The following is a 69825-nucleotide window of genomic DNA, read 5'->3' on the forward strand; positions in this document are numbered from 1 at the left end:
CTCGAACTCCCTACCTCAGGTGATCTGCCTGCCTCGGCTTCCCAAAGTGTTGGGATTACAGGTGTGAGCCACTGCACCCAGCCGAGATTCTGTTTCAAAAAAAAAAAAAGAGTTTATTGTAAAGCAGCACCTTGAAGTAATTCTGCAAGTAGAAATTGAGTGCCTTCCATGTGTCCGGGCTAGGCATGGGGCCAGGAATCTGACTCTAAGCAGCTGCTTGCTGGGAAGTAAAAGTGGGAGGAAGGGAATAGGTTGGCAGCTAGAACAAGGAAAAGCTGCATACTGTCAGGGAAGATCCCTAGCCCTTGAGCAGGGGCTGAGCCTGCGGGAGGCAGAGGACAGTTTAAAACAGGGATGGAGGCATGTTGGGGAATGGAGGAGTTGGGTTGGCTTCTCAGACTAGGTAGTCACAGCTTTGGCTAGAGGAGAGGAATTTCCCTCCCCAAGCCTGGCAGGGCTCTGAGTAGGGCTGAGCTGGGAAGGGTAGGGCAACACCTCTCCCTTTGGGCTTTATCAAAATTCCACTGCAGTGAATGCTAAATCTGCCAGAGCCCAGAAGTGCCTTTAGGCCATGACACCAGAAATCCAGATTCAGTTAATTTAGTGAGTTTTGGGGGATGAGGTTGGGATACTAGGGAATTGGGATAGTGAGGAGGTTGACCTTGAGCAGACATATAAATTTCTAACAAGCCGGCTGGGCGCAGTGGCTCATGCCTGTAATCCTAGCACTTTGGGAGGCCAAGGCAGGAAGATCATTTGAGGTCAGGAGTTCAAGACCAGCCTGACCGACATGGCGAAACCCCATCTGTACTAAAAATGCAAAAAAATAGCCAGGTGTGGTGGTGGGTGCCTACAGTCCCAGCTACTTGGGAGCCTGAGGCAGGAGAATTGCTTGAACCCAGCAGGCGGAGGTTGCAGTGAGCCGAGATCGCGCCACTGCACTCCAGCCTGGGCGAGAGAGTGGGACTTTGTCTCAAAAAAACAAAAAATAAGTAAATAAATAAAAAAAATTAAATTTCTAACGAGCCCTTTAAAGATTCTGGTGCAAGGAGGTTGGGGGGAACTCCATCTAATCCTCTCATACAGGTGACTCCTGGTAAACCAAGACGCAGCTCTTCCTCTAGCCTAATCTAAATCCTTTCTGCTGCCACTGTAATCACCCTGCCTTGCCTGCCTTTTTTGGTCAGGAATAAAATGCTCCTAAACTTTTTTGATTTCTGCTGTTGGATTTAGGCCAGTGAAAATAAGGCGCCCCAGGGGTTAAGTGAAATTTGAGCTTATCATTATTTCCAGTTCATTCTTTGCTACCCTGGACCTTGTTTTCTCCTCCCACTGTGAACTATGAATTTAGAGGAGCTTCTGGGTCACTCAGGCAAGGGAAGACAGCTGTTCCCAGGAGACAGGACTGCCATTCTCCTGTTTATTTATTCAAAATGTGTTTATACCAAGTGGATGACTATGCGGAGCAACTGAAACTCTCCTACACTGCTGTTGGGAACGCTTAGTGGCGCAATCACTTTGGAAAACAGTTTGGCAGTTTCTAAAGTTAAAACATAGACTTACCATATGATCCAGCAATCCCACTTCCAAGTATTTATCTGAGAGAAATAAAACATATATCCCCAAAGACTTGCACAAGAATGTTTACTACTGCTTAAACTAGAATCAATTTTTTTTTTTTTTTTTTTTGAGGCGGAGTCTCACTCTGTCACCCAGACTGGAGTGCAGTGGTGCCATCTCAGCTCACTGAAACCTCCACCCCTCAGGCTCAAGCAATCTTCTCACCTTAGCCTCCCAAGTAGCTGGGACTACACGCATGAGCCACCACCACTGGCTAACTTTCTGTATTTTTTGTAGAGACAGGATTTTATTATGTTGCCCAGGCTGGTCTGGAAGTCCTGAGCTCAGGTGATCCACCCGCCTCGACCTGCCAAAGTGCTGGGATTGTGAGCCACCACGCCTGGCCAAAAACTAGAACCAGTTCTAATGTTTGTCAGTATAAATTGTGGCATATCCATGTGCTGTGCTACTTGGCACTGAAAAGGAATAGGCTTGATGTTATCAACAGCATGGATAAACCTCAAAAACATTATGCTGAGTTAAAACACCTTATTCATAAGAGAACACACTATATGGTTCCTTTTTTCTTTATATATACTTAATATATTAATATGCTTAATTCATATTAATACACATTTTTTCTGATTGTTTTTTAATCTTTAATGATTGTACTTTCTTTTGAACTCCAGTAAGTTTTAACATACAATGTAAAGTGCTTAAGACATAGGTGTGTAGCTTAATAACTATTTACTAATTAATACATCTGTGTTAATCACTTTGCAGATCAAGATATAAATATTTCTAGAAAATCTTTCTCATATCCCCTTCCAGGCTATATACCCTCTGAATGGAACCAGTTACTTACTTCTCTCGCACTTTAGGTTACTTTTCCCTGGTTTTGAACTTTATATGTTTGGAATCGCACAAATTATACTGCATATTTAAACTAAATATTTTATTTTGTTATAAATATTGCTGTGAGACGGAGTTTTGATTTTGTCGCCCAGGCTGGAGTGCAGTGGCTCAATCTCAGCTCACTGCAACCTCTACCTCCTGGGTTGAAGGGATTCTCCTGTCTCAGCCTCCCAAGTAGCTGGGATTATAGGTGCCTGCCACCACGGCCAGCTAATTTTTGTATTTTTAGTAGAGACGAGGTTTCACCATGTTGGCCAGGCTGATCTGGAACTCCTGACCTCAGGTGATCCACCAGCCTCGGCCTCCCAAAGTGTTGGGATTACAGGCGTGAGCCACCGCGCCCAGCCCATTAGATGCTTTTCTTGCTTAGTACTAGCTTATGAACATTTTGCTATTATATTATATTATATTATATTATATTATATTATATTATATTATATTATATTATATTATATTTGAGACAGGGTCTTGCTCTGTTCCCCCAGGCTGGAGTGCAGTGGCATGATCAGGGCTCACTCCAGCCTCTGCCTCCTAGACTCGAGGGATCCTTCCACCTCAGCCTCCCCAGGAGGTGGAACTACAGGTGCGTGCCACCACGCCTGGCTAATTTTTGTATTTTTTTTGTAGAGATACGGTTTCACTATATTGCCCAGGCTGGTCTCTAATTCCTGAGCTCAAGAGATCCACCCGCCTTGCCCTCCATATTTTGCAATTATAATCTGCAATGGAATCATAATTTTAAATGGCTGTATTGTTTGTAATATGTGCTTGGTAATTATACTTACATAATTATTCTCTCCTTTATTATACACGAGGTAAGAGAAGCTCAGGGAATCCATTCAGGCAGCAAGTGGAGAAACTAGCTCTCAAACCTGCATCTCAGGTTCACTCTTCCACTGCAAAAAAGTAAAGTGCTCAAATATGGTCACAGCCCTGCAGAAGTCTTGCACAAGGGCATTATCATAGCAACAAGAATGACTAATAAGTATTAATGGCTCATGAGAAAAGAACAAATACCATTAATTATCTCAATATTTTAGGCATATTAGTAATGTTTGTACAGAATTATTCATGCAAATATTATTAGCCTGTGTCGGGGACAGTTGTTAAACTCAGCAACAGGCTCACAGCTCAGCTCCGTGCCTCTGGTTCCAGATGTGCAGGGGCCAGGGCTTCCAGGGACACGCCCCCGTGGGCCTCCGGGGATCCAATCGACGCGCAGAAGGCGGGGCCCTGGGAGCGACAACGGTGTTATCCAATGGGTCGACAGCTGGAGCAGCCCCTGGCCAATGGGAGCGCTCCTCCGCGATGGGCGGAAGTGGTGAGGCAGCTCTGAGGGCCGTTGTTCAGTGCGGGGTCTGACAGAGGAGGCTCCTGTCTGCAGCTAGTGTGTCAACTCAACGTTTCTCCTCTCGTCCCTGGTGAGGTGTAGCGGCGGCACGCGGCTGGAGATTCCCTGAGGCCTCCAGTTTAGGAAGGGTCCGGCATCCCAAGGGAGGGGTGTGTGGGCGTGGGGTCTCTGGGCCCGGGGGAGCGGCTGTGAGGAGAGGATGCCCGCGCGGCGGCATCTCTGGCGACTGGAGGAGGCCGCGCTTTCTCCTCAGGGAACCGGCGCCTTGGCAGCCCCCGGCGACGCCGCCCCCTTCGCGGCCTAGGTTGGTCTGGGGAGCCGGGAAGCGGGCGTCGTCCGCAGCGCCTCTGTGGCCACCGCGTCCCGGGCGGAGCTGGGCTCAGTGCCGGCCTGGGCCTAGAGCCCGAGCCTCGAGCTGCCGGCCTGGGGGGTCGCGAGTGGCCTAATGCGGCCTCGAGGCCGAAGGACCCGAGTCCGAGCCCTCACTCCGACCCGCTGGTGCTGCGGAAAACTCAGGTGGCCTTCCGCTTTCGCAGCCTCTAAAGTGGGGACCAAGACTTTCACCTCTTAGGATTGTAGTCGGGATTAAAAGATTTTCCCGGTAAGCGTTTGGCAACTGCTATTATTTGAGAAGCCGCTTACTTCTTCACTCCCCATCACCGACCTTGCTGGGGAAGGGGGCGATTGGAAACTACCTTGGGGTATCTGGACCCGGCAGTGGAAGCTACGCTGCCTCGGGCAGAGGGACGGTCCCCTCTGCGGACCAGAGAGATCTAGCCGACGCCCAACGGGCTCCTTATAAGCTTGAAGACTTTTTTCTGTGCCTCGACTCTTCCGTGCATTCGCTCGTTTCCTTGATCCTTTGAAGTATTGTCAGTCTTCTGCCTGAAGAATCTGAGGCCCAGAGAGGTTAAATCTGGCAGAACCAGCCAGAACTTGACCCCCAGAGGGGGACCCTGCAGGCCACCCCCAGTCTCCTTGCATCTAGAAAAGCAAGCACCTGCCACATCTGAGCTCTGGCCTTAGAGTTGGCCATTTAGTGGTCTGGAATAGAGCACACCTGAAATCAGTCGGACAGCCTTTCTTAGTTGCCATTTCGTGAGAGTGAATATCTTTTTTTTTTTTTTTTTTTTGAGATGGAATCACCTTCTGTTGTTCAGGTTGGAGTGCAGTGGCGAGATCTCAGCTCAATGCAACCTCTGCCTCCTGGGTTTAAGTGATTCTCTTGCCTCAGCCTCCTGAGTAGCTGGCATACAGGCGCCCGTCACCACGCCCAGCTAATTTTTGTATTTTTAGTAGAGACTTGGTTTTGCCATGTTGGCCAGGCTGATCTCGAACCCCAGACCTCCAGTGATCCGCCCACCTCGCCCTCCCAAAGTGCTGGGATTACAGGCGTGACTGCCGCGCCCAGCCCAGAGTGGGTATCTTGAATTATGTCATTCCCTAGTTTAAAGCCCTTCAATGTTTACCATTGAGCTTGGAATCTAATCCAATATTCTATCTTATATGACAAGACCTTGAGTCATTCCCCTTTTTTATTATGCTTTTCCAGGTCTGCCTTTACTTTCTCTTTCATTGCTTTTAGGCCTTTTGCCCTTCCCACTGCCTGGATGGATTTCCCCCCATTCCCATCCTCCATCTTTGTCTTTTCATGGTTGGCTCTTGTACTTCATTTCTTAGTTTAAATGTCGTCTGCCCAGAAAGTTCTTCCCTGATCACTCTTATCTACCTAAAGTAGATTTGCCTCTACTCCACCCCCATTTATTTGTCTGTATACTTTTCCATCACAATACTCCCCTTAAGTTATATGTATTTTTTTGCTTATTGTTTTTCTCTACCACTAAATCGCTTTATCAGATACTATATTTCCTTATTTTGTAAAGTATTTTTAGTGCCAGGGCACAGTGGCACACAGTATGGTCTTCTTTTTCTTTGAGACAGGGTCTCACTTTGTCACCCAGGCTGGAGTGCAGTGGTGTGATCACAACTCACTCACTGTATCCTTGACCTCCTGGGCTCAAGCCTCCCAAGTAGCTGGGGACTACGTCATCCTCCCACCCCAGCCTCCCAAGTAGCTGAGATTACAGGCATGTGCCACCACACCCACCTAATTTTTTGCCTTTTTTTTTTGAGACAGAGTCTCGCTCTGTTGCCCAGGCTGGAGGGCAGTGGCGTGATCTCAGCTCACTGCAAGCTCTGCCTCCCGGGTTCATGCCATTCTCCTGCCTCAGCCTCCCGAGTAGCTGGGACCACAGGCGCCTGCCACCACGCCCGGCTAATTTTTTGTATTTTTTAGTAGAGAGCGGGTTTCACCGTGTTAGCCAGGATGGTCTCGATTTCCTGACCTTGTGATCCGCCCGTCTCGGTCTCCCAAAGTGCTGGGATTATAGGGGTGAGCCACCACACCAGCTGCTTATTTTTTATAGAGACAAGGTCTTACTATGTTTCCTGGCTGGCCTTCGACTCCTGAGCTTAAGTGATCTACCCACCTCAGCCTTCCAGAGCGCTGGGATTACAGGTGTGAGACACTGCACCTGGCCTACAGTATTGTCCTTTTTTTTTTAATTTTTATTTTTTCGAGACAGAGTCTCACTCTTTTGCCCAGGCTGGAGTGCAGTGGTGCGATCCTGGCTTACTGCAACCTCCACCTCCCGGGTTCAAGCAGTTCTGCTTCAGCCTCCCTAGTAGCTGGGACTACAGGCACCCGGTCAATTTTTGCATTTTTAGTAGAGAGGTATTGCGCCATGTTGGCCAGGCTGGTCTCGAACTCCTGACCTCAAATGATCCGCCCACCTCGGCCTCCCAAAGTGCTGGGGTTACAGGCGTGAGCCACCCGGCCCAGCCCCAAAGTATTGTCCTAATTAAGCTTGTTGAACAAATGACTAAATACGTGTTTTGAAAAGTGGCAACTCACTTGATAATGCCAAAACCATTAAAGAACCCTATTGGGGGCAGGATTTAAGACCATTTTTGTATCATGGAAAGGAATAATCTAAACTAAACAATGGTAGTAAAATTGCCAGTGCTTTGCTTTCTGCATTGACATCTTGTTTAAAAAGCAGGAGAAACTTTATAGTGAAGAAATTTGGCAGACACCATATCAACTATGTGATCATGGTTTACATCAATAGTAAAATAAGACTGTTGACATCATGTACCTTCTGATATAATGCACTGAGACGAGCATAACATGATTTCTATGGTGTTCTTGCCAAAAATGTGTAACCTGAATTTAATCATGAGAAAATATCAGACAAACCCAAATTGAAGGACATTATATAAAATAGCTGGCTGGGCATGGTGGCTCACACCTGTAATCCTAGCACTTTGGGAGGCCAAGGCTGGTGGATTATCTGAGGTCAGGAGTTCAAGACCATCCTGCTCAACATGGTGAAACCCCGTCTCTACTGAAAAAACAAAAATTAGCTGGGCATGGTGGCACATACCTGTGGTCCCAGCTACTCGGGGGGCTGCGGTGGAGGTTGCAGTGAGCCGAGATCACACCACTGCACTCCAGCCTAGGCAACAGAGCGAGACTCTGTTTTAAAAAAAAAAAAAAAGAAGCCAGTATGCTTAACAAGGCCATGAAAGAGAAGGAAAGACTGAAGAACTCTCCCAGATCAAAAGAAATTAAGTACAAGTAACTGCTAAATGCAATGTGTGATCCTAGATTGAATGCTGGACCAGAAAAAGGGTGGGATGGTGATTTTTTTTTTTTTGAGACAGGGTCTCACTCTGTCACCCAGGCTAGGGTGCGGTGATACAATCACTGCTCACTGCAGCCTTGACCTCCTGGGCTTAAGTGATCTTCCCATCTCAGCCTTCTGAGTGGCTGGGACCACAGGTGTGCGCCACCACGTCTGGCTAATTTTTAAATTGTTTGTAGAGAAGGGGTTTCACCATATTGCCCAGGCTGATCTTAAACTCCTGGGTTCAAGCGATCCTCCCAGCTTAGCCTCCCAAAGTTCTGGGATTACAGGCATGAGCCGCTGTGCCTGGCTTGTTGGTGAAATTTGAATAAATTCTATAGATTAGTTACTAGTATTGTATTAGTGTTAATTTCCTGTATTTGATAATTTTACTATTGTTATTTATGATGCTTTTAGGGTAATTGGATGAAATCTCTGAGGGATGTTATTTTATTTTATTTTTATTTATTTATTTAGTTTTGAGACAGAGTCTCACTCTGTCGCCAGGCTGGAGTGCAGTGGCACGAACTCCACTCACTGCAACTTCTTACTCCCTGGTTAAAGCGATTCTCCTGCCTCAGCCTCGAGAGTAGTTGGGATTACAGGCACGCGCCACCTCGCCCAGCTAATTTTTGTATTTTTAGTAGAGATGGGGTTTCACCATGTTGGCTAGGATGGTCTTGATCTCCTGACCTTGTGATCTGCCTGCCTCGGCCTCCCTAAGTGCTGGGATTACAGGTGTGAGCCACCGCACGTGGCCAGGATATTATTATTATTTTTGAGAAAGGGTCTCACTCTGTCACCCAGGCTGGAGTGCAGTGGCATGATCATGGCTCTCCACAGCCTTGAACTCCTGGGCTTAAGCATTCCTCTTGCGCATTCCTCCTGCCTCAGCCTCTTGAGTAGCTGGGACTACAGGCACACATCACCATGCCTGGGTAATTTTTTTTTTTTTTTGTATTTTTTGTAGACGTGGGGTTTCCCCAGGTTGTGGCCAGGTTGGTCTTGAACTCCTGGGCTCAAGTGATCCGCCCGCCTCGGCCTCCCAAAGTACTGATTATAGGCATGAGCCACTGTCCCCAGCCTAGTAAAAGTATTTTATTTTATTATTTTTATTTTTTAAAAGTCCCTTATCCAATAAAATTATTTTAAATTAATAAAATAAGAACATCTCAAGGGGCTGGATATTGAATAAAATGCTTTAACATGCAGGTTTGGGTGACATTTTCTGTATACTAGTTTTTTATTTTGTTTTTTGCATGTCATCTTGAAAGCAGAAATGAAAGAGAAAGTTCATGTCTTCCTTTGTGGTTTTCAGGAAGAGCTAAAGATGGCTGAATTTCTAGATGACCAGGAAACTCGACTGTGTGACAACTGGTAAGACATTAAATCTAAGAAATTTTAGTGGAATGAGGACAGTCAAGCTTAATCACTACCATTTCCTGATTTAAAAACTCTTAGTGAAGACTGACACAGTCTTGAATGTTAAGCTTTTTATTTTGGTGTTTATAACCCACATGAATTACAAGAAAGAGCATCTTTTTCCTGATGAAATGAAACTAGTTGTAAAGTTAGTAATCAGCTGGTTCCTGTTGGGGATTTCCTAAGAACTTAACTTGGTATCTTGGTGCTATACAAGTGCTCTTACTGTAAGCTGACAAAAAAAGCAAAGCAGAACTGTCTGCTATGTTTATTACTTTATTTTCCTTCACTGGGTACTTCTTTCACAATGTGCTATGTTTACCTTAGCAAACTGTGGTAGAAAGAGATGTGGAATAACGAAAATAGTTTGACTCATTGGTAGAATATTTGAGTCAAATAACATTTTTGTTGTCGTTGTTGTCTTTTTCTTTCTTCTCAGCCTAACTTTGGCAGAATTAGGATATAATTAGAGCAAGAGCTGGTTACAATATTCTTTACCTACTTGGAATTAAGATTTCATCTCATTGAAGGTGTCTTGCCATATTGTAGGATATTTCTGCTATGACACTATCACTTTCTACTATTTCATAAGCTATTTTAGGTTTTTTTGAATTTTATATGTATAGCTACTGAAACATAAGAAAACAGACACACTGGTTTTTAGCGTTAGTTAAGATACACCTGTTTTATCAGTCCACTCCAATTAGGAGGAATCTCAAGCCTAGGACAATATATAAATAACTATGCTAAGAGAGTTAAAGGGTGAGTTAATGGAAAGCTAGTGAAAAACAAGGCTATTCAAAGCCAAAGAAATTAAAGAAAAAAGCAAATTAGCATAGAAGGCTGACTAAACCTGTAAAGAATTAATTTCTGGTTGTTTGTGTTTAGTGTTTGGAAAGCTCTTGGGAATTTTCCTGGAAGCTTTGGTTTGCCTTTCAGCTATTTATATCTAAATGAAATTTCACCTCTAATTTGCTAGCCCTTGAGACTTTTAGCAGTTTTATCTGGATACGGAATTGTGTGCCCATTTATCTCACTTAAAACATCTTCATTTTATCTGAAGGTAGGAAGAAAGCATATTAGTACTTCATCTGGTTGGAATGTTTGGTAGGAATATGTTGGCAGTTAAATTTTAAAAGAAAAAAACAGCAGGCAACTATTTTATATAATTGTTGCAAATATCTTATTTTAGCATTTCCTAAGAGGTGAATATGTGGAATAGTAAATGCTTTGTGGTCTTACCTGACAGCTGCTTTCGATTCTTGCTTTTTCATATTATGATGGTGTGGTCCTTAATATTTTTTGTTTTAATTCTAAAGTTTTAGGGGCCTTGTGTATGTAGTATGTCGACAAGTTATCCTGAACAGCCTTGTAAAGTAAATGCTAGACATTTAGTGTCTCCATATTTGCCATTAAAATAAAATTATTGCCGAAATTATGAAAAAGGAACCCAGGTTTTCTACACCCTAAGCAGTAATTGCTGGCTTTAATTTTAATGGCATTTGTACATACATGATTTGCAATCACAATATAACATTGCTTCTTTCACTTTGTTGGTGTACTATATGTAACTTAGATATTCCTTTCTTGCTTAGGTATTTTTAATGACTTTCATTTTTTACCATTCTATGATACTCCAATGAAAATATTCATACATAATCCCAAGAGGAGGATTATTGTGTTACAGAGTATATAATTTTATGGTCCTAGAAATGCATTTTCAGACTGTTTTTAGACAGTTTATTCTACCACCAGTAATGTATTAAAGTATTAGTTTCACAACATCTTTAAAAAGTTGGGATTTATTATTTTAACTAAATTAATTCAAAATGAGTAGTTTCCTTAGAAAGCTAGAAATTTGAGAGAAATATGGGAAGTTAAATCTGTCAGTAATTTACCTCTTTATCCATTTGAGTTTTCTTCCCGTGTCTCACGGTTGATTGTTCTGCACCTTCCAGTGCCGCTTTGAGAGCTGCCTTGGGGTCCCCAGCTTGATAATTCCACCATTGGATGAAAATGAATTTGCACTGCCTTGGTGTCTTGGTCTTTCAGTTTGGAAGAATGACTATAAGCTGGAGGCACATCATTTATTCTACTTCGAAATATTTTTTAGACAATGTCTGAATATTAAAGGTTATTAAAAGAGAAATAAACTATTTATTATTTAGTGTGGGAGAGAGTTCTTCTAGTATTCAGCTTCAGAGGCAAAATATGATCTTAAATAATGTGTTTTATGAGACTATCTGTATTGATCCTGTTCCGTATTTTATTTTTCTGAATTATTGTTATAGGTACCTTCTTTAATGTCTTTAGCTGGTCAAATTGGAATTTTACAATGGTCCTATCCAAATAAGTAAAAGTAAGGCCTTTGAATAGAATGTACCTTTAGTTCGAGTGTGTGTCTAATCTTTTCATGTTTAAATAGTCTTATTCTTTCATGTAAGATTATCACTTTACTTCCTTAATTTGTGTAGCTTAGATATGTTCTTTGGACCACTAAACTAAGTGAGAATGGGAAAATTAAGTGGAGAGACCAGACTGGTGGAGGAAAGGGTTCAGGATTTGATTTTTGTGCAGCTTTGAAGTGAAGTTTCTACCAACCCAGCCAGAGAGCATGTTCCTGTAGTCAGGAAGCATCCAGCCTGCTTTGAAAGGCATGTGAGGCATACAGGAAACAATTTCCCCTTCCCCTTTGACTATCCCAAAGCTGGCATCTTCTCCTTTTGGTTTGACTTTTCATGGAATAGAAGCCAATGAAATTTAACTACTTAAAACTGAGGGAAAATCAGTGGTAGGGTATTTTTTCACTTGTTTTTATTGTTGTTTTGGTTTGTTTTCTGTTTTAAAATAATCCTGGAGCGTATCACTCTGCTTTGGGACATGGATGGTTTTGGAATAGCCTAGCTCCACTCTTTTTGGCATCTGACTTCATGTTGTGATCAGCTCTGACTTTGAGAAAGTAAGGCTGAGCTTTTAGAGGTAGTAGTGCATAGCACTGGTAACTCAGAATGTTGCACAGAAGAATCAACCTTCAGGATTTAGTTCTTTTTTTTTTTTTTGATACGGAATCTTGCTGTTGCCCAGGCTGGAGTGCAGTGGCACAATCTCAACTTTCTGCAACCTCCGCCTCCTGGGTTCAAGTGATTCTCCTGCTTCAGCTGCCCAAGTAGTTGGGGTTACAGGCGCCCGCCACCACACCCCATTAATTTTTTATATTTTTGGTAGAAGCGGGGTTTCACCATGTTGGCTAGGCTGGTCTTGAACTCCTAACTTCTAGTGATCCACCCGCCTCAGCCTCTCAATGTGCTGGGATTACAGGTGTGAGCCACTGCACCTGGACAGGATTTAGTTTAGTTTAGTTTTGTTTTTTTTTTCGAGACAGAGTTTCACTCCTGTTGCCCAGGCTGGAGTGCAATGGCACGATCTAGGCTCACTGCAACCTCCGCCTCCCCGGTTCAAGCGATTCTCCTGCCTCAGCCTCCTGAGTAGCTGAGATTACAGGCATGTGCCACCACACCTGGCTAATTTTGTATTTTTAGTAGAGACAGGGTTTCTGCATTTGGTCAGGTTGGTCTTGAACTCCCGACCTCAGGTGATCCGCCCTCCTCGGCCCCTCAAAGTGCTGGGATTACAGGTGTGAGCCACTGCGCCTGGCCAGTTCTTTTTTTTTTTTTTTTTTTTTACAGTAACTTCTGCCTCCCAGGTTCAAGTGATTCTCCTGCCTCAGCCTCTCGAGTAGCTGGGATTACAGGTGCCTGCCATCATGCCTGGCTAATTTTTGTATTTTTAGTAGAGACGGGGTTTCACAATATTGGCCAGGTTGGTCTCGAACAGCTGACCTTAGGTGATCTGCCTGCCTCGGTTTCCCAGAGTGCTGGGATTACAGGTGTGAGCCACCGCGCCCGGCCAGGATTTAGTTCTTGAAAAGCAGGAATGGTAATAATCATGAGTTTGTAGGCTAGGTATTCACTAAAGATAAATAATGGAGACTAAAGATTGGACAGGACAGATTTCCATGTGATGCCACTGTGCAAGAAAAGGCATAGATTAGTCAGTAATGCTTGCCTTTTTCTTTGTTCTATTTCTGTAGCAAAAAAGAAATTCCTGTGTTTAACTTTACCATCCATGAGATCCACTGTCAAAGGAACATTGGTATGTGTCCTATCTGCAAGGAACCATTTCCCAAATCTGACATGGAGACTCACATGGCTGCAGAACACTGTCAGGTGAGCCACCAAGTACCCAAATATTTATACATGTGTTACACTTGCTGTTGTTCATAAATGTATTTTGTTTGCTATTGTGCAATAGCAAATGAGCATATTGTCACAAAGCCAATTTATTGATTCTCACTTCTTATGCTAGGTGACCTGCAAATGTAACAAGAAGTTGGAGAAGAGACTGTTAAAGAAGCATGAGGTTAGTCTTGTTGCTCCATGGAGTGAGTTACTGTGGTCCCAGTCCTACGGAGATTGCAGACCCACATGCAGAGCAGAAAGCCAGTCTGGTTGAGTGTTAGTTCTCCACGAGCTCACATGCATACTGTTTCTCAAAGCCTATTTGAGGCCTTGACTTTGTGACTGCTGCCTGATTCGGCTACCTGGCTGTTGGAACTCCCTTGTGTATGTTGAGACTCCCAAAGTCTTTCCCTTTGGAACTGAGTCTATCATTTCTGCTGGGGTTTAGTTATTGGCAGCCTCACTGAATATGAAGCCAGCCCTGGAGTTGCCAGTATGGGATAACCTCTTTAGCACACAGCCTGCCTTGCAAGCTGTCATTTCATTTTAAATTCTTTGGTTTTTTTTTTTTTTTTTTTTTTTCGAGACAGAGTCTTGTTCTGTTGCCTAGGCTGGAGTGCAGTGGTGCAATCTCAGCTCACTGCAAACTCTGCCTCCCCCGTTCAAGCAATTCTCCTGCCTTGATCTCCCGAGTAGCTGGGATTACAGGCGTCCGCCACCACACCCGGCTAATTTTTGTTTTTTTAGTAGAGATGGGATTTCATCATGTTGGCCAGGCTGGTCTCAAACTCCTGACCTTGTGATCTACCCATCTCAGCCTCCCAAAGTGCTGGGATTACAGGCGTGAGCCACCACACCCAGCCTCATTTTAAATTCTTAAACACTTGGATAACATGCTACTTAACCTAAGAAATTCCTCAGCATTTGGTGAGAGAGAATAGAGTATCATTTGCTTGCTAGTTGAGATAAAACTGGCAGAAGGTTTTTTTTTTTTTTTTTTTTTTTTTTTAAATAGAGACAGGGTTGGCTGGGCGGGGTGGCTCACACCTATAATCCCAGCACTTTGGGAGGCTGAGGTGGGCGAATCACTTGAGGTCAGGAGTTTGAGACCAGCCTGGCCAACACGGTGAAACCCTGTCCCTATTAAAAATACAACAATTAGCTGGATGTGGAGGTGCATGCTACTTAGGAGGCTGAGGCACGAGAATCACTTGAACCCGGGAGGCAGAGGTTGCAGTGAGCCGAGGTCGCGCCACTGCATTCCAGCCTGGATGACAGGGTGAGTCTACATCTCAAAAAAAACCCCCCAAAAATAGAGACAGGGTCTTGCTGTGTTGCACAGGTTGGTCTTGAACTCCTGGGCTCAAGTGATCCTCCTGCCTCAGCCTCCCAAAGTACTAGGATTACAGGCATGAGCCACTGTACTCAGCCCAAAGTTTTTTTGTCTTTTTTTTGAGATGGAGTCTTGCTCCTGTCATGGAGGCTGGAGTGTGGTGGTGCGATCTTGGTTCACTGCAACCTCCACCTCCCAGGTTCAAGCGATTCTCCTTCCTCAGCTTCCCAAGTAGCTGGGATTACAGGTGTGCTCCACCATGCCTGGCTAATTTTTTTTGTATTTTTAGTAGAGATGGGATTTTGCCATGTTGGTCAGGGTGATCTCGAACTCCTGACCTTGGGTGATCCAACTGCCTTGACCTCTCACAGTGCTGGGATTACAGGCGTGAGCCACCATGCCCTGTCATTTTTCTTTTTTTTTAAATTAAAAACCTTTTTTAAGAGACAGAGTCTCACTCTGTCACCCAGGCTAGCATGCAGTGGCATGATCATAACTCACTGCAGCCTCAAATTCCCGGGCTCAAATTATCTACCTGCATAGGTGGGACTACAGGTATAGGCTACTATGCCTGGCTAATTTTATTTATTTTTGTTTTTCATAGAGTTGGGGTCTTGCTATGTTGCCCAGGGTAGTCTCGAACTCTTGGCCTCAAGTGATCTTCCCTTGGCTTTCCCAAGTGCTGAGATCACAGGCGTGAGCTATGGCACCTGGCCAAAACTGGCCAACGTTGAAAGAGTATATTAATTCACCAATTTAAAAATCCAGTCAGGTGCAGTGGCTGACACCTGTAATCCTAGCACTTTGGGAGGCTGAGGCGGGTGGATCATGGGGTCAGGAGTTCGAGACCAGCCCGGCCAACATGGTGAAACCCCGTCTCTACTAAAAATACAAAAATTAGCTGGGCATGGGACGCGTGCCTGTAATCCCAGCTACTCGGAAGGCTGAGGCAGGAAAATTGCTTGAACTTGGGAGGCGGAGGTTGTAGTGAGCCGAGATCGTACCATTGCGTTCCAGCCTGGGTCACAGGGTGAAACTCCATCTAAAACAAACAAACAAACAAAAAAACGGGCTCACCATGTTTTCAAGTGTTGACATAAACTAATAGTCAAAAGCACCACTCAATCTTTTATAATGCAACTGAAATCAGTGCTGTACCCCTTCAAGGAACCACGTGACAGTATGTTCAGTTGAGCTAAAGTTCCTTGCAGGAACAGTTGCTGGCAGAAAGGTTGTGTCTACAGCCTATGTGGAACCAAGGACAGTTTTCCCATTCAGTAGGGAGCATCCTGCAGCCTTGATCTTCAGCATTTCTTGGCTGGGAGTGGTGGCTCATGCCTATAATCCCAGCACTTTGGGAGGCTGAGGCGGGTGGATCACAAGGTCAGGAGGTCGAGACCATCCTGGCTAACACAGTGAAACCCCATCTCTACTGAAAATATAAAAAATTAGCTGGGCGTGGTGGCGGGCGCCTGTAGTCCCAGCTACTCTGGAGGCTGAGGCAGGAGAATAGCGTGAACCCGGGAGGCGGAGCTTGCAGTGAGCCGAGATTGTGCCATTGCACTCCAGCCTGGGAGACAAAGTGAGACTCCGTCTAAAAAAATAAATAAAAATCCAAACAGCTGTTTATATGGTAGTTATGCAAGAGTGGATATACATATGTTAAAATTCACCAAGGTATATACTTACAGATTTGTGCATTTCATTCTATGTGCCTCAAACTGTAACAACTTAATTTTATTAATTTATAGTTAAATTACTCTTAAATTAAAGGTAATTCATAGTGGGCTACAGTGACTCACGCCTGTAATCCTAGCACTTTGGGAGGCCAAGGCGAGAGGATTGCTTAAACCAAGGAGTTCAAGACCAGTCTAGGCAATATCGTGAGACCCCTATCTCTACAAAAAACTAAAAAATTAGCTGGACATCGTGGTCCGTTCCTGTAGTCTCAACTGCTCGAGGGGCTGAGATACAATATTGTTTGAGCCCGGAGGTTGAGGCTGCAGTGAGTCCTGTTTGTGCCACTGCATTCCAGCCTGGGCGACAAAGGGAGACCCTGTCTCAAAAAAATAAAAATAAAAAGGTAGGCCAGGCGCAGTGACTCACACCTATAATCCCGGCACTATGGGAGGCGGAGGCGGGCGGATCACTTGAGGTCAGCAGTTCAAGACCAGCCTGATCAACATGGTGAAATCCCGTCTCTACTAAAAATACAGAAATTAGCCAGGTATGGTGCTGCATGCCTGTAATTCCAGCTACTCGGGAGGCTGAGGCAGGATAATTGCTTGAACCTGTGAGGCAGAGGTTGCAGTGAGCCAACATCATACCACTATATTCCAGCCTGGGCAACAGAGTGAGACTGTCTTAAAAAAAAAAAAAAAATGGCTGGGCGTGGTGGCTCATGCCTATAATCCCAGCACTTTGGGAGGCCGAGGTGGGCAGATCACATGAGGTCAAGAGTTCAAAACCAGACTGGCCAACGTGGTGAAACTCCATCTCTACTAAAAATACAAAAATTAGCTAGGTGTGGTGGTGGGTGCCTTTAATCCCAGCTACTTGGGAGGCTGAGGCAGGAGAATTGCTTGAACCCAGGAGGCGGAGGTTGCAGTGAGTCGAAATCATGCCATTGTACTCCAGCCTAGGCAACAGGAGTGAAACGCCATCTCAAAAAAAAAAAAAAAAAAAANATGCATGAACTATCTCTTGCAGGAAACACAATAAATTGATAAAAAGGCCTTAGGTAGCTGAGGAACAGGGAAGAAGAGACATGATTTTTACATATATCCTTTTTGGGCTTTAAAATTGTATACCAGCTGGGCACAGTGGCTCACGCCTGTAATCCCAGCACTTTGGGAGGCCAGGGCAGGAGGACTGCTTGAGCCTAAGGGTTTGAGATCAATCTGGGCAACATAAGGAGACCCTTGTCTCTACAAAATAAAAATAAAACAAAAAACCTAGCTAGGCATGATGGCACGTGCCTGTGGTTCCCAGCTACTTGGGAGGCTGAGGTGGGAGGATCACTTGAGCCCAGGAGGTCAAGGCTGCAGTAAGCCATGATCGCACCATTGCACTCCAGCCTGGGTGACACTGAGATCCTGTCTCAAAAAATAAAAGAAAAATTAAAATTAAAAAATAAAATTTGATACTATGTAGATGTAATGCCAATTCAGAAGTTTTTTTTCAAAAGCTTTTTTTTTTTTTTTTCGTCCCCACTCTGTCACCTAGGCTGGACTGCAGTGGTGTGATCCCAGCTCACTGCAACCTCTGCCTCCTGGATTCAAGCAATTCTCCTACCTCAGCCTCCCAAGTAGCTGGACCTATAGGTGAATGCCACCACACCTTGCTAATTTTTGTATTTTTAGTAGAGTAGGGTTTCACCATGTTGGTCAGGCTGGTCTCAAACTCCTGACCTCAGGTGATCTGCCTGCCTTAGCCTCCCAGAGTGCTGGGATTACAGGTGTGGGTCACTGTGCCTGGCCCCCAAAGCTCTTTTATTGGATAAATAACACGTATTTGCCAGGAGTAGTGGCTTACACCACTTGAGGCTGGGAGTTTGAGACCAACTTGGCTAATGTGGTGAAACCCCTTCTGTGCTAAAAATGTAGCTGGGTGTGGTGGCACACACCTGTGGTCCCAAGCAACTCAGGATGCTGAGCCACAAGAATTGCTTGAACCCGAGAGGTGGAGGTTGCAGTGAGCCGAGATTGCACCATGCACACCACTCTGTCATTGGGCGACAGCGATACTCTGTCTCAAAAAATAATAATAATAAATAAAAAATAAAACCTGTGCTGAATACAAATATGAAGGTTAGAGAAACCTGTGTCTTTCTAAAATGCAGGTTCTTTTCCTCATTATTAGGTAGTTAAGACTGAATTGGAGTAGTTGGTAGGGGACAGGGACATTGGAGCTTTGACAAACATCTGAATTGCTATGATTCTTGTTATTTGCTCCTGGGCTTCTCTGGCTGGTTTTAGATTACTTAGTAATGCGTGCACAAAACAATATGATAGTTAGGATGGCTGAGTAGTGGACTCCCTCTAATATTTTATTTTCCTTTATAGAACATTGTGGCAGGAACGAAAGGGGAAGCTGTGACTCTTAAATATTAAATACATAAAAATAATGGCAGGATAATCTAGGGTTGGAAGAGAAGATTGCAGTAGATATTCTTGGCTTTCCTTGCCCTATACTAAAACACACGTCTCCTAAATATGCATATTAACTACCTCATTCCTCTGGTTTGTAGGAGACTGAGTGCCCTTTGCGGCTTGCTGTCTGCCAGCACTGTGATTTAGAACTTTCCATTCTCAAACTGAAGGAACATGAAGATTATTGTGGTGCCCGGACGGAACTATGTGGCAACTGTGGTCGCAATGTCCTTGTGAAAGATCTGAAGACTCACCCTGAAGTTTGTGGGAGAGAGGGGGAGGAAAAGAGAAATGAGGTTGCCATACCTCCTAATGTATATGATGAATCTTGGGGTCAGGATGGAATCTGGATTGCATCCCAACTCCTCAGACAAATTGAGGCTCTGGACCCACCCATGAGGCTGCCACAAAGGCCCTTGAGAGCCTTTGAATCAGATGTTTTCCACGATAGAACTACCAACCAAAGGAACATTACAGCCCAGGTTTCAATTCAGAATAATCTGTGTGAGTTGTGCTTGGGATTAGGGAACTAGAATGGTATCAAAATCCCAAGGCAAATGGGAACAGGGCTTTGGGGCCAGATAGATCTTGATTATAGAAACCTGACTGTAGCTGAGTAACACTGGGAATACCTCACTTTCCTATAAAATGGAAATAGCCTCTATTGGATTATAGTTAGGGTTTATAATGGTGAGGATGATGACAGTCTTGTAAATAGCCAGCACTTATACAGATTGAGTATCCCTTATCCAAAATACTTGGGGCTAGAAGTGTTATGACTTTTGAAGTATTTGCATTATATATACTGGATGCGTATCTCAAATCTGAGAAATCTGAAATCCAAAATGTTCCAGTGAGCGTTTTCTTTGAGAGTCATATTGATGCCCAAAAAGTTTCAAATTTTGGATTTTTGGATTGGTATGCTCAACCTGTATCTTACTTCCCTTAGGCATTTGCAAAGTGCTTTATATGTATTAACTCATTTAATTGTCTCATTATTTGAAGGTAGGTAAAATTGAAGGTAGAACTAAGATCTGAATTCAGGTAATCTGACATCGTGCTTTAAACCATTCTACTATAATTCGGAAAATAAGTATAAAATGTTTAGCGCAGTGCCTGTCTCATAATTATGGCTTAGTAATATTGCTTAATAATACAATTAGAATAATAATGGAGCCTTTTCATATGGCAGACTTTAATGTTCAGAGCTAGGAGACCCAGAGGGTGAAGAGAGCTGGTTGAGCATGGTCATTTTTGTTCCTACCCAGATGCCTGTAAACCTTGACTATTTGCTAGGCATGGACTTGAGTTGAGGGTGGTAACATTTCTAATGTATCCTGAATGCTGGTTTTTGGTTTTTTTATTTTTCAGTTGAAGAACAAGAGAGGCAGGAACGGAATAGAGGCCAACAGCCCCCCAAAGAGGGTGGTGAAGACAGTGCAAACTTGGACTTCATGTTGGCCCTAAGTCTGCAAAATGAAGGCCAAGCCTCCAGTGTGGCAGAGCAGGACTTTTGGAGGGCCGTATGTGAGGCAGACCAGTCTCATGGCGGTCCCAGTTCTCTGAGTGACATAAAGGGTAGGCTTGCTTATTCTGTACTAGCCTCTTTCTCTACAGTTTTTGTAAGTCAGGTTATACAATTCTTATACAATTGAAAGATTTTAATGAGATAGAATTTGCCTTATTTTTCGTTTCATTTTTTTTTTTGGGGGGGTGACATTCTCGCCCTGTCACCCAGGCTGGAGTGCAGTGGCATGATCTCGGCTCACTGCCCCCTCTGCCTCCTGGGTTCAAGTGATTCTTGTGCCTCAGCCTCCCGAGTAGCTGGGATTACAGGCGAGCGCTTGAACCCAGGAGGCGGAGGTTGCAGTGAGCTGAGATTGTGCCACTGCTCCAGCCCGGTGACAGAGTGAGACCTTGTCTCAAAAAAAAAAAAAAAAAGCTCTTAAGGACATTATTGTACAAGTAGAGAACTTACATTAAAGTTGCTGAGAGTGACATCCGTATTGTTTACATAGGAGAAAGCAGTGACCTTCTTCTTCAAAGACACATGATGAAGTACTTAGGAATAAAACGTTACATGTTCAGACTTATCCTCAAATAGTTCAGGGGAATAAATACTGAGGAAATATTAAACTTTGTGAATATAGATGAGAAGTATATGGGTATTTGCTATACTATTCTGAACTTTTTTTTTTTTTTTTGGAGATGGAGTTTCGCTCTTGCCCAGGCTGGAGTGCAATGGCGCAATCTCGGTTTACTGCAACCTCTGCCTCCCGGGTTCACGCCATTCTCCTGCCTCAGCCTCCTGAGTAGCCGGGACTACAGGCGCCCATCACCACGCCCATCTTATTTTTTGTATTTTTAGTAGAGATGGGGTTTCACCATGTTAGCCAGGATGGTCTCAATCTCCTGACTGCATGATCCGCCCACCTCAGCCTCCCAAAGTGCTGGGATTACAGGTGTGAGCCACTGCGCCCAGCCACGCCCGGCTAGTTTTTTTGTATTTTTAGTAGAGACGGGGTTTCACCATGTTGGCCAGACTCTTGACCTCGGGTGATCCACCCGCCTCAGCCTCCCAAAGTTCTGGGATTATAGGTGTGAGCCACTGCGCCCAGATATTCTGGGTAATTTCTTATCTGTCTTCTAGTTCACTGATTTTTCTCCTTAGTTATTTCTTTTTTTTTTTTTTTTTTGAGACTGAGTCTGGCTCTGTCGCCCAGGCTGGAGTGCGGTGGCCGGATCTCAGCTCACTGCAAGCTCCGCCTCCCGGGTTCACGCCATTCTCCTGCCTCAGCCTCCCGAGTAGCTGGGACCACAGGCGCCCGCCACTTCGCCCGGCTAGTTTTTTGTATTTTTTAGTAGAGACGGGGTTTCACCGTGTTAGCCAGGATGGTCTCGATCTCCTGACCTCGTGATCCGCCCGTCTCGGCCTCCCAAAGTGCTGGGATTACAGGCTTGAGCCACCGCGCCCGGCCTCCTTAGTTATTTCTAATCTGTTGTATAAAGTGTCCATTAAGATTTTCACTTTAGTGATTATATATTTAATTTTGAGTTCTGTTTGATCCTTTTCCTCATTGTACCTCCTAATTTTTAAAGATAATCTTTTGTTCCATAGTCATATTACAGTTCCCTCTTTGGTTTTGTTTTGTTTTGTTTTTTGTCTTTTGTTTTTGAGACAGAATCTCGCTCTGTCACTGAGGCTGGAGTGCAATAGTGTGATCTCAGCTCACTGCAGCCTCCGCCCCCAGGCCTCAAGTGATCGTCCCACTTCAGTCTCCTATGTAGCTGGGACCACAGGGATGCACCACTACCTATGTTTTTGTATTTTTAGTGGAGATGGTTCCTTACTGTGTTGCCCAGGCTAGTCTCGAACTCCTGAGCTCAAGCAATCTGTGCCACCCATTGGCCTCCCAAAGGACTGGGATTACAGGCGTTAGCCACTGCACCCAGCATAGTTCCCTCTTTAACATGTCTTTAAACATGTTAAATATACTTATTTTCTTTTGTGTCCAAAAATAGCACAAACTGTTTCTTTGCTATGTTGTTTCTGCTGTCTCCCGTTCATGGAGGCTTGCTCTGTGTGTGTGTGTGCGTGTGTGCATGTGTGTGTGGGTGTTTGTGTGAACACCAAGTTTTCTGGCATGTTCCTCTGAGAATTTATATGTGCTTCTGATAGGCACATAGAGATACTACCATTAGGGGTAACTTTAAATTAAGCTTTTGGCCTGGACTTTTTTTTTTTTTCTCTGTGACAATCTCCCTCTGTTGCCCAGGCTGGAGTGCAGTGGTGTGATCTTGGCTCATTGCAACCTCCGCCTCTGGGGTTCAAGTCATTTCTCCTGCCTCAGCTTCCAGGGTAGCTGGGATTACAGGCTTGCACCACCATGCCCTGCTAATTTTTGTGTTTTTAGTAGAGATGGGGTTTCACCATGTCGCTCAGGTTGGTCTGGAACTCCTGACCTCAGGTAATCCACCCACCTTGGCCTCCCAAAGTGCTGGGATTATAGGCATGAGCTACCATGCCTGGCCGGCTTGGACTTTTAGAAAGCATCATATCTCATTCCTGTAATCCCAACACTTTGGGAGGCTGAGGCGAGAGGATCATTTGAGCCAGGGAGTTCAGACCTCATTTCTACACAAAATAAAAACTAGCTAGGCATGGTGGCACACACCTGTAGTCTCAGCTACTGGGGAGGCTGAGTGGCAGGATCTCTTGAGCCTGGGAGATCGAGGCTGCAGTGAGCCAAGATTGCACCACTGCACTCCAATCTAGGCAACAGAGTGAGACCCTGCCTCAAAAGAAAATCACAAATGTGAATTTATGTAAAAATAGAAACATAAAAATCATAAGCACAGACTGTGACCCCAAACCTATATAAGGGGCCAAGCTCTAGTTACTCTACTTGGTAGAGACTTTTCTCTCTTCTACCCAGAACTAAAATCTAGTTGGTGGCCGGGCGCGGTGGCTCAAGCCTGTAATCCCAGCACTTTGGGAGGCCGAGGCGGGTGGATCACGAGGTCAGGAGATCGAGACCATCCTGGCTAACATGGTGAAACCCCGTCTCTACTAAAAATACAAAAAACTAGCCGGGCGTGGTGGCGGGCGCCTGTAGTCCCAGCTACTCGGAGGCTGAGGCAGGAGAATGGCGTGAACCTGAGAGGCGGAGCTTGCAGTGAGCCGAGATCGCGCCACTGCACTCCAGCCTGGGTGACACAGCGCGAGACTCTGTCTCAAAAAAAAAAAAAAAAAAAAAAATCTAGTTGGGTTGAAGGGTTAATTTCCCTGCATCCCCCCATTGTTCACCCTCCCATTTGTTTAGCAGTCTTACTGAGGGTGTTGTGTCTGGGAATCTTGGTTTTAAAATGTATCGATTTGTTCACTTCAGTTACTTTTAGTCAGGATTTTTTGGGTGTTTTGGTACTGGGAGGAGTATTCATTATATTATTTGCCAGTTTGCTCAATTTCTTTATCTGTAAAATAAAGATAATGTAGGATCTGCTTCGTAAGTTTATTCTGAGGATTGAAATAGTGTGTGGAAAACACTTAAGATTATTGCCTACGATTTAAATCGCTTCCTTAGAGTAGTGAGTAGCAGGTAAACTACTACTATACTGCTACTCAGGAAACTGGGGTCAAGTACATTTCTTGTTTCATAATGGAAGTTTTTGCCTAGAGTTTATCTCTTAGATGGGTTCCTTCTGAGAATATACAGCCCCACAAATTGCTGTCTATAAGAAACATTAAAGAAAGCTAAACTTCTATATAAGACCCCATAAAGAGGATAAAAGGTTAAATTCAAATTTGTTTTTGTTCATGCTGAGTCTCATTATGTGGCCTAATACCTAGGTGCAGCTGATGAGACCATGTTGCCTTGTGAATTTTGTGAGGAGCTCTACCCAGAGGAACTGCTGATTGACCATCAGGTGTGTTATGAATTACTTGAGGACTTTTAGTTGGAATGTATGCAGGCCGTAATTGGTGTTACAGGCCACATGAGGCCTTGAACAAATCATTTTAATACAATGCCCGTGGTAGGAATAGCAAATGTTCTTTTCCATGGTGTGACTGGCATACAGATATGAAAACTTAGCCTTGTTCCTTCTTAGAAAAAGTGATGGCAGTAGTTTGTGCCTGTAGTCCCAGCTACTCAGGAGGCTGAGGTGGGAGGATTGCTTGAGCCCATGAGTTTGAGGCCAGCCTGGGCAACATAGTGAGACCCCAGCTCTACCAAAAAAACAAAGGGGGCGGGGAATGATGCTCATTTCAGCAGACCTAGAAATCTCATGCTAGCAGTCCTTTCATGTGGTAGTGACTGGTGCACATATATCTCCACTACCCGTCTTGTGATCTGGTCTCATCTCATGCCACATTTTGATTTATTGGAGCTGTATTGAAGTCCTTGCATTTTTCTAGAAAGGTCAAGGGTGTTTTCTACACATTCCTTTATCTACCTGAAAGGTGTCTGGCCTTCTGCCACTGTCTCCTTAACACATCCAACAACAGAGCCCCCTTACTTGTAGAGTTGGTTCAGATGTGACTTTATGGAAGCCATCCTGAGAGGTACTATGAAGGCTAGGTCAGGAACCACACCTGTGTGCTTCTGAAAGTCCGTGCCCACCTCTCTTATAGTTTATCACTTTATGATGTGGTCTTCTGATCTCCTGTTGGTCTGCGTCACTAGGCTGAGTTCCCTGAGGGCAGGTTCTGAGTTTTCCCGGTTTCAGAATCTCTAAATACTTGGTATCCGAAAAGGTGTCAGTTATTTGAATGACTGACTATTCTCGAGCCATTTAGGAATGATGAGCAAATAGCTTTATGTGTTTGAGGATTACCTGATGGAGGGAACTTCTGTGTTTTTTATTTTTTTATTTTTTATTTTTATTTTTTGAGATGGAGTCTCACTCTGTCACCTAGGCTAGAACGCAGTGACGTGATCTGGGCTCACTGCAACCTCTGCCTTCCGGGTTCCAGCTATTCTTCTGCCTTAGCCTCCCGGGTAGCTGGGCTACAGGCGCGGACCACCATGCCTGGCTAATTTTGTATTTTTCATAGAGACAGGGTTTCACCATGTTGGCTAGGCTGGTCTCAAACTCCTGACCTCGTGACCTGCCCACCTTGGCCTCCCAAAGTGCTGAGATTACAGGAGTGAGCCACCGCGCCTGGCCTGGAGGGACTTCTTATTCCCTCAATACGCTCATTTGGTTTGGCTTAGTCTGGCATTTCCACAACTACTAAGTAGTGCCTGTGCTCTGTATAGTGGAACATACTTTCCCTCATATATGAAATAATATACTATTTGAATACATGTAGTTTTTGTTTTAGGAGTACTGTAGAAAATCCATTAGCAAAGATAATAGAGAATATTTGTGCCTCTCTTTTACTGTATGGGTGTGAGGGGAAGAATCTTGAATCATTTCAAATTAATTTAAAAAGAATAAACACATGAACACACTTTAAAAAAACCCACAAAAATATTTAAAAGTAAAATGAGTGTTCTATGTATAGTCCCCCTTTTAGTTCCTCTTTCCAATATTAAGCATTGTTAATTTTGTTTTGTTTTGTTTTGTTTTGTTTTGAGATGGAGTCTCACTCTGTCGCCCAGGCTGGAGTGCAGTGGCGTGATCTCGGCTCACTGCAGCCTCCGCCTCCCAGGTTCAAGCAGTTCTCTGCCTCAGCCTCCCGAGTAGCTGGGATTATAGGCAAGTGCCACCATGCCCGGCTAATTTTTGTATTTTCAGTAGAGACGGGGTTTCACCATCTTGGCCAGGCTGGTCTTGATCTCCTGACCTCGTGATCTGCCTGCCTCGGCCTCCCAAAGTGCTGGGATTACAGGCGTGAGCCACTGTGCCCAGCCAAGCATTGTTAAAATTATTTGACTTCGAGAAAATATCTTAGGAATGTAGTTTTTTAACCTCTGATTTTTGTTTTTAACGTATATTTTTTGAATGACAGACAAGCTGTAACCCTTCACGTGCCTTACCTTCACTCAATACTGGCAGCTCTTCCCCTAGAGGGGTGGAGGAACATGATGTCATCTTCCAGAACTTCTTGCAACAGGCTGCAAGTAAGCAGTTAGACTCTTTGATGGGCCTGAGCAGTTCACGCCTTGTGGAGGAGAGCATCATCATCCCCTGTGAATTCTGTGGGGTACAGCTGGAAGAGGAGGTGCTGTTCCATCACCAGGTAAGGGTCCCTGGAGTCCCTGTCCATGTGGCTCTGTGCGTGAACCTGAGGCTTCCAGAGCTGCGAACACTTCCTTAGCCTTTAAGTTGCATTCCATCCTGACAAGGAATGCACACACTTGGCTTCTGGCCGTGTCATCTTTGTGAGCTGTCTGTAGTAACCAATACGCAGGCTTTCAGAATTTCCCTCCCTTCAGGCAACTGAAGCCATCTTGTTACTAGCTGAGGGCCAAAGAGCCAGGACTCTATTGAGCAGGTGTGGAAGGAAGCCTTGTCAGAAGGTTTAGATGAGAGTCTCCCTGCTTTTCACCAGGTGGGTTTTTCCCATTGTGGTGGCATTTGAGACTTGCACTGTAGGACACCTGAGGGTCTACTTCTGGTTTTGTCCTATGGATGCCCCTCACTGGGGCCATCTGTAAGTGAGGGAGTTGGACTAGACAATATGAAGTCATTTTTCAGCATTTACAGTATAGGATTCCAATCTGTTAGTGGAAAATATGTTTTCTGCTCAATAGTATATGTTACGGGGAGTGGGAGTCAACACTGCAGGTACCATTTCTGTAGTTGATGCCATGCAGCTGTTACTAGAACATTGTACATTTCATTTCTATAATAAAGACTCCTGCTTTTCAGAGGCCAGGCGCAGTGGCTTATGCCTGTAATCCCAGCACTTTGGGAGGCTGAGGCGGGCAGATCACTTGAGGTCAAAAGTTTGAGACCAGCCTGGCTAACATGGTGAAACCCCGTCTCTACTAAAAATACAAAAATTAGCTGAATGTGGTGGTGGGCGCCTGTAATCCCAGCTACTCGGGAGGCAGAGGCATGAGAATCACTTGAACTTGGGAGGTGGAGGTTGTAGTGAGCTGAGATCAGACCACTGCACTCCAGTCTGGGTGACAGAGCGAGACTCTGGCTCAAAAAAAAAAAAAAAGAAAAAAAAAAGACTCCTGCTTTGGGATCAAACAGTAGATAAGAGACTGCTTACCCTCTAGGGCAGACTGAAATAAGCAACCACACAAATAAATAATCTGGTGAGAGTATAGAAATGCTTTTCAGCTGCTCTGAAGGTAGTGCATTATCTCAGTTGATTGTTCACAGTCACAGATCGAACTCCTTGTTCTACTCCTTCCCCTCTTCTCACTATTGCACTTGAGTAGTCTTAAAAAAAAAAAAAAGAGAAAAAAAGAAAGAAATGTTTTTTTTTGCTCCAAGACCAGCCCTTCCCTCATCCCTGCACAAATCAGAAAGTGCTTCTGTCAGTGCCTCAGGTGCCAATGGGATTGAATTCACCATTCCAAATGTGTGGTTTCTGAAAGTTCCCAGAACTTTTAGAGGTTGTCAAAGTCCCCATCCAGATAAGCAATACCCTGCTGTTCCTCCCATCGCGTGCTCTTTTCTGGGAATGACTCAATTCAGAGGTACTAATTCTGTTTTTTCTTGTTTAGGACCAGTGTGACCAACGCCCAGCCACAGCAACCAACCATGTGACAGAGGGGATTCCTAGACTGGATTCCCAGCCTCAAGAGAACTCACCAGAGCTGCCCAGGAGGCGTGTCAGACACCAGGGTATTTATTAGCCAGGACTGAGCCAAGGCTGCAGGTCCACTGCTGGCTCCGGCCTGTTTACCACTTCTCATCCACTGCTCTAATGTGGGGATTACCTGCATCTCGAATTTCCAAACACACTAGGGTCTCATGGGAGACTCCTGCAGGTGGTTGTGATCCCACATTAGACTGAGCTCTCTCAAGTGTGTGATTTTTAGGGTAATGGCTTTGTGGACATCCGTGAGATACACGTAGTAGTTAGTGCTTGTAGTAAGTTTCTGGTTTCCTGTCTGTGCACTTAGTGGACTATTTGTAGATAATTTGCAGACCTTATGGTAGCTACCCTGGACCCCCGTTTCAAGTTGAAATACACTTAGGGTACTCAAACCTATTGTTATTTATTTTTAATTTTTTGTAGAGACAGAGTCTTGCTCTGTCACCCAGGCTGGAGTGCAGTGACACAATCATAGCTTACCACAGCCTCAAACTCCTGGGCTCAAGTGATCCTCCCTCCTCAGCCTCCCAAGTAGCTGGGACTACAGGCACACTCTACTACACCCACCTAGTTTTTTGTTTTTGTAGAGATAGGGTCTTGCTATGTTGCCTAGGGTGATTTTGAACTCTTGACCTCAAGCAGTCCTTCTGCCTTGGACTCCCAAAGCATTGGGGTTACAGGCGTGGGCCACTGTGACTGACCTCAAACATTATTTTTCTTTTTTTTTTTTTAAGACAGGGTCTCTTAGTCATCCAAGCTGGAGTGCAGTGGCGTGATCACAGCTCACTGCAGTCTCAACTTCTTGAGCTCAAGTTATTCTCCCACCCTTAGCCTCCTGAGTAGCTGGGACTATAGGTAGGCTAGGTGCCCACCACCACACCCAGCTAATTTTTATTTTAATTTTTTGTAGAGTTGGGGTTTTGCCACATTGTCCAGGCTGATCTTGAACTCCTGTGCTCAAGTTTTCCTCCCAGCTCGGCCTCCCAAAGTGTTGGGATTACAGGTGTGAGCCGTCATACCCAGCCTCATACTTATTATTATTACTTAAGAGCCTCATGTTTAGGCAAGTAAACTGTTTTTGAAACCTCACCACTACAAAACCAATTAGAAATTATTTTTCCTCTGGGCATAGTGGCTCACGCCTGTAATTCCAGCACTTTGGGAGGCTGAGGTGGGTGGATCACAAGGTCAGGAGTTCAAGACCAGCCTGGCCAACATCATGAAACCCTGTCTCTACTAAAAATAGAAAAATTAGCCGGGCGTGGTGGCGGGTGCCTGTAGTCCCAGCTACTTGGGAGGTGAGGCAGGAGAATCACTTGAATCCAGGAGGCAGAGGCTGCAGTGAGCCACGATCATGCCATTGCACTCCAGGCTGGGCGACAGAGCAAGACTCCATCTCAAAAAAAAAAAATTTTTTTCAAGGTTTGCTTGCACACTGTTGTTGAATAGTTAGGAGGCTGTCTTTGAGGACTCATATAATATATGCAGAATAGATAAAATATCACCAACTCTGCCCTGGAGATGTGGGGTCCAGCAGCCTTTTGGGGTGAGCAGTTGTCTTTTTTTTTTTTGAGACAGAGTCTTGCTCTGTCTTGCCCAGACTGGAGTGCAGTGGCATGATCTCGGCTCACTGCAGCCTTCACCTCCCGGGTTTAAGTGATTCTCCTGGTGTCAGCCTCCTGAGTAGCTGAGGCTATAGCCGTCTGCCACCTCACCTGGCTAATTTTTTATTTTTATTTTTTTAGTAGAGATGGGATTTCACCATGTTGGCCAGGCTGGTCTCGAACTCCTGACCTCAGGTGACCCACCTGCCTTGGCCTCCCAGAGTGCTGGGTTTATAGGCATGAGCCACCACACCTGGCTGAGCAGTTGTCTTCTATCTGGAATCTTTTTGTTCTTGCCCTAAACCTGGCACTATAGCCAGAGCAGGCTTTTTCCTAAAGCTGTTACCATTTTCTCTTCTCAGGAGACCTGTCTTCTGGTTACCTGGATGATATTAAGCAGGAAACTGCTAATGGGCCCACCTCCTGTCTGCCTCCCAGCCAACCCTTTAACAATGTGACAGCTACCTACAACCAGCTATCAAGATCAACATCAGGCCCCAGACCTGGGTGCCAGCCCAGCCCTCCTCGTGTGCTGAAGCTTAACAACTCAGACAGCCAGGACATCCAGGGGCGGAATCGAAACAGTCAAAATGGGGCCATAGCCCCTGGGCACGTTTCAGTGATTCGCCCTCCTCAAAGTCTCTACCCAGAAAACATTGTGCCCTCTTTCCCCCATGGGCCTGCAGGGAGATACGGAGCTAGGTAAGAATCAGTAGCCCAGGAATGGGGCCTGGGAGTAGCTGAAGCAAACATGGGCAAAGGCCTGGTTACCCTTGCTGGGCCTGGGGTAAGACTGAGGTCCTTGCATGGTAAGAGGAGGAGTATGGATTTTTCCTGTATTGTCACCTGACTCCAAAAAAATTATTTTGTGGCCCATGGGTTTTTTGGGGTTTGTCTGTGAGCATAGGGCTGCTTCCTGTTCCCTCTGAGTTTGTTGACCTTTGCTCAGGGACACCTCAGGAGCTAGTTTCCAATTGTTTTCTTTCAGTGGTAGGAGTGAAGGTGGCAGGAATTCCCGGGTCACCCCTGCAGCTGCCAACTACCGCAGCAGAACTGCAAAGGTAACGTGGGCTCCAACCCAACGATGCTCAGGGGGGACTCAGACATGGTGGGGCTGGTGTGGCTCCTGAAGTTGTAGAAGTTGCTGGAACCAGGCTGGTTGTGGTTGAAAGACTGTTCCTTTGACTTTTGAGGAGGTTTCTATGGAAGCAGCACATTTTCAGGGATCCAGGGGAGGAGTACTGCTCTTTCACTTTTTACATAAAGCTTCATTTGTGTTGTGTTGTTTACCAGGCAAAGCCCTCCAAGCAACAAGGAGCTGGGGATGCAGAGGAGGAAGAGGAGGAGTAATGGTGTCTCCAGAGACTTTACATCGGTTCCTGTCTTCTGTGCACAGCAGCACTTGCCGCCGTGCAGGCCCACCTCTCTGGCTCTTTGGGTGGGAGAGATTTTCCAGATTTTAGATTTTTCTAGGTTATGGCCATTTTGTGTCTTTTGGGGTTGTACTGTGGGGGTTTGGGTTTGAGGGAAGGGAGCAGGGTGGTGGTTGAGAAATGCTTCAGCCTTAGCTGCCACCTTTCAGCAGCAGTGAAATACAAGCTGCAACCTCGGCTGCCAGGGCTCCCTTTTGACTTAGTGTCGCCACTGCCCCTTGGTGCTGTGCGGTCCCGGTGGAAGGAGGGGAAGATTTTGGAAACCTGGTACCAACCAGTAAAGTGATTTTCTGCCCTGTTGGGGCCTAAATTTGGGGGTTTTTGGGCAACCTCTCCCTGTACCACCTCTGTCCACACTCGATTGGGTCCCAGGTGTGTGAGAGGCACTCTGGTAAGGTGCTCAGGCCACTTGCAACGTCTGTCAGTAACGAGGCTTTTGATGTGTTGAGCTGGAGGTGAGTGCCCTGGGGACTGTGTTTTAAGCTGCTTCCTTGGCATTTGGCATCACTGCCTTCTGTTCCTGGGGGAGCATGGATCTTTTGTCCTCACTGCTCTCTAATGGGGAGGGCTGAGGGCTCCCTGTCCCCACAGGGGCTATGTTGGGCTCTGCCGCAGCCCCATGCTTGCTCTGAAAACCAAGTGTCAGAGCCCCTTCCCCTTGTTTTTATTTTACTATTATAATTATTATTAACTTCCTTGTAATAGAAATAAAGTTTGTACTTGGAGTTCAGCTCAGTCTTGTGGTTCCTTCTCCTGTGTGCTTTAGAGACTGCAGGGGAGGCCAGGGTAGGCTGGAGTTAGCCCTGGGGTTGGAGGAGGTGAGCGGGGGCTGGGCTTTCTCCAGCACTCCAGTAACCCTTGCAGCTCCACCGTGAGTCCCTTCTCGGATTACACAGACATTGAACCTGTAGTGTTTTAAATTGGACTTCTGAGAAAACTGACAGGCTTGCTGCAGCTCCAGTGATAATTGGGGCTAGAATGGGTGCCTCTGACTGAATAGAGAAAAGCAGATTCTTCAAATGCCTCCATCCTGAGAGGAGTTGAGCCCTAGCAGGATTAGCTGTTACCCCTCAATGCCTCCGTGTGCATAGGACTATCGAGCACCTTAGGTCATTTTGAGTTCCTTTGTTCTTTGAACAACCTGTTGGGGTGGCAAAGGTAGGAGGAACTGCCCTATTTCATAGATGGAACACTAGACACAGGAACCATGCGGCCAGTTCTTTGTGGAGGCAGTACTGTATTGAAAAGAATTATCCCAAAGTGCTGGGATTACAGGTGTGAGTCACCACGCCTGGCCTCTAATAGTAATTTTCAAAACCTGTATCTTTTATCTTCTCACAGTCTTTTTTCCCCCTATTTAATGGATACTTTTTCTTGTACTTTTGCGGCATATTTTTTGATATCTTCTACTCTTTGTGTTGTCCATTTCCTGGGAGTTATTTTCACTTCAGTATTTTATGTTGTAGACTTTTCCTTCTGCTACTGCTTGGCTGGCTGGCTATGCATGTAAGAATAGGGAACTAAGAGCAACTCAACTGCTGGCTTTCACTGTAGGGCAATCAATCAAGTGGCATTTTCACTGGCGATCCCTAGATGTCAATCTCTGTAGGTCTTTTCTCTGAGTTAGTTCAGAGAGAGGTCTTCTGGTCTGCAGTCTAAACCTGGAGTGGCACTGCGAAAGGGGTTGGGATGTTCAGAAGACAGACTTTATTTTGTCCCCATTTTGGTCTGATCATTCCCTCTCCAAATGCCACAGGGCTGGAGTTGTGAGTTTCTGAGGTTGTTTCTCCAAATATATATAACTTCTGGTCTTGTTAATTCTAACTGCTTTTTACATGAACTTCCAATTCCTGTTCTTCCCTAGCATATGGGGTCTCCAATTCTTCTCTATTACATTTTTTTTAAAAGATGGTGCAAATAATCTTGCTTCTTATGATATACTCTGGCTAAGTCATTTATTATTCTCTCATCAGCTGTCCTTTTTCATAAATTATGATTGAAATTACATGTGTCTCTTGGTTTCATGAAGACAGAATGTATACTTTTCTTTCTTGATTTCTCTGTTTTGGCATACTTATAAGAAACCATCTATATAGTACAACGTTCCTATAGAAAAGTGCATGGATGTGTACAGCTAAGTGTGAACACATATTTGTCACTACCACCCAAATCAAGAAACAGAATGTTACTAAGATACCACAACACTCCTCATACTCCCAGGCCACTCTCCCCATCCCGGGACAAATGTAACCCATGCCTTGACATTCTACCACTATCAGTTATTACTGTCCATGTTCAACATTATCCATGGAATCCTACCATTAAGTACCCTCTTAGGTTTAGCTTCTTTTGCTGATCATTATGTTACTGGCTCATCCATGTTGTTGCATGACCAGACAAGCCTGGTCAACATGGTGAAACCCCATCTCTACTAAAAATACAAAAATTAGATGGGCGTGGTGGTGGGTACCTGTAGTCCCTGCTACTGGAGAGTCTGAGGCACAAGAATCGCTTGAACTCGGGAAGCAGAAGTTGCACTGAGCCTAGATTGCGTCACTGCACTCTAGCCTGGGTGACAAGAGTAAGACTCTGTCTCAAAAAAAAAAAAAAAAAAGGAAAGAAAAAACAACAAAAAAATTATTCCACTGTTGATGGGCCTTCAACTTGCTTCCAGTTTTGGCTCTGACTGTTAGTGCTGCTGTGAACTTTCTCATACATGTCCTTTGGTGAATGTGGGTAATTCTATTGGGTTTATACCTGTGAGTGGGATCGCTAGGTTATAGGTATGTGTAGAGAGAGTACCAAACAGTTTTCCAAAATAGGAGTAGTTTACATTTTCATAAGCAGTGTATGAGAATTCTGTTGTTCCACATCTTCCCCAGCCATGGTATTGTCTTCCTAATCCTTTTGGTGGTGTAGTATATCACATTGACATTTTATTTTACTTTACTTCTTTTTTATTTTTTGAGACAGAGTCTTGCTCTATTGTCCGGGCTGGAGTGCAGTGGCACAACCTCAGCTCTCTGCAGGCTCTGCCTCCCAGGTGCAAGCTATTCTCCTGCCTCAGCCTCCCGAGTAGCTGGGACTACAGGCATGCACCAGCACACCCGGCTAAATTTTGTATTTTCAGTAGAGACAGCGTTTGGCCTTTTTGGCCAGGTTGGTCTTGAACTCTTGATCTGGACCTCAAGTGATCCTCCCTCTTCGGCTTCCCAAAGTGCTGGGATCAGAGTCGTGAGCCACTGCAGCCGGCTCATTGTCATTTTAATCTGTATCTCCCTGCTGACAAATGAGGATGAGTATCTTCTCTTTAGTGGATGGTACATTTTTTGAACAGTACTTATCTCTCAAGAGGCAGCCCAGTGCGATGGCCTCAGCAGTGGACAGCAGGGGACTCCTGGTTCTGCTCGGCCAGGGAGACAGCTAGGCATCTCCTTCCTCAGCTTCTCATCTAAACAGAAATCTCTCTTTGCTGTGAGTGGTTGTGTTTGCTCCCTGTTCCCAGCACCCTGAAGCAACAGACAGGGGAAGGAAGGAAAGCTGCCTGTCCTTTGTCCAAGAGGGTCCTTGCTCTGCCTATGAAAAAGACACATCTGGGACACTTCCACCAAAGTTAGCACTTTTTTTTTTTTGAGACGGAGTTTTGCTCTTGTTGCCCAGGCTGGAGTGCAATGGCACGATCTGGGCTCACCACAACCTCCGCCTCCCAGGTTCAACTGATTCTCCTGCCTCAGCCTCCCTAGTAGCTGGGATTTCAGGCATGTGCCACTACGCCTGGCTGATTTTGTATTTTTAGTACAGACAGGGTTTCTCCATGTTGGTCAGGCTGGTCTCGAACTCCAAACCTCAGGTGATCCGCCCACCTTGGCCTCCCAAAGTGCTGGGATTACAGGCATGAGCCACCGCGCCCGGCCTAAAGTTAGCGTTTTTTTTAAAAAAATTATTATACTTTAAGTTCTGGGATACATGTGCAGAATGTACAGGTTTGTTACATAGGTATACATGTGCCATGGTGGTTTGCTGCACCCATCAACCTGTCATCTACATTAGGTATTTCTCCTAATGGTATCCCTCCACTAGCCCCCCAACCCAGACAAGCCTGGTGTGAGATGTTCCCCTCCTGGGTCCATGCGTTCTCATTGTTCAACTCCCACTTATGAGTGAGAACATGCAGTGTTTGGTTTTCCGTTCCTGTGGTAGTTTGCTGAGAATGGTTTCCAGCTTCATCCATGTCCCTGTAAAGGACATGAACTGATTCTTTTTTATGGCTACATAGTATTCCATGGTGGTGGTAGATATGAGTTCTAAATTTCTTTTCAAAGAATCAATATGTCAGTATGTTCAATTCTTTGCCTTCTTTTAAACTTAACTTCCTCATAAAGCAACCTTTTTCGATTCCCTGCTCCACCCTGACTCATTCTGATTACCTGCTCTGTCATAACCGTTTTTCCCGCCAAACCACTCATTGCGTCACTGTCTTTAAATTAGCCAATAGGAATTAGTTTAGCCTGTGTGATCTAACCCTAGCCAATAGGGGAATGACACAGCAGCAGGGGCCACATGCATCAGGGATAAGAACCCCTTCCCCTCCCTTGTCCAAGTGTGCACGCACCATTGCTCCATCTGTAAGGGTGCACCCTTCTATAGAAGTAACTTGCCTTGCTGAGAATTAAAAAGAAAATTTTATATTTGAGTGCTATTTCTTCTGTGGCACCAAAACTTTCTTTATAACAGTGTATATGCGCCAAATTTTCTTTATCCAGTCGTTTTTTTTTTTTTTTTAGATGGAGTCTCACTCTGTCGCCCAGGCTGGAGTGCAGTGGCGCAATCTGGGCTCACTGCAAGCTCCGCCTCCTGGGTTCATGCCATTCTCCTGCCTCAGCCTCCTGAGTAGCTGGGACTACAGGCACCCGCCACCATGCCCGGCTAATTTTTTTGTATTTTCAGTAGAGACGGGGTTTCACCGTGTTACCCAGGATGGTTTCGATCTCCTGAATCCAATCTATCATTGATAGGCATTTGGGTTGGTTCCAAGTCTTTGCTATTGTGAACAGTGCTGCGATAAACATACGTGTTCATGTGTTTTTACAGTAGAATGATTTATATACCCAGTAATGGGATTGCTGGGTCAAATGATATTTCTGGTTCTAGATCCTTGAGGAATCACCACACTGTCTTCCACAATGATTGAACTAATTTACACTCCCACCAACAGTGTAAAAGCATTCCTATTTCTCCACATCCTTTCCAGCATCTGTTGTTTCCTGACGTTTTAATGATCGCCATTCTAACTGGGGTGAGATGGTATCTCATTGTGGTTTTGATTTGCATTTTTCTAATGACTAGTGATGATGAGCTGTTTTTCAGGTTTGTTGGCTGCATAAATGTCGTCTTTTGAGAAGTGTCTGTTCATATCCTTCGCCCACTTTTTGATGGGGTTTGTTTTTTTCTTGTAAATTTGTTTAAGTTCTTTGTGATTCTGGATATTAGCCCTTTGTCAGATGGATACATTGCAAAAATTTTCTCCCATTCTGTAGGTTGCCTGTTCACTCTGATGATAGTTTCTTCTGATGTGCAGAAGCTCTTTAGTTTAATTAGATCCCAATTGTCAATTTTGGCTTTTGTTGCACTTGCTTTTGGTGTTTTAGTCATGAAGGTTTTGCCCATGCCTATGTCCTGAGTGGTACTGCCTAGGTTTTCTTCTGGGGTTTTTATGGTTTTAGGTCTTACATTTAAGTCTTTAATCCATCTTGAGTTAATTTTCGTATAAAGTGTAAGGAAGGGATCCAGTTTCAGCTTTACATACAGCTAGCCAGTTTTCCCAGCACAATTTATTAAATAGGGAATCCTTTCCCCATTGCTTTTGTCAGGTTTGTCAAAGATCAGATGGTTGTAGATGTGTGGTGCTATTTCTGAGGCCTCTGTTCTGTTCCATTGGTCTATATATCTGTTTTGGTAGCAGTATCATGCTGTTTTGGTTACTGTAGCCTTGTAGTATAGTTCGAAGTCAGGTAGCATGATGCCTCCAGCTTTTTCCTTTTGCTTAGGATTGTCTTGGCTATACGGGCTCTTTTTTGGTTCCACATGAAATTTAAAGTAGTTTTTTCTAATTCTCAATGGTAGCTTGATGGGGATAGCATTGAATCTATATATTACTTTGGACAATATGGCCATTTTCACAATATTGATTCTTCCTATCCATGAGTATGGAATGCTTTTCCATTTGTTTGTGTCCTTAGTTCCTTGAGCAGTGGTTTGTAGTTCTCCTTGAAAAGGTCCTTCACTTCCCTTCTAAGCTGTATTCCTAGTTATTTTATTCTCTTTGTAGCAATTGTGAATGGGATTTGGCTCTCTGTTATTGGTGTATAGGAATGCTTGTGATTTTTGCACATTGATTTTGTATGCTGAGATTTTGCTGAAGTTGCTTATCAGCTTAAGGAGATTTTGGGCTGAGACAATGGGATTTTCTTTTCTTTTCTTTCTTTTTTTTTTTTTTTTGAGACGGAGTCTTGCTCTGTCGCCCAGGCTGAAGTGCAATGGCACAATCACTGCAACCTCTGCCTCCTGGGTTCAAGTGATTCTCCTGCCTCAGCCTTCTGCATAGCTGGGATTACAGGCGTGTGTCACCATGCCCAGCTAATTTTTGTATTTTTAGTAGAGACCAGGTTTCACCATATTGGCCAGGCTGGTCTCAAACTGCTGACCTCGTGATCTGCCTGCCTTGGCCTCCCACAGTGTTGGGATTACAGGCATGAGCTACTGCAACTGGCTGACAATGGGGTTTTCTAAATACACAATTATGTCATCTGCAAACAGAGACAGTATGATTTCCTTTCTTCCTACTTGAATACCCTTTATTTATCTTGCCTGACTGCCTGGCCAGAACTTCCAATGCTATGTTGAATAGGAGTGATGAGAGAGGACATCCTTGTCTTGTGCTAGTTTTCAAAGGGAATGCTTCCAGTTTTTGCCCATTTGGTATGATATTGGCTATGGGTCTGTCATAAATAACTCTTATTATTTTGAGATGAGTTCCATCAATACCTAGTTTATTGAGAGTTTTTAGCATGAAGAGGTGAATTTTATTGAAGGCCTTTTCTGCATCTATTGAGATAATCATGTGTTTTTTGTCATTGGTCTATTTATATGATGGATTACATTTATTGATATGAGTATGTTGAACCAGCCTTGCATCCCTGGGATGAAGCCGACTGGTGGATAAGCTTTTTGATGTGCTGCTGTATTCGGTTTGCCAGTATTTTATTGAGGATTTTCGCATCGATGTTCATCAGGGGTATTTTCTTTTTTTGTTGTGTCTCTGTCAGGTTTGGTATTAGGATGATGCTGGCCTCATAAAATGAGTTAGGGAGGAGTCCCTCTTTTCTTTTATTTGGAATAGTTTCAGAAGGAATGGTACCAGTTCCTCTTTGTACCTGTGTTAGAATTTGACTGTGAATCCATCTGGTCCTGGGATTTTTTTGGGTGGTAGGCTATTAATTACTGCCTCAATTTCAGAACTTGTTATTGGTCTATTCAAGGATTCGACTTCTTCCTGGTTGTCTTGGGAGGGTGTGTGTGTCCAGGAATTTATCAATTTCTTCTAGATTTTCTAGTTTATTTGCATAGAGGTGTTTATAGTATTCTCTGATGGTAGTTTGTATTTCTGTGGGATCAGTGGTGATATCCCCTTTATTGTTTTTTATTGTATTTATTTGATTCTTCTCCTCTTCTTTATTAGTCTGGCTAGTGGTCTATTTTGTTAGTCTTTTGAAAAAATGAGATCCTAGATTTATTTATTTTTTGAAGGGTTTTTCATGTCTCTTATCTTCTTCAGTTCTGCTCTGATCTTAGTTATTTCTTGTCTTCTGTTAGCTTTTGAATTTGTTTGCTCTTGCTTCTCTAGTTCTTTTCATTGTGATGTTAGGGTGTCAATTTTAGATCTTTCCTGCTTTCTCCTGTGGGCATTTAGTGCTATAAATTTCCCTCAAAACACTGCTTTAGCTGTGTCCCAGGGATTCTGGTACGTTGTGTCTTTGTTCTCATTGGTTTCAAAGAACTTATGTATTTCTGCCTTAATTTCATTATTTACCTAGTAGTCATTCAGGAGCAGATTGTTCAGTTTCCATTGCAGTTGTATGGTTTTTGAGTGAGTTTCTTTTTTTTTTTTTTTTTTTTTTTTTTTTTTTTGAGACGGAGTCTCGCTCTGTCACCCAGGCTGGAGTGCAGTGGCCGGATCTCTGCTCACTGCAAGCTCCGCCTCCCGGGTTTACGTCATTCTCCTGCCTCAGCCTCCCGAGTAGCTGGGACTACAGGCGCTCGCCACCTCGCCCGGCTAGTTTTTTGTACTTTTTAGTAGAGACGGGGTTTCACCGTGTTAGCCAGGATGGTCTCGATCTCCTGACCTTGTGATCCGCCCGTCTCGGCCTCCCAAAGTGCTAGGATTACAGGCTTGAGCCACCGCGCCCGGCCTTGAGTGAGTTTCTTAATCCTGAGTTCTAATTTGATTACACTGTGGTCTGAGAGACTATTTGTTATAATACATTCTTTTGCATTTGCGAAGGAGTATTTTACTTTCAATTATGTGGTCAACTTTAGAATAAATGCAGTGTGGTGCTGAGAAGAATGTATATTCTGTTGATTTGGGGTGGAGAGTTCTGTAGATGTCTATTAGGTCCACATGGTCCAGAGCTGAGTTCAAGTCCTGAATATCCTTGTTAATTTTCTGTCTCATTGATCTAACATGGACAGTGGGGTGTTAAAGTCTCCCACTATTATTGTGTGGGAGTCTAAGCCTCTCTGTAGGCCTCTAAGAACTTACTTTATGAGTCTGGGTGCTCCTGTTGGGTGCATATATATTTAGGATAATGAGCTCTTCTTATTGCATTGATCCTTTTATGTAACGCCCTTCTTTGTCTTTTTTTTTTATCTTTGTTGGTTTAAAGTCTGTTTTATCAGAGACTAGGATTGCAACCCCAGATTTTTATTGCATTCCATTTGCTTGGTAAACATTCCTCTCTCCCTTAATTTTGAGCCTATGTGTGTCTTTGCACGTGAGGTGTCTTTGCACGTGAGATGGGTCTCCTGAATACAGCACATCGATGGGTCTTGACTCTATCCAATTTGCCAGTCTATGTCTTTTAATTTGGGCATTTAGCCCATTTACTTTTAAGGTTAATATTGTTATGTGTGAATTTGATCCTGTTGTTATGATGCTAGCTGGTTATTTTGCCCGTTAGTTGATGCAGTTTCTTCATAGTGTCGATGGTCTTTACAATTTGATATGTTTTTGCAGTGGCTGGTCCCGGTTTTTTTTTTTTTTTTTTTTTTTGAGACAGAGTCTTGCTCTGTGGCCCAGGCTGGAGTGCAGTGGCCGGATCTCAGCTCACTGCAAGCTCCGCCTCCTGGGTTCAGGCCATTCTCCTGCCTCAGCCTCCTGAGTAGCTGGGACTACAGGCGCCCGCCACCACGCCCGGCTAGTTTTTTGTATTTTTAGTAGAGACGGGGTTTCACCATGTTAGCCAGGATGGTCTCGATCTCCTGACCTAGTGATCCACCCGTCTCGGCCTCCCAAAGTGCTGGGATTACAGGCGTGAGCCACCGCGCCCGGCCAAGTCCCGGTTTTTCCTTTCCGTATTTAGTGCTTCCTTTAGGAGATCTTGTAAGGCAGGCCTGGTGGTGATAGCATCTCTCAGCATTTGCTTGTGTGTAAAGGATTTTATTTCTCCTTCGCTTATGAAGCTTAGTTTGGCTGGATATGGAATTCTGGGTTGAAAATTCTTTTCTTTAAGAATGTTGAATATTGGCCTCCACTGTCTTCTGGCTTGTAAGGTTTCTGCAGAGAGATCAGCTGTTAGTCTGATGGGCTTCCCTTTGCGGGTAACCCGACCTTTCTCTCTGGCTGCTCTTAACATTTTTTCCTTCATTTCAACCTTGGTGAATGGGATGATTATGTGTCTTGGTGTTCCTCTTCTTGAGGAGTATCTTTGTGGTGGTCTCTGTATTTCCTGAATTTGAATGTTGGCCTGTCTTGCTAGGTTGGGGAAGTTCTCCTGGATAATATCCTGAAGAGTGTTTTCCAACTTGGTTCCATTCTCCCTGTCACTTTCAGGTACACCAATCAAATGTGGTTTGGTCTTTTCACATAGTCCCATATTTCTTGGAGGCTTTGTTCATTCCTTTTCATTGTTTTTTCTCTAATCTTGTCTTCTCACTTTATTTCATTAAGTTGATCTTCAATCTCTGATATCCTTTCTTCCGCTTGATCGATTTGGCTATTGATACTTGTGTATGCTTCACGAAGTTCTTGTGCTGTTTTTCAGCTCCATCAGGTCATTTGTGTTCTTCTCTAAACTGGTTATTCTAGTTAGCAATTCCTCTAACCTTCTTTCAAGTTCTTAGCATCTTTGCATTGGGTTAGAACATGCTCCTTTAGCTTGGAGGAGTTTATTATTACCTACCTTCTGAAGCCTACTTCTGTCAATTCGTCAAACTCATTCTCCATCCACTTTTGTTCTCTTGCTGGGGAGGAACTGTGATCCTTTGGAGGAGAAGAGGTGTTTTGGTTTTTGGAATTTTCAGCCTTTTGGCGCTGGTTTTTCCTCATCTTCGTTGATTTATCTACCTTTGGTCCTTGATGTTGGTGACCTTTGGATGAGGTTTCTGTGTGGATGTCGTTTTTGTTGATGTTGATGCTATTCCTTTCTGTATGTTAAGTTTTTCTTCTAACAGGCCCCTCTGCTGCAGGTCTGCTGGGGTTTGCTGGAGGTCCGCTCCAGACCAGTATTACCAGCGGAGGCTGCAGAACAGCAAAGATTGCTGCCTGTTCCTTCCTCTGGAAGTTTCGTCCCAGAGGGGCACCTGCTCGATGCCAGCCGGAGCTCTCCTGTATAAGGTGTCTGTCGGCCCCTGCTGGGAGGTGTCTCCCAGTCAGGAGGCATGGGGGTCAGGGACCCACTTGAGGAGGCAGTCTGTCCATTAGCAGAGCTCAAGTGCTGTGCTGGGAGATCGGCTGCTCTCTTCAGAGCTGGCAGGCAGGAATGTTTAAGTCTGCTGAAGCTGCACCCACAGCCACCCCTTTCCCCAGGTGCTCTGTCCCAGGGAGAAGGGAATTTTATCTATCAGCCCCTGACTGGGGCTGCTGCCTTTCTTTCAGTGCTGCCTTGCCCAGAGTGGAGGAATCTAGAGAGGCAGTCTGGCTACAGAGGCTTTGCCGAGCTGTGGTGTGCTCTACCCAGTTCGAACTTTCTGGCAGTTTTGTTTACACTGTGAGGGGAAACCCCGCCTACTCAAGCCTCAGTAATGGCAGACACTGCTCCCCACAAGAAGCTCGAGCATCCCAGGTTGATGTCAGACTGCTGTGCTGGCAGTCAGAATTTCAAGCCAGTGGATCTTAGCTTGTTGGGCTCCATTGGGGTGGGATCTGCTGAACTAGACCACTTGGCTCCCTGGCTTCAGCCCCCTTTCCTGGGGCGTGAACTGTTCTGTCTCACTGGCATTCCAGGTGCCACTGGGGTATGAAAAAAAGAACTCCTGCAGCTAGCTAGGTGTCTGCCCATACGGCCGCCCAGTTTTGTGCTTGAAACCCAGGGCCCTGGTGGTGTAGGCACGGGAGGGAATCTCTTGGTCTGCAGGTTGTGAAGACTATGGGAAAAGCGTAGTATCTGGGCTGGAGTGCACCATTCCTCCCGGCACAGTCCCTCATGACTTCCCTTGGCTAGGGGAGGGAGTTTGCTAACGCCTTGTGCTTCCTGGGTGAGGCAACGCCCCACCCTGCTTCAGCTCGCCTTCCGTAGGCTGCACCCACTGTCTAACCAGTCCCATTGAGATGAGCCAGATACCTCAGTTAGAAATGCAGAAATCACCTGCCTTCTCTGTTGGTCTCACTGGGAGCTGCAGACCAGAGCTGTTCCTACTTGGTCATCTTGCCACCCTTCCAAAGTTAGCGTTTATGAAGTACAAGAAAGGTGGAGTTGAAAGCATGAGAATAAAGTGACTCTGGGTGAAGACTACCAGGGAACAGCAGGAGGGGACAAGCAGGTCACAGAGAACTGAGATTATTCAGATTATAGCCAAGCTGGGCCCCCTGGCCGGTGAGGCAGCTGTGCAAGGAGCTGAGTGTTGATCATGGACAGCAGGACTCAGCAAGTCCTCACATCTTTCCTGTATTTCCCTTCTGCACAAGGTAGGTCTACATCCACCACCTGCTCCTGAAGGAGGAGCTGTGTCTGAGGGGCCCAGACTCTGCCACGGTAACAATCCACTTGAGAAAAATGCCCACACCAGGCCCAAGTGCAAAGACTAGCTGCCAGGACAAAAAGTGGGCAGGAGATATAGCGTTAGGTTTAGCTTTGATCTTGGATTCCCCTGCCTTCGTAATTTCTACATGCAATGCACAGACTCAAGAGTCAGGTTTGGGGAAGGGTAGTTTAAAAGCCTCATGGGGTAAGAATCACGTCAAATGCCAAGAGACCATAATAATTAGAAACACTTTAATTCCTAGCCACTTGGCAGCACTTAAATATCAGAGCCATCCAAGCATGCCAGTCTTTGAACTTGCTCAGCAAGAGTAGATGATCACACAACTCTTAAGGTAAATCAAAATTAGATGAAGGTTATTTATTGGTGTGACTTTTTTCCTTTAGTGAGCTTCCTTTACACAGCATGGTGTAAATAGCATCAGATTGAATGAAAAGTTTGTTAAATGCAACCATAAATAATTATAATAAATATACATCAAGTAACTTTACAGCACACATTTTTTAGGGCCAAGGTTTGGAACTGTCTGGACCTCAATGTGCTCTCGGAGAAGCAGCCATGTTAGCAGCAGATACCTTACAGCTGTCATCTACTCAAGTGATGGCCAACAGAAGCTTCTGAACTCCTCCTGGGGAGGTAGCTGACAAGTCCATTCAAGGGATGAGGACTAAAGAGAACCAAGAATTTAAAGATACAGGGAGGAAAAACCACTTCTAATAAATCCAAAGGCTCTTTCGTTTTGCAGAAATGAAAATAAAAGGATCCTTGTTGTCAGGAATACATCCTGGATGTGACCCCCCCCCCCCACTCAAGGGAGCTGTGGCTGCTGGGGAGGCAGCGGGCTGACCATCTTCTTTCAAAACAGGGGAACTGCTTGCGGGTACTCACCTCCAGAGGTGACTCGCATCAAATACAACTGATGCAGCTGTCATGATTAACCCTAGGTCGATTTCATCCTGAGGTCAGGGGATCCTTTCTATAATGGTCCTTGATGCATATCCTAAGAGTTACAGGGAGGAGATGGATGCTAACGGCTCTATCTCTAGAACTCACAATCTTTCCAGCAGGCCAGGGCACATCTTCTTTCTTGGACCAGCATCCACACTCCAAAACCTTCTAGATAGCACTCACTCAAAACTTCCAATATTCACAATATTATACAATAAATACAGCGATGTGATTCTGTGAGACCTGGCAAGGCCCAAAGTGACAGTGTCCAACAAGATGGCCTGTGCTGCTCATGAACAGAGTACCATTGGACAAAGACCTATTTGGGGCAAAGATGCACTGGGGCAGTGGGTGAGCCTGGAGGCAGCCCGGCCCTGGCACACACACTTACATGGGGTGACGGGGAGTGCTAGGCAGGGCTGGCCAGAGGGGCAGAAGGACCCCCCTGGAGTCTCCATCTGGACTTGCATGTCTGGGTCACTAAAGCAGACCCCGAATTGAGCAGAGCACCTCAGTCCACTCTTTTGAAAATGGGGGTGTGGCCCTTTCCCTTGTCCTATGTCACTGCAGGGAGGAAGGGCCATTTCTGAGCATTTTGTGCTCCTTTTTTGTGGGGTAGGCTTGAATCATGTGCTTTCCTCTTCAACCAGAGTCTCAGAGGAGGCCCCCACCTGAGCACTGTCTCCCACCTCTGGGTGTCTTCTCACCCCCTGCAGCTGGGATGCACCCAGCTAGGCTCTGTGAATTAAGGTCGGGATGAACCCTTGAGTCTCCTGCTCCTGAGGAGGCCTCAGATGAAAACTGTCAGACTAGGGCCCAGCAGAGACAGATGGCAGATAGGGAGGTTTGGGACGCGCAGGGAAACCACTGTGGGCTTTTCCTCAGAAAAACCAAGACTGGGAGCAAGTTCTAAAGCAGGAAGATGAACATATAAAGCTCCCTGTGTGTCTCCCATGTTTGGGCAACTGGCCCAGCCACCACTAGGTGGAGGGAGGCCTGCTGGGGCTGCCTCTGGAGCAACTCCAGCTGGAGGCCAGAGGGGAGGGCTGGCCACAGGCTTGTCTGCGGAGGCGCTCTGCTAAAGCACGGACGCTCTGTGTGGCTGAGGTCATTGTACCCCTGGCTTCCTGCTCGGTGGTTCTGTGATGGGGAACCAGCTGGGGCCTTATGGCATTAGAATCTGGTGGCCACGAGGGACAATGTCCAAGAAGATCAAATTAGACACAAACTGTCTGGGAACTAAACTATCCTACAAATAGACCACAAACAGGCAGCAAAAGAACCAACCCATCACGAAACGTACAAAGACAAAAGGTTAAGTCTTCCAGGAGGCCCTGGAACGTGGACGAAAGTTCGGAAAAGCAAAATGTTGCCAACTCCTCACGCAGGGCCCTGGAGGGACGGGCTGCAGTAGTGGCTTCCCAAGCCGGCAGAGCAGGTGCCTCAGTGACATCCTAATTCTGGGGCTTCCTCCTGTCAGCCACTGAGGGGGTCTTCGCGGTAGTGAATGGCACAACGAAGTTTCTCCAGCATGATTTCCAGAGAGGAGTACTGGGGAAGCTTGATCATGAACATGCAGGTCTCCACGCGGATGTAGCGAGAGTCTGGGGAACCTACAAGAAACCGAGCCAGCGTCAAAGGGTTGGGCCCCCGTCTGTGAGGCTCCCATGGAAGCTGGGCTGGCCTCCGCTTCCAGGTTTGCCTCCTAGGGTAGCCCTAAGCCAATCCTGGTGCCCAGCAGGATGGGGATGAGGGCCTGGGAACCTGGGAGAAGTTCTTGGAGGGAAAAGGGGAGAGAGCTGCTGGACAGCATATGTGCCAAACTGCTGATGGGTTTGTCTGCCCAGCAAAATGTTTTGTTTTGTTTTGTTTTTACCCATTTTTCTGCATTTAAAAGTTAGAAGATTTGAAGCATTCTGGATTTTCAGCTTCTTTTGAGAGACGAGAAGGTATCTAACAGCAGACCCACATGGCTGGCTCCTGCCCAGCCCTAATCCTCAGTGGTGTCTGGGTTTTGGCGTGTGGGGCTCCTGTTCATTGTTCTCCCTTCACATGGGGCCTGGCAGCCCCAGTTCCAAACAGAGAAGGGCTAGTGTGTCCCTACTTGGGAAATGGCCAGGGGAGGGCGGTACCTGCTGTGCCATCTGGGGGGGCGATCTTCATGGGGTACGGGGGCACATGGGCGGTGTCGGGGCCCCCGTCTTTGCAGGGGCAGGTGAACGGGATGCGCTCCTGGTTGCAGGCAAACTTGATGAACTTGCACAGCTCCTCCTGGGTGAACATCTCCAGGGCCCCCCAGAAGAACTCGATGTGCTGGTCCGTCTCCATCAGCCCCACCTGGTACATGGTGTGGGCCTGGGGAGGAGAGGCCCAGGTGTCAGCAGCCCTGGAACCCCACCTACCCAGTGCCTCCCCAGCCCTGGGGTCTGCGGGCCAGGCAGGGTGCAGCGTGTGGGCTGTGAGCACAGGGAGATGACAACGATGACAATGATACAGGTCTGTGGCAAGGACAGAGCTGAGACAGGCCACTGCCGATGCCTGCTGCTGGACTTAAGGGTGACAGGGAGGCAGGCCTGAGGCTCACCACCTCCCCGCCCAGCCTGGCCCTGGGCCGTCTACCTTGAGGAACTCGAGGTTGATGTAGGGGAGGCCGCAGGTGCGCAGCTCCATCTCCAGCGGGCTGAGCGTAGTCAGCAGCTGCAGGGGGATGATGGAGCCCAGGCCAGCCCGCACGGCCGTCACACACTCCACATTCTGCAGCTCCCGCAGCCGCAGGCTCCGGATGGCTGCCGCATAGATGTCCTTGTTCTCCCACCTACCCAGGTGAGGGGCACAGGTGAGGGAGACCACCACCAAAGAGGCTGGGTCTGGGAGCCACACCCACTCAGCCGGAGGTCCTGGATCCTCTCTTGGGAGAGGCCTGCGGCCCAGCCGCCCTGGTCATCCCAGTCCTTTCCTGCCTCTGGTGCCACCACCTCAGAGCTGCTGTTTTCTTAGTAAACCCCTTCTGCTGAGGACCCTCTTTCTTGGCACCCACCATCCTGCCTCATCTCCCTCCCCTGGTGAAATCCACCTGTCACCTGACCTAGGTCCTCATGCCATTGCCCAGGAACAGATGCTGCTGTCAAACCCTGGCCAGCCCCCGCCAGCCCCCACCAGCCCCCACCACGTGCACACACTCACGCCACAAGGATGTGCCGGCCCCGGCTGCACAGCTCCACCTCCTCGCCCGTCATGGTCAGGTAGGTGAACCTGCAGCAGGGCTTGTTGGGGCTGTCAGGGCTCTCGGTGGCCAGGTGCTGGGAGGCAATCTCAGCGCACAGGGCCTCCAGCTCGGTCTCGTCATTGATCTGGAGGGTGGAGGCAGAGTGAGGCTCATTACAAGGCCATGGGAAGCGGAACCCTGATCCCCAGGTGGCTGGGCAAATCCCAGGTGCAGCTGGTGGGATCTACCCTTGGCCGTGTGGATGGGCATGTGACATGGGCTTGGCCAATCAGAACCTGCCATCAGTTCAGGGCCGGGCATGTGACCGAGGCCAGGCTGAAGAGACCCACATTCCAGGCCTTTTCCCATGACTGTTTGGAGGCAGCGATCCTGTCTCACTGGCATGGGCAGACTCTATGATGGGAAACCCTTTACTGCTGGAGGCCACCTCTGCCCGTGTGCTGGGACAGCCTGCCTGAGACTAATTTTGCTTTCTTTGCTTTTTCTTTTCTTTTCTTTCTTTTTTTTTTTTTTTTTGAGACAGAGTTTTGCTCTTGTTGCCCAGGCTGGAGTGCAGTGGTGCGACCTGGGCTCACTGCAACCTCTGCCTCCTGAGTTCAAGCAATTCTCCTGCCTCAGCCTCCTAAGGAGCTGGGATTACAGGCGCCCGCCACCACGCCTGGTTAATTTTCCTATTTTTAGTAGAGACGGGGTTTCACTATGTTGGTCAGGCTGGTCTCGAACTCCTGACCTCAGGTGATCTACCTGCCTCAGCCTTCCAAAGTGCTGGGATTACAGGCGTGAGCCACTGCACCCAGACTGCTTTTTCTTTCTTTTTTTTTTTTTTTGAGATGGATTCTCGCTCTGTCAGCTGGAGTGCAGTAGTGCGATCTTGGCTCACTGCAACCTCCGCCTCCTGGGTTCAAGTAATTCTCTGCCTCAGCCTCCCGAGTAGCTGGGATTACAGGCACCCACCACCATGCCTGGCTAGTTTTTGTATTTTTAGTAGAGACGGGGTTTCACCATCTTGGCCAGGCTGGTCTTGAACTCCTGATCCACCTGCCTCAGCTTCCCAAAATGCTGGGATTACAGGCGTGAGCCACTGCACCTGGGCACTTTCTTTTTTTTTTTTTAAAGCAATCTGGATAAGAGGCCTGAGACCAACACCAGATGACACTGTTTGAATACCTGGATTTGGCCCTGCCTGAAGTCATACCCATCATGGTTTTTGTTTTAAGAGCAACTAATTTTTTTTTTTTTTGAGATGGAGTCTTGCTCTGTTGCCCAGGCTGGAGTGCAGTGGCACAATCTTGGCTCACTGTAAGCTCCGCCTCTCGGGTTCACGCCATTCTCCTGCCTCAACTTCCCAAGCAGCCAGAGACTATAGGCACCTGTCACCACGCCTGGCTAATGTTTTGTATTTTTAGTAGAGACGGGGTTTCACAGTGTTAGCCAGGATGGTCTCGATCTCCTGACCTCGTGATCCGCCCGTCTCGGCCTCCCAAAGTGCTGGGATTACAGGCTTGAGCCACCGCGCCTGGCCTTAAACAATTTTTTCTAAAGCTGGTTGTGGCTGGGATTTCTGTCCCTTGCCACCAGACAGCCCTGACTTAGTCCTGTCTGTGGAGGTGTACAGGCTACTGCCTCCCCACATTTGGCGACCAGAATCAGGGTCCAGGGAAACTGATTCGCACTGTGTCTGCTGGGCTATCTGGGAGACGACAGGGTGAGACCCAAAGGAGACTGACTGCAGCTCGGGGACAGTGACAGGTGGACGGACATTCAGGTCTAAGTCTGGAGTCTCCTTAGTAGCAACCTCCCTACCCCTTCACTGCAGACGCTCCACTGATACAAGTCGAGAGCATTTCTTTCCAGTACACATCCCACAACACCATGTGGTTCTGCACCCCACACCCTCTGGGGCCCTGGCCATCCCTGCAGCCAGAAGCCTCGGCTGGCCTGCAGGACCCCGCCTCGCATCCCCTGCAGCCCCAGCCTGCGCTGCACCCAGAGCCCCAGGAGGATTCCTTGGAAGAGTGCAGGAGACACATAAACCCTCAGTCCACTGTGGGTGTTCTCCTTCCACCCTTTTGACAATGCCTTGTCATGCCTGTTTCTACCAAGAAGCCACGGGCATCCGGGACTCTGGCTCTGCTATTGTCTTGCAATGGCTGCCCTGAGTGACCCAGGGGGTCAACGGCAGAGACCTGGCCAGGCAGTGCCTCAGTCGGCCATGGAGTATTCTGCCGGCGTACGCAGAAGCAGCTGGCACCTCCTTCACCTGAGGCCCAGGAGAGAGCAGCTTCTGCCAGGCCTCAGGCACGATGTTCACTCTCGTGGCCTTGAGGAGCGCCGGGTGGGACGTTGCCCTCCACACTCGGCCAGGATGGTTCTCTCAGCTGCACGGCGTGTGGTGCTGGAGAGCCCAGAAGTCAGAGCAGGCAGCCCTGGGCTCCCGGTGGCTCTGCTCCCTGCCAGCTGTGAGGGCCTGGGCAAGTCACCTCCATGTGGTGAGCCTCACTTTCCTCCTGACCTTGTGATGATGGAATAAAGCCCTCCACCCTCCACCACGGAGACAAGCCTGGACACTCCCCGAGGACAGGGTGAGTGCCCAGAGCCTGTCGGGCCCATGACAGGGCCTCAGTGACGGCCACTGAGTGAACAGAGGGACTGTGGACCCCATCCACCTCCAGGGGGGTGCTGAGCAACAGCACTATGCTCTCAAAACCTACGTGTGCCCTGGACAGGCAGGAAGGGCTCCATCCTGACGCCTCTCCCTTGGTTGACCTCAGGTGGTCCCAGGGTTGACTCCTGTGCTCTGAGGCCCTGAAACAACTCTTAACCTGCACCCCTACAGCCGTTCCCCCAGTGCCTGTTCACTCAGCTCCAGGAGCCCTTACCCATGGCCAGGTGACGAGCACCAATGTGGGAGGACCAGCAGGGCTGGTCATGTTACCTCCAATCTCTGCTGCCAGCAGGGAGGGAGGCCAGAGGCCCCTGTCCCTATGAAACAAGCCTTCCTGGCAGATGGCTCACACCCCTAAGGTCCTCTGGGGGATCCCAACCCAGCCTCAGCAGGCAGCTCGGGTCCGCATGGAGTCCTCAGCAAGGCGGCGGGGAGGCCCCGGGCGCTGCACGCCCTCGGAACTGTGCCTTGTACTCACGCTCTCAAACTTCTTGACGTAATTGTAGGTGAGGATGTCCGCTTCCTGCAGGTCTTGCTCAGGGTCCAAGGGCTCGCCCACTAGCGTCTTCCAGAAGGAGGGCAGGAGGTCCAGGGGCAGCGGGACATCTGCCCGAATAGCAATGCCCAGCAGCTGCCCCAGGAAGTGCAGCAGCTGCTCCTCCCCGTAGGTGATGGGGCTCGGGGTCAGGATATACTTGCCCTGGAAGCGGAGGTGGGCATGAGGTGACCTGGGCATGGGCCTCTGTGCCCGCCAAGGAACATGTGTTTCAGGCCACCGCACCCTGTGGCAGGCAGGAGAGAAGTCACTGCAAGCTCCCAGAGCTTGCCCAGGCAGTGTGGCAAGGGCCTGTCCCCACAGATTGGGAAGGTTTCTGAAAAGGTTTAGTTTCGATGAGACACACACTGCCCCACCACCACCAGCCACTGCACTGGGACCTGAGCTTGGGGACGTGGAGCCTCCTCTCGGTCTCCGCCTACCTTGTTCTTATTGACAGCTGAGCTGGGGCACAGCAGCAGCAGCGACAGCGAGGAACTCTGCAGCTCCTTACACACCTGCCACAGGAAGTGGCGGAAAGAGCCGCCTGCAGGACAGATGAGAAACATGGGCACCTGGGGGCGTCCCAGCGGGAGGTGGCACCGTTCCCTCCCTCTCACCTGCTGGCCGGAGCGGCTACTCTTTCCCTGGCCTGCCTGCCGCTGTGGCGGGGTGGAAAGAAGCCACCTCAGGCCTAGGAGGCCTCAGGTCCAAGCCTGCTCTCCACTCACTAGTGGGGCCACCCAGTGATACCACAGAGGGCAAGATGTCCCCGAGGCTCAGTCACCTGTCTGTCAAATGGGAGAGTGACCGTACCTTCCCCAAAGGCCATTCGAGGATTCAGTGAGGTCACCGCAGGTCCCCACACAGGCAACCCCTCACAGCTGCAAGCCTGCCCGAGTTGTGGACTTGTTTGGTCCACGTCTGTGCCCCTGGGCCAGGCTGAGGGCAGGACCACTTGTTTCACTCAGCACTGCCTCCCCCACTGCCCGGGCTCGTGTCTGTCCAATGAACGTGTAAGTGAATGGACAAATGCGTGAATGTGCAAAGGGCAACGGTCACTGCTCATCCTCTCCTGCCGCCATTCAAGATGGGCCTTTGGTTTCCTTGCAAATCTCTTCCTCTGGCCTTCCCTGTGTTCCCTATTGGTACCCTGAGGTCAGGGAGCTCTGAGCACAGCTGTGCCCACACCCTGCTTGGTCAGAGCCACGTGGAAGCCCAGTGTGGGGGCCCAGTGCAGGGGCAGATGTTGGGCCTGGCCCTCACCTCTGCTTCAAGGAGAAGCAGGAGTGTCCCGACTGCCGATACTTGGAAGGCCAGGGGCCTGGACCCTGGAACCCCAGTTGGCTGCCTGACCTTGGGAAGTGACTTGGCTTTGTGGAGTCCCAGTTTCCCTATGTGTAGGACGGGCCAGGGCTGGCACTCTGGGCAGGTTCACTGCTGTGGGGAGGATAAGGTGTCGTGCGTGAGTCTGGGCTGTCAGTGAACCAGAGCTGTTCTCAGAGAGGCCTAGGAGGCCTGCCCATAGGATGCCAGGGCCCTCTGTCTGGGAGGCAGCTGCATTCCCGTGGGGGCAGATCAGAGGAAAGGGGAGAAGGAGCTGGGTGGGGGCTCCCTCCTGCCCGGACAGCCTTTCCCTCCAGGGTGCCCAGCTGTGGAGAAACTAGGTTTCTTCTGCATCTGCAGTGGAGACATTTCCTGAATGTCTGGGGCTAAGTATGAGAGGGTCACAAGGGAGCACTTGCTCAGCTGCCAGTCCTCATCCTTGCAGAGTGCGATGGTGCCATCTTAACCAAGGGCTCCCCAACACCCTGCCTCTCATGGGGCACACACAAGCTTTCAGGCCTACCAACTCCTCAGCCAGGGCCCTTCCCGGGGAGGGGGCCAACCGGCACCGAGAAGGGCCCTGAGAACAAGTGCCATCCCCAAGCCCAGGAGGGGCTGGCTGAGGCTTCCACACGGGGACGGTCTGGAGGACATGGGTGTGAGGCCACTCTGGGTGCAGACCAGGCTTCTGTAGCACAGGTGCTGAGGATGTAGCTTTTACTCTTAGGAATGGAGGTCTTGGGCAGCTGGGGCTAAGGCTGGACACTAAACACAGCTCCTTCAGCGGGGAGCCCACCACAACTTACTGGTGCCGTGGACCTCCTCCCCAGTGAAGCGGATGTTGAAGGCATATGTGGGGTCACCACCACTGGCCAGCTTGACACAGAGCTGAGACGACGGCACTGAGGCCAGCTGCCTGGCAGCCTGACAGAAGTAGGAGTTTTCAGAAGCTCTGATTTCCCCTGGAAAGTGAGATGAGCTGATCAAAGCACCCCCCATGGCAGCCCTCTGCCCTCCCGTTGAGGACAGACCCCGGGCCTAGCAGGCCTGTGCCTGTCCCTGGACCCCTGCTCCCTCACTTGGCCCCCTGTGCCTTCTCTGCCCTTAGAACATCTTAGAGCCTTCTGTGCCTTAGCACTTGTGGCTCCCACCTCTGGAACCCGCCCTCCTGGGCCACCAGTGCTTGGACCCTTCCCATTTTCTAGAAGCTTCCCTCTGCCTCTCAGGGAGGTCCTTGCCCCCCAATTCCTCTCTCGTTTCCTCTGCGCGTATCCCTTCTGTCTATACACTGTGGCAGAGACTCTGGGGAGCCTCCCCAATGCCCTTCTCTCCCTTTCCTTTGATGCTGGAATCCCCATTTTTGGCAGTCGCACGGCTGATCAGAGCAAAGCCTGCCCCATCTGACCCCATGCAGCTAGGCAGGCCCCCGGAAGCCAAGCTCCTTCTGCTATGCCCCTTCCCCGAGCTCCTGAAGGGACCTTCCGGCAGGAAGCCACACACCAGGATGCTCCAGCAGAACGACAGGAGGAACTGCCGCACCAGCCCTGGACCCCCTTCTTCTAGAAGCTTCTTTTATGTTCCAGAAATCCACTAGTGTGTTTAGGCACTGCCATTTTGCATTTTTTGCCCTCTGCAGCCAACCTCACCTCCCACAATTTCCAGTGGGTCCAAAGTGATCTCAGGTGCCGCGTGGTCCGCTGTCCTCTGCACAGTGGCATTCAGCACTCGATTCATCACGGTCACTTTTGTGTCATAGAAGATCAGCCCTAAGGAGAGGAATGTGGGAGAGGCTTGGGTGGGGCTTTGTCCCTTCCTTCCCAGTCCCCCCAAGACTCTCTTTACGTCCCTGGGTGTGGCACTCTCAGGCCCCCTGGTGGCAGCAGAGCTGGGTCCTGACTGTGGAGGGTGGTATGTCACATCTACCCAGCTGCTAAGTGCATGTACCCTTTGTCATTCCCAGGAGACACCCAATTTCCAGAAACAATGCAAAGAAACTAGAGTTGCAAAATGGAATGTAGAAAATGATACCTATTTTTAATTTAAAAAAAGACAAAAAGCTTTGTGTGTGCACACGTGTCTGTCTGTATGTGAAGAGAAAAGTCTGGAAGGATAGATACTCATCTGTTAACAATGTCACTCTGGGATGTAGGGATGTGGAGGCCAGATAGTAAACAGAACTTCATATATTTCTAATTAATTTGAAAACCTTAAAAATAATTTTACTTTTCAGAGCATATGTTACTTTTATAATTAAAGTAACTTCCCTTGGGTGGACCTGTTGCTCCAGAGGAGCCCAGCCTGCTAGATGAAAGGTTTCGGGGGGAAGGCATCTTCCTGGGGGGCTGCCCAAGGACCCTGCCTGTGGATTCTGGCCCTGGCGTCTTGCAGGTCACCTCTCTCTTCCTGCAGGGCCAGGGCGGGTGCAGGCACTGACCTTTGGCCTCCTTCAACAGGGCGGCGATGCTATGGGTGTACATAGGTGTCTGGCGCAGCTCCACCAAAGGCAAGAAGAAGGTCTCCAGCGTGGTGTTGAGGGACTGCAGTAAGGCGAAGCGCAGGCGCAGGCTCTCGATGGGCACGTCTGCAGGGCGCAGGAGCAGTCAGGCTGAGATCTTGGCCAGATCGGCTGAGATGCCTGACTCACAGGCAACACAGGGGGTCCCTATCACTGGGAACAGGATTGGTGGATTTTTTACCTAGGACCCTGGAGACGCTGTCAGTGAGCGAGCGGCCCCTGATGTGCCTGTGCCTATGCCAAGCAGACACAAAGGGCGAGGCCCTGGCTGGCCAGATGGAGGTGCTGGCTCTTAAGGAGTCCAAGGCCCCCTCATCTACCTTCAGGGCCATGCCAGGGCTGTCCACTGTATTATTTTTTGACTTACTATTTTGAAATAATAATACAGGAGGTTGCAAAAATGGCACAGAGTCCCGTGTACATTTCACCCAGCGTCCCCCAATGGTGATGTCATATCAAAACCAGTAAACTGTGCTACTGGCACACTGCCCTTCAGTTCTTCACCCTTCACATTGCCACAGACGGAAGTCAGGGACAACCTCTTGCCCACCTTTACCTCCTTGGCACCCAGGAGAGAGCAAGGGCTCTGCACCTGTTGCTGATGAGGCAAGCAGCTGAGCACAGCCCCTGGTACGAGTGTAATGAGCTGCTCACCAACACCTTGTAAAGGGGGGACGTCTGGGAACTAACAATTTATATTTTGTGTGCAATCCTAGTTTTTTTATGGAGACGGGAGTTTTGCTCTTGTTGCCCAGGCTGGAGTGCAATGGCGTGATCTTGGCTCACTGCAACCTCCGCCTCCTGGGCTCAAGCGATTCTCCTGCCTCAGCCTCCCAAGTAGCTGGGATTACAGGCATGTGCCACCATGCCCGGCTAATTTTGTATTTTTAGTAGAGATGGGGTTTCTCCATGTTGGTCACGCTGGTCTTGAACTCCCGACCTCAGGTAATCTGCCCGCCTTGGCCTCTCAAAGTGCTGCAATTACAAGGCATCAGCCACTGCGCCCGGCCCAGAGAACAGCTTTCTCTCTTTCGAAAGACAGGGGCACCTGAATGGGACTTCCTGCAATCCTAGCTTTTAATAAAAACATGGTGTTCTCCATTATGAAGGCTAATGCCTCTACTGCAAGCTATCAGACTATACATGCTTCTCACTCCCCATGGCAGCCCAGGCCTCAGTGGGGCCTCCAGGCAGTGGCCTGGGCATTCCCTGCAGCCATGCATTTCTGTATCTGCTCCCTGGCTTTGCTTTCATGGGCATTTAAAAAGGCCCCAGACTAATTAGGCCACAGTCCTGGCCCCCTGCCTTGCTCTCCCTGTTTCGTCAGCCCCCTCCTTCCTTGCGCACCTGGCACGTAGCAGGTGTTCATGTTCTGAAGTGTTCGTTTGATGGGCGTCTAAATGAATCTAGCCCTTGTAAACGCCCCTTGTCAGGGGGCGTGCCCGCATCAGGCAGCAGGGGAGGGGACAGGCCCAGGGCCACATACTCAGGAGACAGGCCACTCTGGGGTCCGCAGCATCCGCAGGGTCCAGGTACACCTCGTGGGGATGGAGCCGTGCGGGTGTGATGGCAAGGTGGCGGCACAGCTGGTTGATGTACTGCACGAGTGCCACGTCCATCTCCAGGGTCCACTTTCTTGAGGCCTTCTGTGCGTGTCGGACATCGATGCAGGCGCACCTGGGGGTGGGAACAGGGGGAGAAGGGCAAAGTGAGGCGGGGTGCACTGGGATGACTGTTGAATTTCTCTTAGAGTCTTGTCCTCAGCTCCTGGAGCACATTGAAAAGACAGCCTCGCCTTCCAGGTTGTTTCTTGGTGCCTGTACCGCTCCTCATGGGGAAAGCTCTTTCAAAAGAAGCAAGCCAAGCACGCTGGCGGGAGCGGGAACGCTGCAGCCTTCTGGGAGGCGGCACCAGGCACCCACCCGTGTCTCACTCCCGAGAGTTGGCAGCAGCGCGTGAGGGTGAAGGAGGAGCTCATGATAGCATCAGCTTGCAGTGTGTCACAAAACTTTCTTCTCCTTAGAGACAAAGTCTTGCTCTGTTGCCTGGGCTGGAGCACAGTGTGGTGATCATAGCTCACTGCAGCCTTGAACTCCTGGACTCAAGCAATTCTCCCACTACTCAGCCTCTCCAGTAGCTGGGACCACAAGTGCAAGCCACTACGCCTGCCTAATTTTAAAATTTTTATTTTTTTATTTTTATTTATTTTTTTTGAGACGGAGTCTTGCTCTGTCACCCAGGCTAGAGTGCAGTGGCCCGATCTCAGCTCACTGCAAGCTCTGCCTCCTGGGTTCATGCCATTCTCCTGCTTCAGTCTCCCAACTAGCTGGGACTACAGGCACACAGTGACACGCCCGGCTAATTTTTTGTATTTTTAGTAGAGACGGGGTTTCACTGTGTTAGCCAGGATGGTCTCGATCTCCTGACCATGTGATCCGCCCACTTTGGCCTCCCAAAGTGCTGGGATTACAGGCATGAGCCAATGCGCCTGGTTGATTTTTACATTTTTTTGTAGAGATGGGGTCTCGCTGTGTTGCTCAGGCTGTTTCTGAAATCCTGGGCTCAAGCCATCCTCCCACCTCAGCTCCCAAAGTGCTAGGGTTACAGGAGTGAGCCACTGCGCCTGGCCAGTCATAAGAATTCAGTGACAGGATGCCTGTGAAGCAGTGCCCAGCACGTTCCAAATGCACAAGAATTGTCAGCTGCTGGTGTCACTGATGTCATTACTCTTTTCCCAGCAAGCCCATTCCAGAATTCACCTGTGGAGCTCTTAGAACAGATGGGCCACAGTGTGCTTCTGAGGGCACTGCTGCAGGGCTGTGTTACTGCAGCAACGTCAGACACAACCCAACTGTCCATCGATAGGGGATTAGCTGAATTACACTGCACCTAACAATGCAACGCTAGGAAGTCAGGAAAATGATCAAGTGGAATAATATGGGATGATGTGGACAAATTTTTAAACAGCAGATTGCAGGCCAGTCGAGATGGCTCATGCCTGTAATCCCAGCACTTTGGGACGCTGAGGCAGGCAGATTGCTCGAGGCCAGGAATTTGAGACCAGCCTGAGCAACAGTAAAACTCCATCTCTACAAAAAACCCCCCACAAAAATTAGCTGGTCATAGTGGCATGTGCCTGCAGTCCCAGCTACTGGAGAAGCTGAGGTGGGAGGATCACCGGAACCCAGGAGGTTGAGGCTGCACTGAGCTGTGACTGTGCCACTGCACTTCAGCCTGGGTTACAGAGTCAGACCCTATCTCAAAAGAAAAAAAGCAGATTGCAGAGCAGTATATCTTGTCTGATCCCACTTCAGGGGACTGAAAAAATGTACTTCCAGAAAAATGTTGGGTGAAATATTCACTGAAGCATCACAGAGCCATGCTGTGGGCACCGAATTCCGGACATGACCTTCTGGGTGGGTAGACACTGTGTGAGGTTTTCAGAAAGGGTGCATGTCCTTATTCCACAAATATTGGGCTATTAACCCAAGAAAGGCAGGCAGGCAGGCAGATACCTGGCACAGCCTCTAATTCCAGAGCCTGTAGCACCTTGAGTGGGCCACCTGTCATATTGGGAACATTACCCTGGGGACCAGGGGAAGGGGGCGGTATCAGGTGTCTCCTTCCTACAGGCCACCTCTGTCCAATCCAAAGAGTGCTCAAAGACAGACCTAAGCCTCTTTCAGAAGGGGTCCTCCATGGCTCTCTAGGCTGAATGATCCAAGCAGAAGCCTTTGGCTTCCCTTAGAAAAGTCCACGGTGAGGCAGGAAGGATGTGTCAGGGCATCATCACCGCCCCAGAGGGCCCCTATGAATGTGGCCTTTTATTGGGTATTTTTTTGTTTTTTTGAGACAGGGTGTCACTCTGTCACCCAGGCTGGAGTGCAGTGGCAGGATCTCAACTCACTGAAGCCTTGGCCTCCCGGGCTCAAGTGATCTTCCCTCCTCAGCCCCCCAAGTAGCTGGGATTACAGGTGCGCATCACCACGCCCGGCTAATTTTTGTATTTTTAGTAGAGAGGGGGTTTCACCATATTGGCCAGGCGGGTCTCAAACTCCTGACCTCGTGATCCGCCTGCCTCGGCCTCCCAAAGTGCTGGGATTACAGGTGTAAGCCACCGCGCCCAGCCCAGTTTCTGATTTCTAAAACAAGTTCAGAAAACTTGTCCCTGCCACCATAATGCAAGATCCACTCAAGGACTGACTCTGAGCCTTTAATGATGGCACAAAAGGCTGGCAGCAAGCAGTAAAGCAGTTCTTAATTCTGAAAATGGATTTTTAAAAAAAGCATGTTTCGGTAGCCATTTTCTTTTTCTTTTTTTTTTTTTTTTGAGATGGAGTTTTGCTCTTGTTGCCCAGGCTGGACTGCAATAGCGCAATCTCAGCTCACTGCAACCTCCACCTCCCAGGTTCAAGTGATTCTCCTGCCTCAGCCTCTCAAGTAGCTGGGATTACAGGCATTCACCATCACACCCAGCTAATTTTTGTATTTTTAGTAGAGACTGGGTTTTACCATGTTGGTCAGGTTGGTCTTGAACTCCTGACCTCAGGTGATCCGCCCACCTTGGTCTCCCAAAGTGCTGGGATTACAGGTGTGAGCTACCTTGTCTGGCCTTTTTTTTTTTTTTTTTTTTTAGACAGAGTGTGGCTCTTGTTGCCCAGGCTGGAGTGCAGTGGTGCAGTCTTGGCTCACTGTAACCCTTTGCTGCCTGGGTTCAAGCAATTCTCCTGCCTCAGCCTCCTGAGTAGCTGGGATTACAAGCGCCTGCCATCACACCCGGCTAATTTTTGTATTTTTAGTAGAGACGGGGTTTCATCATGTTGGCCAGGTTGGTCTTGAACTCCTGACCTCAGGTGATCCACCCGCCTCGGCCTCCCAAAGTGCTGGGATTACAGGCATGAGCCACCGCGCTCGGCCTTGGTAGCCATTTTCTTTTTCTTTTTTTGAGATGGAGTCTCACTCCGTCACCCAGGCTGGAGTATAGTGGCGCGATCTCGGCTCACTGCAACCTCCACCTCCTGGGTTCAAGCGATCGTCCTGCCTCAGCCTCCTAAGTAGCTGGGATTACAGGCATGTACCCCCTGCCCGGCTAATTTTCATATTTTTAGTAGAGACGGGGTTTCACCATATTGGCCAGGCTGGTCTCAAGCTCCTGACCTCGTGCTTCCCAGAGTGCTGGGATTACAGGTGTGAGGCACCGCGCCCGGCCTGGTAGCCATTTTCATTGATTGATGCCGGGTGCACTTGCTGTGGACAAGGCTGAGTAGGGGTGTGTGTGTGTGTATGTGCACACGCGTGTGAGCCAGAGGGAGGGCAGGGCAGGGTGATTTCTGGAGTGCCTGGGATTCACTTATAGCTAGAAAGGGGAAACTATATTTAGTCCTGGAGCCCTGGAGAGCTGTGGCCTAGTTGTGCCCCTGCCTGGGAAGGAGTGAGGGCAATGGGGACTCGAGGCAAAGTGTGACTCTGAGGACAAGGTTCTTTGGGGTAAGAAATTGTCTGTTATGGGACTGAACTGTGTCCTCCCAGTCCCCAAACAGATACATATGTTGAAGCCCTAATTCCCTGTGTGACTGTATTTGGAGACAGCCTTTAAAGAGGTGCTTGAGGTCATCAGAGTGGGTTCCTAATCCAACAGGACTGGGGTCCTTGTAAGAAGAGGAGATTAGGACACAGATAGGTACTGAGGGAAGACTTCATGTGGGGACCTTGAGAAGGTGGCAGTCTGGGAGCCAAGAAGAGCGGCCCCAGGAGAAACCAGCACTGCTGACACCTTGATCTGGGCCTTCCAGACTCCAGAACTGAGAGAGAACAAGTTTCTGTTGTTTAAGCCACCCAGGGTGTGGTGTCCTGTCACGGCAGCCCAAGCTGACCAGCACAGCCTCCAAGTCAGGAGTGTGGAGGAAAAGAACAGGTTTGTTTACAAGTGGGTTAGAAAATCCATTTAGCACTTAGGGGAAAACTCAGAAATTATGAAATAACTCAGAAAGCATTATCAACAGGGGAGATGGACCAGCTCCTCAGAAATTATGCTCTTGGCTGAAAACATTTTCTGTGCAAGGTGCCAACTGAGTTGAGGGGTAACCCTCTTACCTCTCAAAATGAAGATCATAACCACAGGACAAGATCGCCCTCCAGACACTGCGGATGTCTTGCTTGGCTCGGTCAACAACAAATTTGTGAAATCCTTCCAGCGTCAGGTATTTTTCCTCAGGGACTGGTGGAAAGGGTCCAGTGTGAGGAATCTGGTGAGACCTGAGCACGTCGCACGCCTCCAATGTGCTCTGCTCTCACCACAGCCTCTCCCTTAAGGCACAACCCACCTAATTCCCCTCTCCCTCCCGTAACTCTGGGAATTGTCATTTGCCATCACAACCCACTGCGCACAGGACACTCATAAGCCCTCATGTGCCCAGGCCCCCACGGGCTCCGTCTCCCTCAACAGGCTGCAGTTTCCCACGTCCCCTCTTTCTATGAATCTCTAAAACATCCCCGACTGACAAAGCAATTTTCCAGACAACAAGAATAGCTTTCTCTAATGCTGCCTGGGCCTTTCTGGAGGCTTTCGTTCTACTGCCCCAGCACGGGCTGCTAGCTTAGGCCGTGCCTTCTAGAAGAAAGTGTCCATGCAGATTTCCTAATTTTCACTTTTTGGTCACAATCATCTATTCTTCATCCTGGGCGTGTGGTGTTTCTGGAACTGCTATTTTACCTCCTCAAGTTCACGGTCATTAAAGATGGCATCGAGGGGCGATCCCTGGCCAGGAATATTTCCCAGAATCTCTGGAAATGCTGCCCTGCCTGATACCCCAGGGAACCCAGAGCCCAGAGCAGAGGCCATCTCAGTAGGAGAGTGGCCAGTCGGGAAAAGCAGAGGCCTGCTCCGGGGGGGCTGCCCAGTCTCCAGGATGGAAACAGGTCCCAGCCCACTCCAGGCCCCATCTGCTCATTCACCTTCTTGTTTTTTGGTAGGGGACTTCTCTGGGTCCTTTTCATCTGGTTTGCTCTTTTCTGGTGACTTTGGCTTCACAGTTGGCTTCTTCTCACTTAAGGCAGTCCTGCTGTAGACCAAAGCACTGGAATTAGACTAATGCACGTTCACACCTCCTCCCGATAGGAAATACACAGCCTCGTACAGTCATTCATTCCTGCCCCCTCCTCCAACTTAGGGCTTAGGGCTCAGACAGGGCTAGGTTCAAGATCGCCTTTGCTCTGAGTGAGAAAAGTTTACTGAGCAAATTACAAGGACAAATCCGTGCCTTAAAATGTGAAAAATCTTGCAGAGACTCTTTTCAGACCCCGTTTCTACATATTTTAGAGCTACATTGTTCTGTAAGGTAGCTGCTAGCCAGATGTAGCTACCTAAAGTTAATTAAAATGAAATATGATCACAAATTCAGTTCCTGTTCACCCTTGCCACAATGCAAATGCCCCATAGCCAGTTGTGGCTTAGGGGCTGCTGTACCCAACAGCACAGATATAGACATAGCACTGATTTCTACCAGCACAGAAAGCACTATGGGACAGTGCTGATTGAAAAACACCATTTCTACATAATGAATTAACTTTTTAAAACCTTTATTTTTCTGGTTAAACAATTCCTCTAGCAATTCTTGCTAGGTAATATTTTGCTATCAAGGTTTCCTCTCTGTGTACTCGAGAGTCATAGACCCGTATCTAAAGAATATTCTATTACATTTATATGCATATCCACACATGGAATGCCATGTAGCTATTTTTTAAAAAAGGAATGGGGAATTCTTTTTGTACTGGTCTGAAATGATTTCCAAAATTAGTATTAAATAAAAATGGCAGCCGGGAGCGGTGGCTCATGCCTGTAATCCCAGCACTTTGGGAGGCCGAGGCGGGCGGATCACGAGGTCAAGAGATCGAGACCATCCTGGCTAACACGGTGAAACCCCGTCTCTACCAAAAATACAAAAAATTAGCCGGGCGTGGTGACGGGCGCCTGTAGTCCCAGTTACTCGGGAGGCTGAGGCAGGAGAATGGTGTGAACCCGGGAGGCGGAGCTTGCAGTGAGCTGAGATCACGCCACTGCACTCCAGCCTGGGTGGCAGAGCGAGACTCTGTCTCAAAAAATAAAAAATAAATAAGAAAAATAAAAATGGCAAGGTGTGGACATTGTGTATGGTACCCAACACTGGGCATATGTATAGAATTGCTTCTATATTTATAGAAAGGGTTCTTCTGAAAGGCTACAGAAGTAACCTTGCAGGCTCAGGGAGGGGCACTTCAAGGCTTAAGAATGGTCGGAAGGAAGAGTGGCTTTTCACTGCACATGCTTTTGAATTTTGTACTATTTTAGTCGTTCAAAACTTAAGAAAATAATATAGAGGCATAAATCAAAGGTCATGTACTTAAAAGTAGTTGCTATGCATGGGGCAATTTAATTTTTTCCAATAGGCACTATGCATTTTCTTTTTCTTTTTTTTTTGAGACAGGGTCTCGCTCTGTCACCCAGGCTGGACAGGAGTGCAGTGGTGTGATTATGGCTCACTGCGGCCTTGACTTCTGGGGCTCAAGCCATCCTCCTGCCTCAGCTTCTTGAGTAGCTTCTTGAGTAGCTGGGACCACAGGTGCATGCCACCACAGTCAGCTAATTTTTATATTGTTTTGTAGAGATGGGGTTTTGCCATGTTGGTCTTGAACTCCTGGGCTTAAGGCGTTATACATTTTCTAATCTTCCTACAATAACTATGCATTATTCGTGTGGCTAAAAGAAGTAGGATTAAAAAAAATGTACGGGGGGAGGGATAGCATTAGGGGATATACCTAATGTAAATGATGAGTTAATGGGTGCAGCACACCAACATGGCACATGTATACATATGTAACAAACCTGCATGTTGTGCACATGTACCCTAGAACTTAAAGTATAATAAAAAACAACAACAACAACAACAAAAAGTACAACATTTTAGATGTTGTCTTCATTTAGATGGGTCGGCTTTCCAGCCTGCATGGTCAGGATTTGACCACACCTGTGGATAAAATGAAACTCCAATGTTCACCTGAAGGAGCTGAGGACTGAGAAAGGAGCTCAGCAGAAAGGAGCCAGACACCCACCGGGCGCAGTGGCTCCTGCCTGTAACCTCGGAACTTTGGGAGGCTAGTGCAGGCTGATCGCTTGAGCCCAGGAGTTCGAGACCAGCCTGGCCAACATGGTGAAACCCTATCTCTACAGAAAAATTTAAAAAATTAGTCAGGTGAGGTGTCATGTGCCTGTAGTCCCAGATACTCAGGAGGCTGAGGTGGGAGGATCGCTTGAGCCTGGCTGCAGTGAGCTGTGATCGGGCCGCTGCACTCCAGCCTGGGCGACAAAGCCTGACACCAGGCTCCTCCAGAGGAGCTGCAGCCCCCCAGGCTCCTGCACGGAGGGCGCCCCCACATCTGCCCACAGGCCAGGCTGCCTAGGCTCCTTGGGGCACACACCTGACGCTGTTGAGCACGGCCTTGTCCTTGGTGGGCGGCTTGGTGATGGGCCGCTTGGTGCTCACCACCTTCACGGGGTGCTGCTCCTTCCCGGCCTTGCTGTACTTGCTCTTGTCAAACTTGGGCTTTGGCACGCCATACTTCCTCAGGATCTGTGGAGCACAGAGGTGGCAGGGAGGCTCTGAGTTTCTTCCTGTGGGGCACGCGAGGCCCAGCCTGGGTATGGTGGGGACGGGCAGCTACCTGGGTGAGCTGATCCTCCAGCACCTTTTTTGGAGGCCGGACATTGGTGAAGAAGAGGTGGAGGAGGTTGCCTGGGGTCTGGGAGTTGATCTGCTCTTTGCTAAGGTAAATGTCAGAGACTCTGATGGGCTTCGCTGGTGTCAGGCTCAGCGTCTGCTCTGAATGGGCACAGCTCTTAAATATCTCCGTCAGAACCTCTCTGGCCCCGGGCACCAGCTTCTCCCCTGTTGGATGGAGAGGGGGCAAAATAATTCTGCCGTGAACATACATCAGGACAAGCCCTGCGAGCATTCTGTTTGCAAACACTGTTTGAAAGGGGCAGTAGATGGACATCAGAGGAAGGGCGAGCTGCCCACCAAAGCCTGGTTCCCTCTCTGGGCACAGCCCAGCACATGCCCAGCCTTCCTTGCCGTAAGGTGAGGCCCTGCAACCGTGGTCACTGTGGGATGTGAGCCACATGGGGGCCAGGCTGCTGTCCTCTGCACTTGGCCCCTACCTGGCTGCTCGGGGATGACAGGCCCCTCCCCGAGGGTGGGCACACTTCAGTGCTCACCCTGACTCTTACATCTGCAGGGAATTAATTTCCACTGAACTTGAGTCATTGTCCTCCTGGGGCTATTTATCATAGCAGTTTAGTCTAGAATAATCCCAGATGATAGTCAGCAAGTATTTTTAGTTGGAAGTACAACTTGTTAAACAGGTGATCGCATTCTTAGGAAATATTCTTCAAAATTGGTGCAATGAGCAGGTGAAAAAGAAAGTTTTCTGAGATACAAGAAAACTGTCTATGAGCACTGAAAAAATATTTTTTTGTTCCCAAACAAGCACTCCAGAAGGTACTCTCGCCTTTCCAAAGGGCCAGTCATGAACCCATCTGCATGTTCTCAGGAATCACTCCCTTCTCCTGGCAACCCAGGCCCCTCACTCCCTCTGGCCTGCTCTGTCTCCTGGGGAGTCTGGCCTAGGCCAGGCCCAGCTGTGGCAACTCCAGCACATCTGGGCTGAGGGTGGGAGGGGCAGGTGCGGGGAAGAGAGAGGCTGAGCCCTAAGCTGACTCAGCAGTCACAAGTTGAAAACCCATGAGGCCAGGTGCGGTAGCTCACACCTGTAATCCCAGCACTTTGGAAGGCTGAGGCAGGTGGGTCACTTGAAGTCAGAGTTCGAGACCAGCCTGGGCAACATGGTGAAGCAAAATACAAAAATTAGCCAGGCGTGGTGGCGTGTGCCTGTTGTCTCAGCTACTTGGGAGGCTGAGACACAAGAATCACTTGAAACCAGGAGGTGGAGGTTGCAGTGAGCCGAGATGGTGCCACTGCATTCCAGCCTGGGTGACAGAGTGAGACTCTGTTTCAGAAAACAAAACAAAACAACAACCCTCACATGAGGAGTGTACCTGGCACCATGAGGCATATCCATGCAGTACCAAAAGACCAGGTACCATATGTGGAAAGTTTGACTGTAAAAAAACCAGGAACTAGAACTAAAATTCAGTATCTAAGTATGAGAAGACTGGGAAAGACAATCATGGCAGAAAGACCTCAGGCTTCCTGTCAAGCAGACCTGACATCGACCTTGGGGGCAGCTGAGAGCTGAGGGGGCAAAACGCATGCCAATAAGGGACAGGACTGGGACCAGGATGAGCCCACCGAGGCCTCTGCTCAATGCCAGGCAAGATTTAAGGAAATGCCAAAAACCTCAGTCATCAAGATAAACAATACTTTACTGTAGTATTTTAATCAGTCAAAATTATTTAGTAGCATTTGTGAGCTAAAAAAAAAAAAAAAAAAAAATTGGGCAAGGTGGCTCACGCTTGTAATCCCAGCACTTTGGGAGGCCGAGGCAGGCCTCCGCAGGATTACCTGAGGTCAGGAGTTCAAGTCCAGCCTGGTCAACGTGGTGAAAACCTCTCTCTACTAAAAATACAAAAATTTGCCAGCATGGTGGTGCCTGTAGTCCCAGCTACTCAGGAGGCTGAGGTAGGAGAACTGCTTGAACCCCAGAGGCGGAGGATGCAGTGGGCCGAGATCGCACCACTGCACTCCAGCCTGGGCGACAGAGTAAGCTCCATCTCAAAAAAAAAAAAAAAAAAAAAAATTAATGTAAAAAAACCTCCATAATAAGCAAAATATTTACAGTGCTGTGCTGACTGATATCAGAGCCCGAGAAAAAGATCAGTAATGCTGATCCTATCTTTATTTAAAATTTTAACACTTTGCTGATCATGGATACTTTACATTAATTTTGACTTAAAAAAAATGTACTAGAATATTTATCTTACTGAGTTTTCTGGAGCCCCATTAAATTGTGTCCCCAAGATCTCACTTACCTCACCCTGATCCTACCTCTGAGGGAACATTTCCAGATTTCATGATTGGGGTAAGCAAGTTTTTTTTTTTTTTTTTTTTTAAAGATGGGGTCACCCAGGTTGGACTGCAGTGGTGTGGTATCAGCTCACTGCAGCCTCCGACTCCTGGGCTCAAGTGATCTTCCCAGCTTAGCCTCCTGAGTAGCTGGGACTACAGGCATGCGCCACCATGCCCAGCTTATTTTATTTTTTGTAGAGACGAGGTCTCACTACGCTGCCCAGGCTGGTCTCAAACTCCTGGGCTCAAGCAATCCATCTGCCTCGGCTTTCCAAAGTGCTGGGATTACAGGCATGAGCCACTTTGCCGGGCCTGGGGTCATAATTTTAAACAACAAAACCTCTACTCAATATTACATTTTTTGGCTGGGTGCAGTGGTTCACACCTGTAATCCCAGCACTTTGGGAGGCTGAGGTGGGCAGATCACCTGAGGTCAGGAGTTTGAGACTGGCCTGGCCAACATGGTGAAACCCCGCCTCTACTAAAAATACAAAAATTAACTGGGTATGGTGGTGTGCCTGTAATCCCAGCTACCAGGGAGGCTGAGGCAGGGAGAATTGCTTGAACCCGGGAGGTGGAAATTTCAGTGAGCTGACATTGCACCACTGCACTCCAGCCTGGGTGACAGAGCAAGACTCTTGTCTTAAAAAAAAAGAAAAAATTACAATTTTGTACTTCAAAAACACAAAACAACACAGCAACTCTATGACGAAATTTCAAACATTAAAGAATTAGATTAAGGCCGGTGTGATGGCTCACGTCTATAGTCCTAGCACTTTGGGAGGCCGAGGCTGGAGGACTGCTTGAGTCTAGGAGTTTGAGACCAGCCTGGGCAACATAGGAAGACTCTCTATACAAATAATAAGTAAAATAATTTTTTTTAAAAAAAAAGAATTTTAAAAAGAAAAAAGGAATAAAAAAAGAAAAAAAGAGGAATTAAAAAAAAAAAGAAATTAGTGGGAAGGAGACAGAGTTTGCTCCACAAAAGAGCCACCAGAATGGCAAAAGGGCTGGCAAACGGGACTTCACAGAAAAAAGGGCTGGAACTGTTTCTTTCCCAGGGGTCAGTTTACAAGGGAGAGGCATGAGCTGTCCTCAAGCATATGACCAAGTACTTACCAGCAATGTTCTAGCTGCATAGGACAGAACAAAATAAATACACTTGCACTTGAACCAGGGGAAGCCTGGCTAGACAAAAAGGGAAAAATGACTTGAATACAAGCCCACATTCAAGCCTGTTGCAGGCGGTACAAAGCCACCCCTGGTAGCCTCTCCAGCTGGAACATGGCAGGCCTGTGGCAGGGGCTGCCCCCATGGCCTTCAGCGCCCTGACAGCTGGGAGAGGAGGGGAACATTTCTTCTTTTCACATCATACAAAGATGCACACAATCAGCCCCTACTGGCAAACAATGGAGCCTCTTGTCCCATCTCCCCAACACTCTCTGAATTGTTTTCAAAATCTGCAACCCAGGAATAGCTGCCAAGTTCCTCTTTAATGCAAGATGTTAAAAATAGGGGACACTGGGGAGGAGAGGAGATTTTAATGCAATTTTCTTCTGTGAGCCTAAAATTGCTCCACAAAAAGTCTACAGATTAAAAACAAATCCAGAACCCACCTTTAATTGACTTATCATTGAAATAATCTTCTAACCCTGGGCTCCCTTGAGTATCAAAGAGACTCTGATTTACTACAGACACGGTTAGAATCTCTTCGGTTGACATTTCCATCAATTCATCTTCACCATCCAAACTTGACAAACCAATCAAATCATTATTGTTAAATAAACTTGCTCGAATTTTCTCAATTTTGGCTCGGGATCTTATCTGTGTGAACAGAGAACAGGGTCAGGATTTGAGTAGCGTGACCAGGCATTCAGTGTGAGTGAACTTCTCCCTTCCACCTTTTCCTGGAAACTCTCTATTCGTCTGGAGAGATGTGAGAGCTGCCCGACTCCGGTGAGCTGGACCTCCTGGGAAACTTTCTCCCACAGGCCAACAGCAGCAACTTTTAGCAAACAACTCAACCTGAAATCTCGTCACTAAACCTCGGCTAGGTCTGTGGCTTGCCTCTGTTTCCCAGGGAGTAAAAATCCATGCCTAACTGAGGAAGTCCCCACGAAGGAGGATGATGGATTCAAAGAAGTGATTCTAGGAAAGAAACTAGCTGCTTGATCCTTGAACCCTCCTTGCAGAGCCTGCTGGGAGAGTATAACGCATGTCAGTTCCCTACCTGTACTGTTACGCAAAGGCACAGAAAGGCTTTGATGCAGGATTTCTAAACAGCGAGGCTTAAGAAATACATGGGATCCTGCAGTGGAACTATGACTCGCTAGCATGCAGGTTATCTGAAACTCAGAATCACCTGGGACAGAATGGCAAGCGTCTATCCTCACACTGCTCAGTGACCATCCCTCCTGCCAATGGCAACACCAAAAAGAACAAAAAGAACCCAAGGCTGCTCAAGAAGATGCGACGGGGCTGAGTCAGAATGCACCGATGGCAGCCACCCACCATGGAAGGCCAGGCCCTGAGCCCTCTGGCTCCCCTTTACTTCGTGATATGGGACTTGGTGTCACTCTTAGAGATGTCATCCCCAGCAGACTCATTGTGCTCATTCCAAGGGCTACCCCAGGGAGCCCCTGACTGCTCCACCATTACCTACTAGGAAATAAATTTGGAAGGTTTAAAGAGGCTTGGGGGATTGAAATGGGTCATGATTTAGTGGTTGCAGAGGCTTGAGAGCTGTTACCTCCACCACTGCGAAGCCTTTGATGGGGCGTGCCACTAGGGGCTGGTGGTCCAGGGAAGTTACTGTGTACATGGAGCCCATGTCTGACACCAAGGCCGTCTCTGCATTGTCCAGGGGCTCCCCCAGGCTGCCCAGGCTGCCTAGGCTGCCGGTGCTGCACAGGGAAATGTCCAGGCTCTCCTGGCTGGACACCACGTGGGGCTCCAACAGGCCCGGAGGGATGGGCAGCTCGAGGCCGGCAGGCAGCGGATCCACGGAGAGGTCGCTGACAGTTTGGGAGATGCCCTGGGAGCTGCAGATGGAAGCCTGGCTGGTGGAGGCAGAGGCGCTGATGCTCATGGCGGGGGTCAGGCTGCTGGACGTGCTGACTTCCATGCTGTCTGAGCCAGGGAAGGCCAGTGTCTTCTCGGGCTCAGCTTTCCCGTCCCCGCCCTCGGCCTTGTCTTTCGGCTTCTTGGGGTCTTCTTCCTGCAGCGGGATGTAGATCTCGTCTTTGAAGACCCCGCCGTGGGCGTTGCAGGCCTTGCGGATGGCGCCTCTGACTACGCCCTCGTCCAGGTGGGTGGGGATCCCGGAGATCACAAGCAAACGGCTGTGGGCAGTGGGGCCCACCAGGGCCTGGCAG

The 69825-nt window shown here is 47.8% G+C and overlaps 2 protein-coding genes across 6 annotated transcripts in view; one reads left to right on the forward strand and one right to left on the reverse strand.

The window, feature by feature from the left end:
* Nucleotides 1-3779: 3779 nt before the first annotated feature.
* TRAFD1 (TRAF-type zinc finger domain containing 1) lies at nucleotides 3780-31652 on the forward strand. Of its 4 annotated transcripts, none has more exons than XM_025402044.1 (12): nucleotides 3780-3896; nucleotides 8834-8892; nucleotides 13028-13163; nucleotides 13303-13356; nucleotides 18758-19163; nucleotides 20031-20237; nucleotides 24010-24086; nucleotides 26116-26346; nucleotides 27791-27911; nucleotides 29852-30191; nucleotides 30478-30550; nucleotides 30783-31652. In XM_025402044.1, the coding sequence occupies exons 2-12, from the start codon at nucleotides 8846-8848 to the stop codon at nucleotides 30837-30839; spliced, it is 1749 nt and encodes a 582-aa protein (XP_025257829.1). In that variant the 5' UTR covers nucleotides 3780-3896; nucleotides 8834-8845; the 3' UTR covers nucleotides 30840-31652. The 4 variants fall into 4 exon arrangements, with proteins under 4 accessions (XP_025257829.1, XP_025257831.1, XP_025257830.1 ...); XM_025402046.1 differs by having other exon boundaries at nucleotides 3817-4130; nucleotides 30783-31647; XM_025402045.1 differs by having other exon boundaries at nucleotides 3823-4427.
* Nucleotides 31653-43395: 11743 nt separating this feature from the next.
* Nucleotides 43396-69825, reverse strand: part of HECTD4 (HECT domain E3 ubiquitin protein ligase 4) — a 223726-nt gene continuing 197296 nt past the window's right edge. For both annotated transcript variants that reach the window (XM_025401575.1, XM_025401574.1), the window contains exons 61-76: nucleotides 69201-69825; nucleotides 68068-68275; nucleotides 64089-64312; nucleotides 63846-63997; nucleotides 61347-61453; nucleotides 60486-60609; nucleotides 55879-56069; nucleotides 54312-54458; nucleotides 53524-53643; nucleotides 52684-52839; nucleotides 50995-51098; nucleotides 50495-50716; nucleotides 47309-47475; nucleotides 46745-46940; nucleotides 46258-46480; nucleotides 43396-45738 (exon numbers count right to left, since the gene is read on the reverse strand). The exon at nucleotides 69201-69825 is cut by the window's right edge and continues 682 nt beyond it. In XM_025401575.1, the coding sequence (XP_025257360.1) occupies nucleotides 45602-45738; nucleotides 46258-46480; nucleotides 46745-46940; nucleotides 47309-47475; nucleotides 50495-50716; nucleotides 50995-51098; nucleotides 52684-52839; nucleotides 53524-53643; nucleotides 54312-54458; nucleotides 55879-56069; nucleotides 60486-60609; nucleotides 61347-61453; nucleotides 63846-63997; nucleotides 64089-64312; nucleotides 68068-68275; nucleotides 69201-69825 (3103 nt within the window). In that variant the 3' untranslated portion in view covers nucleotides 43396-45601. The remainder of the gene's footprint in view (nucleotides 45739-46257; nucleotides 46481-46744; nucleotides 46941-47308; nucleotides 47476-50494; nucleotides 50717-50994; nucleotides 51099-52683; nucleotides 52840-53523; nucleotides 53644-54311; nucleotides 54459-55878; nucleotides 56070-60485; nucleotides 60610-61346; nucleotides 61454-63845; nucleotides 63998-64088; nucleotides 64313-68067; nucleotides 68276-69200) is intronic.

The sequence above is a fragment of the Theropithecus gelada genome, chromosome 11, assembly GCF_003255815.1.
Source record: "Theropithecus gelada isolate Dixy chromosome 11, Tgel_1.0, whole genome shotgun sequence".
Lineage (NCBI taxonomy): Eukaryota > Metazoa > Chordata > Mammalia > Primates > Cercopithecidae > Theropithecus > Theropithecus gelada.

Excerpts from the sequence above, each read along its gene's own strand:
- TRAFD1 (XM_025402042.1), top strand. The coding sequence starts at position 8,795 with ATGAAAGAGAAAGTTCATGTCTTCCTTTGTGGTTTTCAGGAAGAGCTA. Across the intron at positions 19,164-20,030 it reads TTCAATTCAGAATAATCTGT|TTGAAGAACAAGAGAGGCAG; the intron begins GTGAGTTGTGCT and ends TTTATTTTTCAG. Across the intron at positions 27,912-29,851 it reads GAGGCGTGTCAGACACCAGG|GAGACCTGTCTTCTGGTTAC; the intron begins GTATTTATTAGC and ends TTCTCTTCTCAG.